This window comes from Schistocerca cancellata, chromosome 2 (genome assembly GCF_023864275.1).
Source record: "Schistocerca cancellata isolate TAMUIC-IGC-003103 chromosome 2, iqSchCanc2.1, whole genome shotgun sequence".
In the NCBI taxonomy this organism is placed as follows: Eukaryota; Metazoa; Arthropoda; class Insecta; order Orthoptera; family Acrididae; genus Schistocerca; species Schistocerca cancellata.
In genome coordinates this window covers 745,603,114-745,675,202 of record NC_064627.1, presented here as the reverse complement: position 1 = coordinate 745,675,202, position 72,089 = coordinate 745,603,114, and the positions used below count along the sequence as shown (strand labels likewise).

Genomic DNA, 72,089 nt, shown 5'->3' with positions numbered 1-72,089 from the left:
GTTCGGTGGCAGGAGGAACAAGACTTTTGGTCAGGCGAATACAGGGTTATAAATACAAAGTCAAATAGGGGTAATGCAGGAGTAGGTTTAATAATGAATAGGAAAATAGGAGTGCGGGTAAGCTACTACAAACAGCATAGTGAACGCATTATTGTGGCCAAAATAGACACGAAGCGCACGCCTACTACAGTAGTAGAAGTTTATATGCCAACTAGCTCTGCAGATGATGAAGAAATTGAAGAAATGTATGATGAAATAAAAGAAATTATTCAGATAGTGAAGAGAGACGAAAATTTAATAGTCATGGGTGACTGGAAATCAGTAGCAGGAAAAGGGAGAGAAGGAAACGTAGTAGGTGAATATGGGTTGGGTCTAAGAAATGAAAGAGGAAGCCGCCTGGTAGAATTTTGCACAGAGCACAACTTAATCATAGCTAACACTTGGTTCAAGAATCATAAAAGAAGGTTGTATACATGGAAGAATCCTGGAGATACTAAAAGGTATTAGATAGATTATATAATGGTAAGACAGAGATTTAGGAACCAGGTTTTAAATTGTAAGACATTTCCAGGGGCAGATGTGGACTCTGACCACAATCTATTGGTTATGAACTGTAGATTAAAACTGAAGAAACTGCAAAAAGGTGGGAATTTAAGGAGATGGGACCTGGATAAACTGACTAAATCAGAGGTTGTACAGAGTTTCAGGAAGAGCATAAGGGAGCAATTGACAGGAATGGGGGAAAGAAGTACAGTAGAAGAAGAATGGGTAGCTCTGAGGGTGAAGTAGTGAAGGCAGCAGAGGATCGAGTAGGTAAAAAGACGAGGGCTAATAGAACTCCTTGTGTAACAGAAGAAATATTGAACTTAATTGATGAAAGGAGAAAATATAAAAATGCAGTAAATGAAGCAGGCAAAAAGGAATACAGACGACTCAAAAACAAGATCGACAGGAAGTGCAAAATTGCTAAGCAGGGATGGCTAGAGGACAAATGTAAGACTGTAGAGGCATATCTCACTAGGGGTAAGATAGATACTGCCTACAGGAAAATTAAAGAGACCTTTGGAGAAAAGAGAACCACTTGTATGAATATCAAGAGCTCAGATGGAAACCCAGTTCTAAGCAAAGGAGGGAAAGCAGAAAGGTAGAAGGAGTATATAGAGGGTCTATACAAGGGCGATGTACTTTAGGACAATATTATGGAAATGGAAGAGGATGTAGATGAAGATGAAATGGGAGATACGATACTGCGTGAAGAGTTTGACAGAGCACTGAAAGACCGGAGTCGAAACAAGGCCCCGGGAGTAGACAACATTCCATTAGAACTACTGATAGTCTTGGGAGAGCCAGTCCTGACAAAACTCTACCATCTGGTGAGTAAGATGTATGAGACAGGCGAAATACCCTCAGACTTCTAGAAGAATATAATAATTCCAATCTCAAAGAAAGCAGGTGTTAACAGATGTGAAATTTACTGAACTATCAGTTTAATAAATCACATCTGCAAAATACTAATGCGAATTCTTTACAGACGAATGGTAAAACTAGTAGAAGCCGACCTCGGGGAAGATCAGTTTGGATTCCGTAGAAATATTGGAACACGTGAGGCGATACTGACCTTACGACTTATCTTAGAAGAAAGATTAAGGAAAGGCAAACCTACGTTTCTAGCAATTGTAGACTTAGAGAAAGCTTTTGACAATGTTGACTGGAATACTCTCTTTAAAATTCTAAAGGTGGTAGGGGTAAAATACAGGGAACGAAAGCCTATTTACAATTTGTACAGAAACCAGATGGCAGTTATAAGAGTCGAGGGGCATGAAAGGGAAGCAGTGGTTGGGAAGGGAGTGAGACAGGGTTGTAGCCTCTCCCCGATGTTATTCAATCTGTATATTGAGCAAGCAGTAAAGGAAACAAAAGAAAAATTTGGAGTAGGTATTAAAATCCATGGATAAGAAATAAAAACTTTGAGGTTCACCGGTGACATTGTAATTCTATCAGAGACGGCAAAGGACTTGGAAGAGCAGTTGAATGGAATGGACAGTGTCTTGAAAGGAGGGTATAAGATGAAGATCAACAAAAGCAAAATGAGGATAATGGAATGTAGTTGAATTAAGTCGGGTGATGCTGAGGGAATTAGATTAGGAAATGAGACACTTACAGTAGTAAAGGAGTTTTGCTATTTGGGGAGCAAAATAACTGATGATGGTCGAAGTAGAGAAGATATAAAATGTAGACTGGCAATAGCAAGGAAAGCGTTTCTGAAGAAGAGAAATTTGTTAACATCGAGTATAGATTTAAGTGTCAGGAAGTCATTTCTGAAAGTATTTGTATGAGGTGTAGCCATGTATGGAAGTTAAACATGGACGATAAATAGTTTGGACAAGAAGAGAATATAAGCTTTCAAAAAGTGGTGCTACAGAAGAATGCTGAAGATTAGATGGGTAGATCACATAACTAATGATGAAGTATTGAATAGAATTGGGGAGAAGAGGAGTATGTGGCACAACTTGACAAAAAGAAGGGACCGGCTAGTAGGACACGTTCTGAGGCATCAAGGGATCACAAATTTAGCATTGGAGGGCAGCGTGGAGGGTAAAAATCGTAGAGGGAGACCAAGAGAAGAATACACTAAGCAGATTCAGAAGGATGTAGGTTGCAGTAAGTATTGAGAGATGAAGACGCTTGCACAGGATAGGGTAGCATGGAGAGCTGCATCAAACCAGTCTCAGGACTGAAGACCACCACCACCACAACAACAACAACAACAACAACAACAACAACAGGAAGGTAACAATGTAGGCAGGCCAATAACAAGCTATCAGATATTGGATGGCAGTGTGGCTGTCATGTGTACACCTATAGTTATTGCAAAAGATGTTGTGTGTTGAAATTATACCAATCTACCTTGAAGATGGAGTTTGAGAAGACCACATGTTGCTGTAATGCATTCAGGGAAGATGGAAATAACAGATAGAAGAAAAATCTGTGTGAAGAGGAAAGGTAGATGGTTGAGATGATCAGTGGCATTATGACAGACTACAAAATACACTCCTGGAAATGGAAAAAAGAACACATTGACACCGGTGTGTCAGACCCACCATACTTGCTCCGGACACTGCGAGAGGGCTGTACAAGCAATGATCACACGCACGGCACAGCGGACACACCAGGAACCGCAGTGTTGGCCGTCGAATGGCGCTAGCTGTGCAGCATTTGTGCACCGCCGCCGTCAGTGTCAGCCAGTTTTCCGTGGCATACGGAGCTCCATCGCAGTCTTTAACACTGGTAGCATGCCGCGACAGCGTGGACGTGAACCGTATGTGCAGTTGACGGACTTTGAGCGAGGGCGTATAGTGGGCATGCGGGAGGCCGGGTGGACGTACTGCCGAATTGCTCAACACGTGGGGCGTGAGGTCTCCACAGTACATCGATGTTGTCGCCAGTGGTCGGCGGAAGGTGCACGTGCCCGTCGACCTGGGACCGGACCGCAGCGACGCACGGATGCACGCCAAGACCGTAGGATCCTACGCAGTGCTGTAGGGGACCGCACTGCCACTTCCCAGCAAATTAGGGACACTGTTGCTCCTGGGGTATCAGCGAGGACCATTCGCAACCGTCTCCATGAAGCTGGGCTACGGTACCGCACACCGTTAGGCCATCTTCCGCTCACGCCCCAACATCGTGCAGCCCGCCTCCAGTGATGTCGCGACAGGCGTGAATGGAGGGACGAATGGAGACGTGTCGTCTTCAGCGATGAGAGTCGCTTCTGCCTTGGGCCAATGATGGTCGTATGCGTGTTTGGCGCCGTGCAGGTGAGCGCCACAATCAGGACTGCATACGACCGAGGCACACAGGGCCAACACCCGGCATCATGGTGTGGGGAGCGATCTCCTACACTTGCTGTACACCACTGGTGATCGTCGAGGGGACACTGAATAGTGCACGGTACATCCAAACAGCCATCGAACCCATTGTTCTACCATTCCTAGACCGGCAAGGGAACTTGCTGTTCCAACAGGACAATGCACGTCCGCATGTATCCCGTGCCACCCAACGTGCTCTAGAAGGTGTAAGTCAACTACCCTGGCCAGCAAGATCTCCGGATCTGTCCCCCATTGAGCATGTTTGGGACTGGATGAAGCGTCGTCTCACGCGGTCTGCACGTCCAGCACGAACGCTGGTCCAACTGAGGCGCCAGGTGGAAATGGCATGGCAAGCCGTTCCACAGGACTACATCCAGCATCTCTACGGACGTCTCCATGGGAGAATAGCAGCCTGCATTGCTGCGAAAGGTGGATATACACTGTACTAGTGCCGACATTGTGCATGCTCTGTTGCCTGCGTCTATGTGCCTGTGGTTCTGTCAGTGTGATCATGTGATGTATCTGACCCCAGGAATGTGTCAATAAAGTTTCCCCTTCCTGGGACAATGAATTCACGGTGTTCTTATTTCAATTTCCAGGAGTGTATGTGACAAATGTAGAAAAAAATTAACTTAGGGACAAGGGCCTGTGGCTGACACAACTACATTGAAATAATTGGAAACCACAACCCTGCATAGTTCCTCAGACGAGTCAGACATAGCTGTAGCCCCAAAACTGCTTTAGGTGCATTAAATGATAGTTTGGTATCTATTGGCTAGTTCCCAGTGAAAAGGAATAGTCTGGGATACAAAACATATGTGCAGAAAAAGTTCCTGCAAGTGTCTGAGGTTTTCTGAAGTAAGAACACACCTAGTGTGGGAGGATATGCAGACTGTGAAACAAATGTTGAATCTGAAATGATGATGCAATTGAAAGAGAAATTCAGTAAATGCATCACAAGCAGAGAGGATCCAAACTCTGACACTTCTTCTGAAAAGCTGGAGCAATGGAAGGATTGAAAATGAATTTAGAGCCTCCAACTGTTTAGTGAGAAAAAATACAAAACAATTATTCAAAAGAATGTGGTATCTTAGGAACTCCCAATCCAAGACCTAAACTTGTCTGTAGTGAACAGTGACATAGAATTCTACAACAGAGACGATATAAGCTGCTGTTTGCCTGGGAATAAGGATTTTGCTTCTGTTAAGTAAAATGGTTCCAGGATTAATAAGCAAAAACAACTAATGTTGGGAAACATGCATGAACTATATCAGGTATTCAAAGATGAACATCCACGACTGGAAATAGGATTATTGAAATTCTGCCAGCTGTGACCCAAGAACTGTGTTTTGGCTGATGCAACCAGTGCTTGTAGTGTATGTCTCTGCAGTATTCACCAAAATGTGGAGCTCATGCTGGAAGGTTCCAGATTAAAAGAATTGACATCTGAAGCAGACTGTCAACTTTGCATCTACAAACACTGTCTTGCTTGGGTCATTTGTTATTCGCACAGCCAAAATGCGCTATGTCCACATGTGAAACTGCCCAGGTATATATTTTATCATGGCTCATCTGCAAGATGAAAATGGATTTGATGAAATAGCATATACACTGTGGTCATGTACATACAGAACAGATCTCCAGACATGTGTATGATCTGTGGAAGGCTTATTGGGAAACCTTGTACACAAATTAAAAAAGCTTCTTTTGCTTTCCTTCATAGACACCAACAATCTGAATTTCCACATCTGAAAGAAGCACTTGGTGACAATGAATACATTGTAATATGTGATTTTGGAGTAAATTATGCAGTTATCCTGCAGGATGATGCAGAGGAGTTACATTGGAACAATGTACAGATCACCACTCATCCATTTGCTGTTTATTATAGATGTCTAGAAAACCAAGCAATTTATCACACTTCCTTTGTTATAATATCAGAATGCCTTTAACATGACACAGTGTGTATTCATCTTTTCCTGCATCACTTGGTTACCTTCATGACATCCCGTTTCCACAGAACACCCAAGTATATGTACTACTTTCCAGATGGAAGTAACTTTTCATCAGGCTGATTTCAGTGTCGCTGCAGAGGGGCATTTCTTTGCCACATCACATGGCAAAGGACCATGTGATGGTATTGCTGATATCATCGGAAGACTTCCTGCCCATGCCAGTCTGCAGTGCATCTACAACTCTCAGGTAATGACACCCAGACAGCTGTTTGGATGGTGCTTCAAGAACATTGCAGTGTGTCACTTTCATTATACAAATAAAAGTGAGTATGATGAAGATGAATCTCTCCTTCAAGAGTGGTTTGAACAAATTTACACAATTGCAGGTGATCAGAGGTTGTACTGTGCTATTTCCACTGACCATTACAATATGTAAACAAAAGTCTTCTCCAATTTGCCAGACTTCAGAAATGAATCTCTAACTAGGATCCAATGAGATTTGTACCTTGGTGATATCACAGGGTTTGTTGCATGTGTGTACAAAGGTCACTGGTGGCTTGGATGTGTTTTGAGTGTTAATGAAGATACCAATGAGGTTTTAATTAGCTTCTTAAGTCCCCAAGGGCCTTCAACTTCATATGTATACCGTGAGAAATCTGACACCTTAACTGTGGACAAAAAGGACATTTTTACAAAGGTTGGTGTGAGAACGGAAACAGGGTGAACAAATTTGAATAATTGAAGATCAGATTGAATCATTGCAGATCAGATTTCATAGTATGTGACTTTGCATATTATAAATGCTTGCTATTGGCCTGTTGACTGTACTAACTTACTGTTTTATGTTATAACACCACCTTTATAACAATAAACATGTTTTTCAGTGCTTTGTGTCATATTGCTGGGGTCTGAAAACAATTTATTTTGCATTAATGCAACTCATTGCTGTATATATTAATTTGTATCTCCTTATACCATTCTCATCCCAACATGATTTTCTGCTATGTTGTATAATGTAACATGAAGAAGCAAATATATATATAATAGAAGGAAACATTCCACGTAGGAAAAATATACCTAAAAACAAAGATGATGTGACTTACCAAATGAAAGTGCTGGCAGGTCGACAGACACGCAAACGAGCACAAACATACACACAAAATTCAAGCTTTCGCAACAAACTGTTGCCTCATCAGGAAAGAGGGAAGGAGAGGGAAAGACGAAAGGATGTGGGTTTTAAGGGAGAGGGTAAGGAGTCATTCCAGTCCCGGGAGCGGAAAGACTTACCTTAGGGGGAAAAAGGGACGGGTATACACTCGCACACACACACATATCCATCCACACATATACAGACACAAGCAGACATATTTAAAGACAAAGATGTTGTTGAATGACAGGTGAGGTATGAGTGGCGGCAACTTGAAATTAGCGGAGATTGAGGCCTGGTGGATAACGGGAAGAGAGGATATATTGAAGAGCAAGTTCCCATCACCGGAGTTCAGATAGGTTGGTGTTGGTGGGAAGTATCCAGATAACCTGGACGGTGTAACACTGCGCCAAGATGTGCTGGCCGTGCACCAAGTCATGTTTAGCCACAGGGTGATCCTCATTACCAACAAACACTGTCTGCCTGTGTCCATTCATGCGAATGGACAGTTTGTTGCTGGTCATTCCCACATAGAATGCATCACAGTGTAGGCAGGTCAGTTGGTAGATCATGTGGGTGCTTTCACACGTGGCTCTGTCTTTGATTGTGTACACCTTCCGGGTTACAGGACTGGAGTAGGTGGTGGTGGGAGGGTGCATGGGACAGGTTTTACACCGGGGGCGGTTACAAGGGTAGGAGCCAGAGGGTAGGGAAGGTGGTTTGGGGATTTCATAGGGATGAACTAAGAGGTTACGAAGGTTAGGTGGACGGCGGAAAGACACTCTTGGTGGAGTGGGGAGGATTTCATGAAGGATGGATCTCATTTCAGGGCAGGATTTGAGGAAGTCGTATCCCTGCTGGAGAGCCACATTCAGAATTTGATCCAGTCCCGGAAAGTATCCTGTCACAAGTGGGGCACTTTTGTGGATGGGAGACTGCATGTGATGGGTTGAAGGTGTTGATCTACGTAGGCAGAGATACGTTCTGTTAATATTGTATGTGATGTTGTCTGAAAGCTGACGCAGTCCCTCAGCCACGTAGATCAACACCTTCAACCCATCACATGCAGTCTCCCATCCTTCATCAAAGACACCAACCACTTTCTCGAACGCCTGGAATCCTTACCCAATCCGTAACCCCCAGAAACCATCCTTGTAACCATTGATGCCACTTCCTTATACACAAATATCCCGCACGTCCAGGGCCTCGCTGCGATGGAGCACTTCCTTTCACGCCGATCACCTGCCACCCTACCTAAAACCTCTTTCCTCATTACCTTAGCCAGCTTCATCCTGACCCACAACTTCTTCACTTTTGAAGACCAGACATACCAACAATTAAAGGGAACAGCCATGGGTACCAGGATGGCCCCTTCGTACGCCAACCTATTCATGGGTCGCTTAGAGGAAGCCTTCTTGGTTACCCAGGCCTGCCAACCCAAAGTTTGGTACAGATCTATTGATGACATCTTCATGATCTGGACTCACAGTGAAGAAGAACTCCAGAATTTCCTCTCCAACCTCAACTCCTTTGATTCCATCAGATTCACCTGGTCCTACTCCAAATCCTATGCCACTTTCCTTGATGTTGACCTTCACCTGTCCAATGGCCAGCTTCACACATCCGTCCACATCAAACCCACCAACAAGCAACAGTACCTCCATTACGACAGCTGCCACACATTCCACATCAAACGGTCCCTTCCCTACAGCCTAGGTCTTCGTGGCAAACGAATCTGCTCCAGTCCGGAATCCCTGAAGCATTACACCAACAACCTGACAACAGCTTTCGCATCCCGCAATACCCTCCCGACCTGGTACAGAAACAAATAACCAGAGCCACTTCCTCATCCTCTCAAACCCAGAACCTCCCACAGAAGAACCACAAAAGTGCCCCACTTGTGACAGGATACTTTCCGGGACTGGATCAAATTCTGCATGTGGCTCTCCAGCAGGGATACGACTTCCTCAAATCCTGCCCTGAAATGAGATCCATCCTTCATGAAATCCTCCTCACTCCACCAAGAGTGTCTTTCCGCCGTCCACCTAACCTTCGTAACCTCTTAGTTAATCCCTATGAAATCCCCAAACCACCTTCCCTACCCTCTGGCTCCTACCCTTGTAACCGCCCCCGGTGTAAAACCTGTTCCATGCACCCTCCCACCACCACCTACTCCAGTCTTGTAACCCGGAAGGTGTACACAATCAAAGGCAGAGCCACGTGTGAAAGCACCCACGTGATCTACCAACTGACCTGCCTACACTGTGATGCATTCTATGTGGGAATGACCAGCAACAAACTGTCCATTCGCATGAATGGACACAGGCAGACAGTGTTTGTTGGTAATGAGGATCACCCTGTGACTAAACATGACTTGGTGCACGGCCAGCACATCTTGGCGCAGTGTTACACCGTCCGGGTTATCTGGATACTTCCCACCAACACCAACCTATCCGAACTCCGGAGATGGGAACTTGCTCTTCAATATATCCTCTCTTCCCGTTATCCACCAGGCCTCAATCTCCGCTAATTTCAAGTTGCCGCCACTCATACCTCACCTGTCATTCAACAACATCTTTGCCTCTGCACTTCTGCCTCGACTGACATCTCTGCCCAAACTCTTTGTCTTTAAATATGTCTGCTTGTGTCTGTATATGTGTGGATGGATATGTGTGTGTGCGCGAGTGTATACCCGTCCCTTTTTCCCCCTAAGGTAAGTCTTTCCGCTCCCGGGACTGGAATGACTCCTTACCCTCTCCCTTAAAACACAAATCCTTTTGTCTTTCCCTCTCCTTCCCTCTTTCCTGACGAGGCAACCGTTGGTTGCGAAAGCTAGAATTTTGTGTGTATGTTTGTGTGTCTATCGACCTGCCAGCGTTAATTTTGAAGGTTACATGTTTCGGGAGATTCAAGGTCAAAGTCACTGACCTTAATTGTGTACATTCTTCAAAATGACAAAACTGCATACAATTGAAGAGCTTGTTTTAAGACCTTTCCAAAATTACGCAGTTCACTGTTCTATATTTATTAGAACAAAAGTTACAGTTGTTTACGTCAGCAGTGTTTGTCAAATTTTCTGCAATTTTTAGAACTTCTAATGGCTTGTGCTAAAATTCTGTAATTTGATATTTTTCATTCTCTTGTCATGTGCAGGGAACGCACCAAATTTTATGAAAATCGAAGAGGGTTAGGTTGACACCTGTGTTGATTTGACATGGAATGACTCGAATGGGTAAATGGACTCAACAAGCTGAAGGAATATGTTTCAAGAAGTGAAATATTTCATCAATACTCCACTTTCTGCTATGTAAATGTCTTCTCAGGTTCTTCCACCAAGTTTATACTAAACACTGTGGCTAAGTTGCTCACTTACTATTTTTATTATTGAAATCTAGTTGCTGAGCATGTATTATTGTCAACATCTGCTTATCATGGCACATAAATCATTTATTATAATATCTAATAGCTGAAGGTATTTGACTGTAAGGATACATTTTCAATGGCTGTTGTTCTATTATCTTCCATCCTGAAGCAAAATCTTACTGTGAAAAATAATTTAAAGCCAAAGATCAACTACTGTTGTTCTAAATCAGTGCTATGACAGAAAACCAGTATTAAAGTTACCAGTAATGAGTATCCAATTTAGTCTGATAACCTAACTAACACTCACTATAACTGCACACTAAAACTCACTACTGGTGGCCTGTAAACCATCAGTACTTCTAACCTGTGTTTTTACAGATACATTGCTTTGGCACTGCATGCAAATGTCTATTCAGTGTGATATTCATTAACTTGTACGGCATGTGGGTTATGTTGCCTTTTGTACATAGTCACCCTCTACAATAATACATTTCATAATACACTGAAGTGCCAAGGAAACTGGTATAGGCATGTAGATATATAAACAGGCAGAATACTGCACTGCGGTCTGCAGCGTCTTTATAAGACAAGTGTATGGCGCAGTTGTTAGATCAGTTACTGTCACTATAATGGCAGATTATCAAGATTTAAGTGAGTTCAAACGTGCTTTTATAGTTGGTGCATGAGCAATGGGACACAGCATCTCCGAGGTAGCAATGAAGTAGGGATTTTCCCATACGACCACATCACAAGTGTACCATGAGTATCACGAATATGGTAAAACATCAAATCTCCGACATCGCGGCAACTGGAAAAAGATCCTGCAAGTATAGGACCAACTACAACTGAAGAGAATCGTTCAATGTGACAGAAGTGCAACCCCAGATTTCAATGCTGGGCCATCAACAAGTGTCAGTGTGCAAACCTTTCAAAAACATCATTGATATGGGCTTTTGGAGGCAAAGGACCACTCGTGTACTCTTGATGACTGCATGGCACAAAGCTTTATGCCTCACCTGGCCCCATCAGCACCAACATTGGACTGTTGATGACTAGAAACATGTTACGTGGTCGGAGGAGTCTCGTTTCAGAATGTATCAAGTGGATGAACACGTACGGGTATGGAGACAACCTTATGAATTGACGGACCCTGCATGTCACCAGGGTACTGTTGAAGCTGGCGGAGGCTCTGTAATGGTGTGGGTGTTTGCAGTTGAAATGACATGGGACCCTTCATACGTCTAGATGCGACTCTGACAGGTCATGCCACATAGTGTTGAGGCACTTCTGCGTACTCGCGGGGGCCCTGCACAATATTAGGCAGATGTACCAGTTTCTTTGGCTCTTCAGTGTATATTATCCTGTATAAACTGAACAGAAACTTTTGAAATATGGTGTTACAGAAAAGTGCTGAAGATTAGACAGGTAGCTCAAGTACCTAATGAAGAGACACTGACCTGAACTGGGGGAGAAATGAGATTTATGGCACAGTTTACTTAAAAGAATGGATAGGTTGATAGGACCCATCCTTACAAAGGAATAGTTATTTCGGTAATGGGTGGAAGTATTATTGGTAAAACTTGAGGAGAGAAACCAAGGCTTTAATACATGTTCATTATGGCTGTAGGAGTTAAGCAAACGTGATGAGATTGCGTATTACAGTCTAGTGTGGTGAGCTGCGTCAGACCAGTCTTTAGAGTGATGATTGCCACAGCACAATATTACCATGCTCCAATCCAGATGCATTTGTTTAATTTCAGAACTGTTCAATTAAGCATAACACATCCACTGATTTCCGTGTTTCCTTTCAATCACACTTGTGTTTGAAACCCCCTCCCCCCTTTCCAAAGCCATCATGGCTCAAAAGAATAGTTTGAATACCACAGTGCTTTTTCAGATGATGTGCTCTTGCCTACCTTTATGCTGAAAGGCAGTTACAGCAGAGCTTATCATGGAACCCCTATACCACAAATAGATGCTCAAACACTATCCTGTAGTAATCTATGCAAATGTATTAAGCAGTTAGAAGACTGTACCCTGTGGTAGGCAGCACATCTCCTATTCTGCTAAATTTGCACAAACTATGTCAACCAATTTCTCCAACAGATCTACAATTTTTGATGTCCAAAAAAATGGGACATTCTAAACCTACATTTCTATGCAGCCAACCCACAGTAGCCCATTCCCCCATCCCAAGTAACATCACATGCACCCTGTTAATGTTTCATGTTGTGAGACTCATATTTTCAATGCACAGTTGTTACATAACTCTTCAACCACAATCTACTCTATTTAATCAAGAAAAGCAGTAAAGTACCTCAAACAGAATGACCTCCTCCAAGACAACCGGTATGAATTTCCAATTCACATCTGTCTCACATGAAATACTGAAAGTCATGGATTAAGGCTAATGCATAAAAGCCGCTGCAGTATTTCTTTAGTGCCAGATAAGCATTTGATTCAGTGCTAGACCAAAGCTTATCAACAAAAAAGTTTGATAATATTGGGTTTCAAACTAAATTGTGGATTTGAAAATTTGTATGCTGGGTGCTCCGCAACTTGTATGTTTGACAAAGGACATCTTGTGATACACCATAAAATGTGTCTCAAAAGTATTTACTGGCCAGAGTGGTATCTCGACACAAAGCTTTTCATCAGTGGCATCTCATACAGAAGATAAACAATAAATGGATGTATACCTATGTTAATAACACAATAGGAGGAGGAGGAGGAGATTAGTGTTTAACGTCCCGTCGACAACGAGGTCATTAGAGACGGAGCGCAAGCTCGGGTGAGGGAAGGATGGGGAATGAAATCGGCCGTGCCCTTTCAAAGGAACCATCCCGGCATTTGCCTGAAGCGATTTAGGGAAATCACGGAAAACCTAAATCAGGATGGCCGGAGACAGGATTGAGTCGTCCTCCCGAATGCGAGTCCAGTGGCTAACCACTGCGCCACCTCGCTTGGTAATATAACACAATAAAGATTATTTACATTTATGATGATTACAAACAATGCCGATCTAGAAAATATTGAAATCCCATTAATATTCAAAATCTGATTATAATCCTGTACACAGCCATGCTTACATGACTTCAGTAGGGTCTGTTATCTTGTATACCAACAAAGTGCCATACCTCTGCTGTACACAGATTGTCATGTGTACATGTTACTAAACTATAAAAATGTTGAACAGAATGAGAATGACCATCTCTGTAACACATCGTATGCTGCACACACAGAGATGGACGTTTCACCGCCAGGCCACTGAGTGCACTGTTATGGCACGAGTGAGGCTCTAATGTGACTGCCAGCAGCCACACACAATACGTGTAAACACAGTGGCCAATTTCTTCTATCAGTGTGGCTGAGATGAGTAACATAGTGGACTACACACAACTGGCTGGACACATGGGCCAAGTCTTTATTGTATAGTAGATAACTGAACACCTTACATAGGACTTCTTAAACATTTTGGATTATTACACTCTTTCCCAGCTCATTTACGCATTAATAGTTTTTGCTGCTACAGTCAAAGTGACTTCCAACTAAACTGTGATCTACACAACCACAATATATTTTAATTTTCATGTAGACTGCCTGAGAGTGTACTCTGCAGCAAGTCCCCATCTAACATTATGCAAGAAACTGGGAATACCAACCAATTCAAATGAAAATTAAAACTGTGCCCTGTTAAACATGCCTACGAATTACCTGAATATTTTGATTCAAGGATTGGGCAGTTCTGCTAGCTACATGGCAAGGAGATAAACAAGTTTAAATGTAACTGAGGTTGTAGCAGTTTTCTTCAAAGTGGCAGCATTCTATCTTATTTATTACATTAAATTTAGCTGGCATAAGCTCATCACCCTTTAAGCACTATACTAACAGTTAATTGTTAATACAGTGCACAGATTAAGTTCCTACGAATTGCTTGTCTTTTGTTATTGGATCACAGTAGGTTCTCCACTTTGGTGGGACACAATAAATGAGTGCTGGTAGTGCTTTCAAAGACATATGATCCACGAGGCTAGCAGCTGGAAGCGTATGGATCAATCAACATATTTCTGAGTTGGTCAAGTCAAAGAACACCATGTTGCGGAGAACATTCTGCATTTCAGGACATATGCCTTGTGGGAATTCCCCAAGGTGGTATTCCATCACTCATCCACCTGCTAAATATACTGGTCCACCCTCGTGCCAACCATCTTTCAAGTCTTTGTTAAGAGTCACATCAGTATGAAACTTATCTCGGTGCAGCTTATTGTAGTCCTATCCCTGATATATCACATGCCTGGAAAGACTACGCCACTTGTGAAGGCTCCTGAGCCCATGATGAACTGCAATGACTATTTCACAGCCAGTTACTTTTAGTTTAGTCCTACAGATCACCTAATAGCAAACTCTCCCTGTTTCTGACCTACAAGTATCACTGGACTACCTCCCCCCCCTCCCCCTCCCAATCTATTTATCCTCAATAATATTCTATCTGATTCCCTCCTACTTAATTAGGTTTATGAACTTATGAACAGTCACCCACTCTCCCATTATTATCCCCACCTACACCAGAGTTTGTTTTCTCTACTGCTATGTGCATATCTGCTGCTGTTCTCTCTCTCTCTCTCTCTCTCTCTCTAACTCTCCCTCCTCCTCACACACTCAGATCCTATTCTCATCACCCGTGAGAACTACTCACCTACTAGACTGCAGTACTAAGAATATGTAACTGCATCTTTCTGAGTAATCTGAAGAATAAGCTGAACTACTATATTCAAGTTCTTTTTTGTGCGCCTCTGCTGATAAAAAAAGAACTTTTTCTTTACATTTTATGAAAATTTTGTTTTTAAATTTAAATTATACTTGTGTACTATAACTGCAACAAACCTAACACTTATTCAGAAAACAAAGGAAACAGCAAAAATGTTCACATTTTGTCTAATTCTGAGGCCAGAAATCACTTAAGGATAAAATGAATTGGCAGCATTAAATTTTACATTGGACATTTTATCCTTAATGTGTTAGGCTATCCTATTCTGTTTAGCTTGCTCCTCATTATGGTCTGTAACATAACAAAACAATGCATCACAATAGGTTGTTGACTGGTAACTTGGGGAGTGTGGGTGGGGCCTGGATATGTAGTATCTCTTGGTATTCTAATATGTTAGTGCTATGATACAGAATGACAACACCTGCTTTTAAATTGTCAGGAATATATAATTTACGATGCTATAATCTGTACAAGTACAATTGAGGTAGGGTACAACAGTAATAGGCCTAGATGCCAGTCAATTAGTTGAAATGAAGATTGGTTAGATATGTGTGTTCACTGTAAGCGCACAAATTTGAGATTTATGTACATACAATTTGTTAACTTTGCAGAAGAATGTTGTAATCCTAATGATGATCATGAATATAACAATAAAAAAGACATCTGAACTGCATGAAGAGTGGCCATATCATTTGTATAACAGATTTACCAAATCATCATATACCCATGGTGAAAGGAGTCAACAAGAAGCTAATTTTAACAAACATTTAAAAAGAAACAGCACAATATAACCCAAACAATAGATAATACAGTTTCAAAACAAAGGTATCACAGGTGGCATGATTACAAGATGGAAAAGAAAACTAGTTCAAAGTGGATGAGGAAGAGGAGAAAGAAACACTGAAATTATATGGTAAGGAAGGAACAGGAAACAACAGATTAAAAAGAACTGAAATTGGGATGTGGTCCTCAGGACTCAACAAAACAATAAAAGATACATCTGCAATGATCTGCACAATGGCTTGCTAAACTGACCACAGAGAGAGAGATATAAAGATTTATATTGAGAATGTGTAGACATAAGAGGAAAAAATATTATACAGTAATACATCATGTGAAAACTAACATTTGTTGCCAAAATACTACTAACTGTATTTAGAGGCTAAAGATTAGCATTTCCTTGAGTCACTGAAATGGAGCAAGTCTGGCATCATTAACTGCAGGGTGAAGTCGGAAGAAGATGGTGAATTTCAAGTTTTTAAGATAGATTGATAGATATGGAGGGGACGAATCTACAAGGGCATCAGTCCCATCAGATTAGGGAAGGAAGTTGGCCCTGCCCTTTCAGAGTAACCGTACCGGCATTTGCCTGAAGCAATTTACGGAAATCATGGAAAAACCTAAATCAGGATGGCCGGACACGGGTTTGAACTGTCGTCCTCCCGAATGCGAGTCCAGTGTGCTATCTCGCTTGACAAGTTTTTAAGGATGTTGCACATTTCAACATTGAAGTGATCTCCACAGGTGTCCAACCAGATGCTATGGATATATAGGCTGACTGGGGATAGGCTCTGAATATCTGAAGGACCTTAATACAACTTGGATGTGGTAGGTGTTTCAGAGGCTACTCAGTATGGGGGTGTGCCGAAGGATTTTTATGTCACAGTCCAAACAGTGACACATAATCTCTGTTCCCAATGACAAATAATGTCCCACTGTCATGCTAAATGTTGATCACTGAAGTATGTCTGCAGTCTACAATAAGAAAGGATTGTTGTTGATGACCAGCCTTCAGTTGAGTAACTCAGGGTTTGCCAAACCTTTACCCAGGCAACACGGCAAAGTTCCTTCAGTTGAGGCATTAACAGTGTGACACTTAAAATACTATACCATAATAAACAAAGAGAAACTTGTGAAGGGAAAACATGATCACTGCAACTTTAAAAGCATAGTAGTCTTGAGTATTTGGTATGTTTTACATGTAGTAACCTAATGGTTCGCTTACAATTAGCAACTCTTATTTGATACCTATGTAGCCCATTCATCAGAATATGCTCAAGAGACAATATTGTTATTTACATTGATTCAGATGGCCATGCCAAAATAACTGAGCAACATGCATGGCTTTAATATCTTACTGATGATGCCATATTAAAATATTAGTGAGGTTTTTTGGTTACCACAGTGTTACATGTTCTTGGAGACCCACAAGTCACTGCTTAAAGTGCAGCCATTTTTTTGGATTGTCTTAAATTGCTAAATCTACTCAACATACCATAGCTTGCAAATATCTAGCGCTACGATTTTCAGACTCTCCTTTATTATGGGTGTTTATGCCCTTCTCCAGTGCACCCATGGTCTACGTGTAGCGCATTTGATTAGTAATCAAAACATCCTCAGTCCTGGATTCGAGCGCCGTCATCACTTAAATTTTGAATAAGAGTCATCAGCAAAGGTGGTCAAAAGACTTCCAGCACAAGAAGTCACCCTCATTCAGCTAATGGCCTTGTCAAAGCTGTGATCAATGGAATGAGGATGCAGCGGCAATGAAAACCACTGCATTAAAGACACAATGTGTATCCACAGGACATGCAGCCTACAACTGAAAAAGTGTCATGACGATCTCTCCATTGGCCAAAGATTCTGGAACAGCCCCCCATTCAGATCTCTGGCACGGGACTGCCAAGGGGGAGGTGACCATGAGTAAAAGATTGAATAACCAATAAAAGGATGGCATTCTAAGAGGTGGGGCATGGAATGTTACAAGTTTGAATGTGATAGGGAAGCTAGAAAATCTGAAAAGGGAAATGCTAAAGCTCAATGTAGATATAGTGTAGGTCCGAATAGTGTAATGGAAAGAAGACAAGGATTTCTAGTGAAATGAGTATAGGGTAATATCAACAGCAGCGAAAATGATACAATTGAAGTAGGATTCATTATGAATAGGAAGTTAGGGGAGAGTGAGTAACTGTGAACAGTTCAGTGATAGCATTATTCCCATCAGAATTGACAGCAAATCAACACCAATAATGATGGTTCAGATACGCATGCTGATGTCACAAGCCAAAGATGAAGATTGGTTGGATTAAAAGAGGAGGAAAGGGACCAAACTATGAGGTCATCAGTCCCTTGTTCCAAATAAAACAATGCCACAAGTGTGAGAATAAAACAAACAAGACTACCACTTATAATGGAATGAAAGGAAAAATCACAAGAACGATGAAGGGCAACAAACATGTAAATGGACAAAAGGGGACAGAAATGCAAGAAACAGGATGAAGAGAATAAAACAACAAAGCAGATTACCATGGCTGGCTGACCATCAGAACAAAAAAGGAGAAGCCAGACACTCTGCAACACATTAAAACCTCCACCCTACAAGCTCTAGGGAGGAGGACACAGAGGGACAAAAGACATGTGCTAAAACTTAGATCAAATGATAAAACCCAACCTCATCAATAAAACATAAAACTAAATCAGCCGATAAAAGTAGTGGCAACCAGTCCAGTAACCCAAGATTTCGTCACTGGGCAGTCAAAGTGGGACAGTGCACCAGAACATGGGCCAGTGCCAACCGGGCACTGCACTGACACCCAGGCGGGTCTGCACGGTGCAGGAAGTAACCGTGGGTCGCCAAAGCGTGGCCAATGCGGAGCCAGCAGAGCACAACTGATTCCCTGTGAGGCCTGCTTGGAAGTCTTCCACACATTCGTAGTCTCCTTAATGACACGCAGTTTGCTGTGTGTACTGTTATGCCATTTTGTCTCCCAAAGCCAAAAGACCCTACAGCGTAAATCAGTATGCAGGTCAGGTTCAGAGATGCCCATCTCCAGAAGCAGTTTCCGCTTAGCCTGTTGGCAAGTTTGTTGCCTGGGATGCCAACATGTCCTGGGGTCCACACAAACACCACTGAACGATGGGTCCAGTCCAGGGCATAGATGGACTCCTGGATGGACACTACCAAAGGATGGCGAGGGTAGCACTGCTAAACAGCTTGCTCCAGGAGTCAGTACACAGAAGAAATGATTCTGCGATGAATGGATATACTGAAGTGCACGAGAGACGGCTACCAGCTCTGCAGTGAATACACTGCAGCCACTGGGCAAGGAATGCTGCTCAGAAGATGAAGAGGTAGACAAAGTATATTGAATAGGTAATTCAGTATATGAAGCAAGATGAAAATCTAATAGTTGAGGACTGGAATGTGTTGTAGGAGAAGGAGCAGAAGAAAGGGTTACAGGACAATATGGGCTTGGTGAAAGGAATGAGAGAGGGAAAGACTAAGTGAGTTCTGCAATGCATTCCACCTAGTAATAGCAAATACTATGTTCAAGAATCACAAGAGGACAAAAGTAAAATTGGAAAAGGCTGGGAGATATGACAGGATTTCAGTTAGATTACATCTTGGTCAGGCAGAGATTCTGAAATCAGATACTGCGTTGTAAGGCATACCCAGAATCACAAATTAGTAATGACGAAGAGAAGGCTGAAGTTTTTAAGAAACTAGTCAGGAAGAATCAAAGCACAAAAGATGTGGGATATAGAACTACTACGGAATGAGGAGATATGCTTCAAGTTCTCTGGGGTTATAGATACTGTGATACGCAGTTCAGTTGAAAAAGAATGGACATCTCTGAGATGGGCAATCAGGAATTGGAAAGAAAGATGTAGGTGCAAAGAAGGTAACTGTGCAGAAACAGTGGGTAACAGAAGTAATACTTCAAATGACCGATGAAAGGAGGAAGTACAAGAATGTTTAGGGAGTGAAACGGCTACATGAAAAATGGGAAAAAATTGAAAAAGCAATGATTGTCAGAAGGACTGACCCAGTGTATAAAAAAGTCAAAACAAGTTTAGGTGAAATTAAAAGCAAGGGTGATAACATTACGAGTGCAATGGGAATTCCACTGTCAAATGCTGAGGAGAGAGCAGATAGGTCGAAAGAGTACACTGAATGACTCTATGAGGGGAAAGACTTGTCTGATGATGTGACAGAAGAAGAAATAGTTGATATAAAAGAGATAGAGGATCCAGTATTACAGTCAGAATTTAAAAGAGCTTTGAAAAACTTAGAATAGAATAAGGGAGAGGTATAGATAACATCTTATCAGAATTTCTAAAATCACTGGTAGGAAGTGTCAAAAAACAATTAACTTAACAGTTCATGCATTCAAGTTGCTGACAAGAAAAATATATAGAAGAATGGAAAACAAAACTGAGTATATATTAGATGGCAATCAGTTTGGCTTTAGGAAAGGTAAAGGCACCTAATATGCACGTTTGATGTTGAGCCTGATAGTGGAAACAAGGCTAAAGAAGAATCAAGACATGTTCATAGGATTTGTCGATACTGTCAAATGGCGCAAGATGTTTGAAATTCTGAGAAAAATAGGGATAAGTTATAAGGAAAGATTAAGCATATACAGTATGTACAAGACCCACGAGGGACCAGTAAGAGGAAGACCAAGAACACAGTGCTCGGATTAAAAAGGGTGTAAGGCAGGGATAGAGTCTTTCGCCCCTATTGTTCAATCTATGCACTGAAGATTCAATGATGGAAATAAAAAGTGGTTCAGTGGTTCAAGAGTGGAATTAAAATTCAAGGTGAAAGGTTATCAATGATAAGATTTGCTGATGACATTGCAGTCCTGAGTGAAAATGAAGAATTACTGCTGGCCGCTGTGGCCGAGCGGTTCTAGGTACTTCAGTCCAGAATCGCGCTGCTTCTACGGTCGCAGGTTGGGCTCCTGCCTCGGGCATGGATGTGTGTGATGTCCTTAGGTTTAAGTAGTTCTAAGTATAGGGGACTGATGACCTCAGATGTTAAATCCCGTAGTGCTTAGAGCCATTTGAAGAATTACTGGATCTGCTGAAGGACTGAAGCATCTAATGACTATAGAATATGGATTGAGGATGAATTGAAGAAGGACTAAAGTAATGAGAAGTAGCAGAAATGAGAACAGTGAGAAACTTAATAGCAGGATTGGTCACCATGAAGTAGGTGAAATTAAGGAATTCTGCTATCTAGGCAGCAAAATAACACGTGATGGATGGAGCAAGGGCGATATAAAAAGCACACTAGCACTAGCAAAAAGGGCATTCCTAACAAAGATAAGTCTACTGGTATCATACATTGGCCTTAATTTGAGGAAAAAGTTTCTGAGAATGTGTGTTTGAAGCACAGCAACGTATTGTAGTGAAACATGGACTGCGGGAAAACTGGAAAAGAAGAGATCGAAGCATTTTAGATGTGGTATTACAAAAGAATGTTGAAAATCAGGTGGACTGATATGTTAAGGAATGAGGAGGTTCCCTGCAGAGTTGGTGCGAGGAAAGGAACACATGGAAAACACTAAGAAGAAAGGAATGGATGGTAGGACATATGTTAGGACATCACAGAATAATGTCATGGTACTAGAGGGAGCTGTAGAAGACAAAAACTGTAACGGAAGGTAGAGATTGGGATACAGCCAGCTAATAATAGAGAATGTAGGTTGCAAGTGCTCTTAGGAGATGAAGAAGTTGGTACAGGAGAGTAATTCATGGCAGATCGCATCAAACCAGTCAAAAGACTGATGACTTAAACACACACACACACACACACACACACACACAAAGAGAGAGAGAGAGAGAGAGAGGGGGGGGGGGGGGTGAACAGTAATAAAGCCAACAAACTGCAGGAACAGATCCCTGACTGGAAATAGAGGAGGAAAGGTCCTATGAGAATTGTTACCATGGTAGATTGCACTGATTAAAGAACTTTTCTCTGATGAGTGCCACGTGTTCCTCATGCGTTGTAGGCTGTATGACTGACGTAGTGCACTGCAAGCAGCAGAATGGTCTGGTATTCACGTAGGGAACAAACCGAGATGGTGTTTGCATATGGCTACGCAGATGGAAACGGTCATGAGGCAGCACAGCTCTACCACAAGTACCCTCACGGACACCGATCACATCACACAACATGCCACACATGTATATATGTGTGGATGAATGTAAGTGTGTGTGCGAGTGTATACCTGTCCTTTTCCCCCCCTAAGGTAAGTCTTTCCGCTCCCGGGATTGGAATGACTCCTTACCCTCTCCTTTAAAACCCACATTCTTTCGTCTTTCCCTCTCCTTCCCTCTTTCCTTATGAAGCAACCGTTGATTGCGAAAGCTTGAAATTTTGTGTGTGTGTTTTTTTATTGTGTCTATCTACCAGCGCTTTCCCGTTTGGTAAGTCATGGAATCTTTGTTATTAATATATTTTTCCCTTGTGGAATGTTTCTTTCTATTTTAGAAATATTGAATTTAATTGATGAAAGGAGACAATATAAAAATGCAGTACATGAAGCAGGCAAAAAGGAATACAAACGTCTCAAAAATGAGATCGACAGGTAGTGCAAAATTGCTAAGCAGGGATGGATAGAGGACAAATGTAAGGATGTAGAGGCTTATCTCACTAGGGGTAAGGTAGATACTGCCTACAGGAAAATTAAAGAGACCTTTGGAGAGAAGAGAACCACTTGTATGAATATCAAGAGCTCAGACGGAAACCCAGTTCTAAGCAAAGAAGGGGAAGCAGAAAGGTGGAAGGCGTATATAGAGGGTCTATACAAGGGCAATGTACTTGAGGACAATATTATGGAAATGGAAGAGGATGTAGATGAAGATGAAATGGGAGGTATGATACTGCGTGAAGAGTTTGACAGAGTACTTAAAGACCTGAGTCGAAACAAGGCCCCGGGAGTAGACAACATTCCATTAGAACTACTGACGGCATTGGGAGGGCCAGTCCTGACAAAACTCTACCAACTGGTGAGCAGGATGTATGAGACAAGCGAAATACTCTGAGACTTCAAGAAGAATATAATAATTCTAAACCCAAAGAAAGCAGGTGTTGACAGATGTGAAAATTACTGAACTATCAGTTTAATAAGTCACATCTGCAAAATACTAACACGAATTCTTTACAGACAAATGGAAAAACTGGTAGAAGCTGACCTCGGGGAAGATCAGTTTGGATTCCGTAGAAATATTGGAACACGTGAGGCAATACTGACCCTACGACTTATCTTAGAAGAAAGATTAAGGAAAGGCAAACCTATGTTCAAAATGGTTCAAATGGCTCTGAGCACTATGGGACTCAACATCTCAGGTATAAGTCCCCTAGAACTTAGAACTACTTAAACCTAACTAACCTAAGGACATCACACACAGCCATGCCCAAGGCAGGATTCGAACCTGCGACCGTAGCAGTCCTGCGGTGCCGGACAGCAGCGCCAGAACCGCTAGCAAACCTACGTTTCTAGCATTTGTAGACTTAGAGAAAGCTTTTGACAATGTTGACTGGAATACTCTCTTTCAAATTCTAAAGGTGGCAGGGATAAAATACAGGGAGCGAAAGGCTATTTACAATTTGTACAGAAACCAGGTGGCAGTTATAAGAGTCGATGGGCATGAAAGGGAAGCAGTGGTTGGGAAGGGAGTGAGACAAGGTTGTAGCCTATCCCCTATGTTATTCAATCTGTATATTGAACAAGTAATAAAGGAAACAAAAGAAAAATTCAGAGTAGGTATTGAAATCCATGGATAAGAAATAAAAACTTTGAGGTTTGCCGACGACATTGTAATTCTGTCAGAGACAGCAAAGGACTTGGAAGAGCAGTTGAATGGAATGGACAGTGTCTTGAAAGTAAGATATAAGATGAACATCAACAAAAGCAAAACGAGGATAATGGAATGTAGTCTAATTAAGTCGGGTGATGCTGAGGGAATTAGATTAGGAAATGAGACACTTAAAGTAGTAAAGGAGTTTTGCTATTTGGGGAGCAAAATAAATGATGATGGTCAGATGGTCGAAGTAGAGAGGATACAAAATGTAGACTGGCAATGGCAAGGAAAGCGTTTCTGAAGAAGAGAAATTTGTTAACATCGAGTATAGATTTAAGTGCCAGGAAGTCATTTCTGAAATTATTTGTATGGATTGTAGCCATGTATGGAAGTGAAACATGGACGATAAATAGTTTGGACAGGAAGAGAATAGAAGCTTTCGAAATGTGGTGTTACAGAAGAATGCTGAAGATTAAATGGGTAGATCACATAACTAAGGAGGAGGTATTGAATAGAATTGGGGAGAAGAGGAGTTTGTGGCACAACTTGACAAGAAGAAGGGATCGGTTGGTAGGACATAGAGGGAGACAAGGAGATGAATACACTAAACAGATTCAGAAGGATGTAGGATGCAGTAAGTACTGGGAGATGAAGAAGCTTACACAGGATAGGGTAGCATCGAGAGCTGCATCAAACCAGTCTCAGGACTGAAGACCACAACAACAAAAAATGCATATACTGTGTAATCTATTATATGTTTTTACTGTGTAACCTATTATATACACATTGTCTAGAATGTAAGGATAATGACATGTCCTATGTTACAAGGACACAGATGGCTTCAAAGTTACAGGCTGCTGCTTAATGCAAAAAAGACAATTGGAATAACCTTCCACACTGCCCAAAACAGGAATCCATTACTACCAACTATATCAATGGAAAAAAATAATGTTAAACTTGAAAATGAAATAAAATTTTTGTGGGTCACTATTACTGATGCGCTCACATGGAAAAGGCACATTGACATTACCAGCACAAAACTTAGTAAAGTATGCTTCATGATTAGATCAATAAGGAACGTCACTAACACAAGTACCCTAACCACAATGTACCATGCACTCTTTCACTCTGTACTTAACTACGGAATCATCTTCTGGGGCCAAAATGCTGAATCAATTACGATATTCAAACTGCAAAAGAAGATAGTCAGAACAATTATATTCAAAAAACAAAGAGATACTTGTAAACCATTATTTAAGAAACTAAATATTTTGCCCCTCCCATGCCAATACATACTAGAATTATTATTCTTTACCAAAAAAAGTATCAACAAAATTAGCAAAAATATGGATTACCACGATTATGACACAAGATCAAAAACCTCTCTAAGAATACTTCCCCACTCAACAAAACTGTACAGTGATGGTGTCAAGTGCATGGGAATAAAATTATATAATCATCTTCCAACTTTTATACAAGAAATCCAAGAAATAAATAAATTCAAACAGACAGTGAAATCTCTTTTAATAAAAGACTGCTTTTATACCATCCAGGAATATTTGGAATCAAAATAGTCTTAGTGCATGATAATGTATCAGAGCTGAATGTTGTTAAGTCAATTTTGTCACATCATGTAACAATTCTCTGTAAAGCTGTAACTTTAAGTAACATAATTTTGTAGGTAATGTAAAATAATCATCCTTCTGTGTTCTTGTTTACTGTTTTAGACTCCTGTAAACTGTATATTTGTATTGACTTGTACAAGCCGTTGTACTGATTTGATCTACGGGACAAATAATAAATAAATGTAAGATGTAGAAATGGTAACCTATGGAATCAATAACAATCAAAGTCATTTCATTTTCATAATGCTCATACTCCAATGCTGACATTCAAAGACTGCAACAGCGTAACACAATAAATGCCTCACCCTCCTCCCCCCACCCACACATAAAACCTTTTGGCATTTCCTGAATATAGATCTCCTCTGGAAACTTGTAGAATACTATTTTGGAGTAAAACCAACAAATGGTTTGAAGCAATTTTTTTATTACAGGAAGTGAGAGATTTGACTTATATACCATAACTCTCCACAGCCATGCTGCAAACCCCAGTTCACAAAGTTACGTATAATTACAGTATCTTCCCTACACACACACACACACACATACACACACACACACACACACAAAGGGGAATTCTGTTAATCAAAGTGAACAATGGAGATTAACGAACATATGTAGACTATCATAGTTATAATGTGTAAAGCTGTAGGGCCCTTTGGGTGTAATGAATACAAGGTAAACCCACTCAAAGACCTGGGCCACATTAAAATCATACTTCACAATGAAATACCATTTGATATCAAGTGATAGAATGAGCAAAATAAAATAATAATAAAAAAAATTTCTTCTTGAGAAATGTTTTAACACTCCTGCTGAAAATGTTGTCACAACACTTATGCAAATCCCCAGCATATTTTTCCACATTTATTTACATACAGATAGCAGAAGACTAGATTTTACTGTATAATTTACACAAGAGGATTTCTGCTGTTTTTTTCTATTTCGACACATTAATATATACTGGATCTTGCTGAAGGAACACTGGCAAATAAAGAAGAGTGATAAAATGAAAATAGATTAGTGGTGTAATGTAGCTATTATTGCAAATATGGATGTAATTTGTTTCAGTTAAGTTAGTATCTAAGACAAATATGCTTGTTATTACATGCCATTATTTCTATAATTATTTGACAAGTAGAAAATCATTATGCAAAAACATCTAAGGACAAATTAATCAATATCATGCACATATAATATTCATCATACTTTCAGGTGGAAGAAGGTGTGAAGGAACTTCCACTTGGCGGGCGCGCGGACACACACACACACACACACACACACACACACACACACACACACACACACAGAGGTTGGCAAGCCAGCAGTGGGACTTGGGGTAGTGGTCAGCTACTTGTTTTATTAAGATGCTAAGAACTGATAAAGAGGTTTTCAAAAAATACATTTACAAGAAGAATAACAAGTTCGCACAATAATGATCACAGATAAGAAAAATCACATTCTTCATTAAAGAATACATGAACAAGTTCCATGTGTAACAAAAATATCTAAGATATGAATTGGTCCACAGATCTCATGTAAACACACTGCTTGGTTTAAATGAAACACTATACAATACATATCACAATACAGACTTATTTTGAAGATAACTACCACTCAGTTGGTTCACATTCAGAAATTTAATTTTATATTTCTTTTCTAGGTTTCAAAGATGTTTAACATAGACATCACTATAGTGTTAAAGCAGAAGTAAAGTAAAATAATAAAAAAAACAAAAAAAAAAAAAAAACTGCGATACACATCTGCAACAAAATAACATATTCAAAATATTAAAAAGAAAAGAGTTGTACAAGGGCAAAAACATATTTTACAAAGTGAATGCAACCAAGCAGATTCCCTAAAATCAATACCATATAAGAAACTGCGAAAGACAACACTGAAAGTAAACAACTCACTGCTGCACAGTGCACATGTTCCCAGGCAATCAGAAACAGAGTAGTAGACAAAACATTTCATTAGATATACAAAAATGACACATTTTTAACAAATAATAGGCCTAATATAAATTTTCTGACCTTACCATTGTTTTGAACGCATATCACACATAAAACACAAGAAACAAATTCAGTCACGTTACGTTACAGATGTTTCAACAAATCAGAAATCTTTTTGCAAAAAATCCACTTGCCATTCAGTACGCTCAAGCTTTGCTTCACTATGTATCTTCCCATGTTCCCGCAATGCTCCTTCTGTGAAAAACTTTGTTTTGCACTCTGAGCAGGAATAAATATTTTGGCTTTCATGTGATTTTAAATGTTGCAACAGCTTGTGGTTTGACACAAATGATTTCTCACACAGATCACATTTGAATGGTTTCCCTGTGTGGAGCATCATATGTGTCATCAAGCCAGATTTTTGGGGAAAGCGCTGTAGGCAAACTGAACAACAGTATGGTTTCTCACCTGTATGGATGCGGACATGCTGTTTCAATATCGATCTTACAGCAAATCGTTTGGTACAGTACGAACACTGAAATGGGCGCTCACCAGTATGAGCTCGCAAATGCCTTTCGAGATGCGATTTCTTCTTATAACCCTTACCACAAGATTCACAAAAGAAACGCCTTTCTGCTACCTTACTAATGGTTGCATCTTTTAAAGGACCTGGATCAACTTTTGCTTTAAAGAAACCACCTGAGCGCGTAACACATGTAATTGCACACCTGTAAACTGGAACAGTGTCTTTTCTCATTATTTGGCTGGAAATAATTTCTGAAGCAGAAGTACAAACAGTGAGACTATTTGGATCAAGTCTTTCAATTTTCATTTTAGGTGCTGGGTTACAGACAGATTTAACCCCACAATAAATTTTGCTGTTTTCTAAGTGTTCTACCTTTTCAGATATTTTACATAGGGGGCTTGAATTTCTGTGCAGGGAGCTCAGTTCATCAACCATTGACATGTTTGTTACAGCAGTACCACAGATACCATGCCTATATTCTGCACTGCCAGTTTCTACCAAAGGTACAAATACCTCTTGTAGAGTACAGTTTCCCTTGTGACAGTCCACACTGTTAACCAAATCAGCTGAGTCATTGTACTCTGCACTGCAGGTAAGTGTTTTTGAAAACTCCACAACATTGTGATCTGAGGCTGTAATCTCACTGCATTTATCACTCACTTTGTTTGTGTCATCAAATACAGACTGATTATTTTTGTGAGAATGTGTATCTGTACATGCCAACGTGCAATTCTTGTCACTTGTACAGGGCGTAATTTCATTTTCAAAAGTATTATTCAGGTCTTCTGTAACACAAGCTAAAGAGTCATTTATGCATTCTTCCTTCACCACTTTGTTCTGGGAACTTGCCACTGCTAAAACACATCTACTACTGCATTCCATATTGCTATTTTCAGCAACTGTCAAATTGTTGATACTACCCTCATTTCTGGTTGGGCTAAGAGGTCTGCTACCTTCCTCTATTTCTAGGTCTTCATATTCATCAAAAATATCTATCTTGATATCATAGTCACTATCGAATAATCGTCCACTTCCATTAACCTCTATATCAGTCTCAGTTTCAGAACCACTGAAATCATCACTCGAGACTGCAGAAGCTGAGTGATCACATTTTTCATTTATACCACTTATAGCAGTCCTTTGTTTGTCTTGAAGCATCACAGGTACATTTAAATTATTTCCACCATACAGTGCCTGTGCACTATTTGCTGGCTTCACACTTCTTTCACTAACGCTACCACTGTCATGTAAAATGCTCATATCCAATGGTACATCTGATAATTTAAAAGGAGAGTTTTCGTTGTAGAAAGGAACTAAATTGACTGGACCGTCATCAGTCAAGGATGTCGCTGGTAATGAAATGTCTGATAGACATTCGTCGGATTGTTTCACCGTTTCCGTCGCTGTGGAGTCATTTTCACCACATATTCCGTCGTGAGTTGCAGAACCTGCACTACCTTCAATCACTTTTCCGTCACTGCTCGTAAATGTCCAACCATTTAAGGCAATCATGGCGAAGGAAAGTTCCTCTGAGGTATGAGCAGACACATGGTGCCTGTGAAGAGTTATGAGATTTTCATGAGATTGCCGACAAATATGACAAATATAATTTGCTGTCGTTCCTTTCAAGAGAGGCATCTACGAAGGAAATATAATTTACGGAAGTATTAGATTTGAGTGATAGTTTCACAACAGCACCTACATTTAATATATATGAAATAGTACCTTACTATCTTCACAGTCCCTGTGAGGGTCCGCCTCTATGAAAAGTCTGTAGTTTCATTCAATTATTCGCAATGATAAATCAAGTTACCACATTTATAAGGCTAATTAATTACGCCGACTCTTAAGTTTTCGAATGAAACGACGTATTTACTTTCAAGGGTAATAATACCGTATTGATAGAGGTTTTACGCGGTACAAGCCAAAAAAACAACTGGAAATAGCACATACAAAATTGACCAAGAATTTATCTTTACCACGCATTGAAATTTTAGACTTTACGAAAACAAATTACGCGCTCAATTTTTTCATTGTTTCTCACCAAAGGTACCCTGAAGATATTTTACTAATTTACTACGAAGATTCCATAGATACAACAACACTGCATTCTATACATTCCAAAGTAGAAAATAATAAAAAAAACTTGAACAAAAGTTTTGTATAGTATATAAAAAAATCTGACGCGTGTAATTAAGCATCTATATTTTTATTTAGAAAACATAGTTTATCATACTTCACATATGTCATGAGCAGATCTGTTAGTAACACAATCTCAGGTAGCAAAAGTTTAACATTCTCTTATTTTTGCAAAAATAAATTACGCTGGCTTTATTCACAGGTCGGTAAACATTTAGATCAATTCAAAGTTATTACAAAGTGTTACGTTATTGGGTAAGAGAAATGATTTACAACCGCATTTTGCTTTACGAAATTCAATGGTTTTATTTACTTTAGGAAAATGTGATATATTTTCATGTTATTGTACTAGGTTGGGTTTTGAACATCTGAAAGATCTCGATGTTTCTAGAAACTACGCTACTGTTCTCAGGCATCGATTATCGTACGTTTCGACACGAGATGCACCGTACCGCGTCGCTTATTGGTGGATTCGAGCTTGTCGTGGGAGAATGTTCTGGTGGTTTGTGGGTGGCAGATCTGAGTGTATATATTCAGCCTCGCCAAGGTATCTCTTAGTATGTCATTTTCGTTTCGTGACAAACCGAGACTCAGTGAACGGCTTCGTGGTAAATCTGGTGATGATTTAATCAACGAATTAAAAAATCATATTGACCAAGAGCGGAAGATGTTCTTTGATACTGCTCCAAATTGGGGATCTGTTCACCCGTCGGGATCTTTCTCTTCTAGGGTAAGTGTGCTTATATCAACAATTGTATCAACAAATGTTGTTCATAAGATACCGTGTGTTCAATCACAATTTGTTTACCTACACTTAACTTTAAAGGAGGTTGGCGTAAAGTAAGTGTGACCCCATTTGCAAAGTTAAGGCAACCGTATATCCAAGTAAGCGTTATGTAGGTTTTAATACTAAAGTGCATTATATGGGTTATATGGCTTTAACGACTTTCTTGTTTTGTGATGTAGCCGGCAGTGTTGCTCTTCAGTATACTCTGAAAAATTCTGCGGAAATAAAGTATTTGATACCACATAGTAACACTTCGGTGCTACACAACCCGGAAAAAAATGTCAGTTGCAAAACGTTTTTTTCCGCTCCGCTAGAAGTTGTACTGGAATTCTCGCAGTTATAGTGATACGTAAACAGTAAGGAATGAGGGAGTTCGTTGGGTTGCTGTGGATGTAAGCCGCATGTCTTTTGCAAATGTCTTGTTGTGACATGGACTTGTCCAGCATTTGAGAGTACTGTTAGATATCGGTTTGCAGAAACAAATTGTAAATATATCATGTAGGTTTTTTGTATCCTGGTGTGCATACTTAGCCATAAAAAAACCTTGTTAGTAGTAGGCGTACGTTTAGTCAAGCGAAATCGTGTGACATTCGGTGAAATTATTTGTTTCCGTTTTTACGAACGGTGTGTTGCTGTTACGCACAGGTGATTTACGGGAGGCCTGATAAGTTTTCTGCCTGTTTTGGTTGAAGAAACGCTCTAGAAAGAAGAAATTATTAGTGTACCAATTTGTCATAGGAAAGAAATTGTTTTTATAGATACGTTGACAGTAGTCAACGTAGGATAATCATTCACGGGGCATTATCAGAATCAGCGATACAATATTAGGGTTCTCTTGTAAGTATGGCGTGACACTTGGGGAAGGAAATGTTGAGTTTCAACCCGACCTCGCTGCTTCAGATGTATGTCTGGTTTGTGTACATTTTTGTGGTGATTTACATTACTAGTAGTTATGTTTTGGTCAGTTGGTTCAGAGATTGTTGGGGGTTGGGGAATATTCCAGGCTTAAACACGTGTGGGGAGGGCAAGCTATTCACGTATCACACCCACAGACTTTGCTTGTGACGTAGTTGGCGCATCGTTCAACTGAAATAGCCCCAAATGGCCGTGGCTGCTGAGTCAGCAGCCCTTGTATTTAAGTCCGGTTTGCCTTGCGGTCGTCGCAGTAGCGTTACGGATACTGGAGTGGTGTATTAAACGTGTGCTCTGTTGGTATAACTATGGAATCGCAGAGTTCTCGTGGACCTGTTACTTACATGCAGGTGAGGTAAAAATAACAGGTTTCTTGTACGTTTCACTTTTCTGGCTATCACCGGCCGTTTATTTTTGAACAGCAAGATTTAATGAGAGATCTTTTTCCCTTGTACTATCGGCTTATGTGTGTGTGTGTGTGTGTGTGTGTGTGTGTGTGTGTGTGTGTGTGTGTGGTGTGTGTGGGGGGGGGGGGGGGGGGTAGGCGAAGGAGGAAATTGAAATGCTGTGGTGTAATTATACGTCTAAGGGGCAAGTGACCTAGGATTACCAGTTGTAGTTCGGTTAGGTGAAATCGTGGTTCTAATTATAATGAATTGTGCTGCATAGGTATCACCATATGTTGAAGTAAACATTGTTACAGGTTATGTTAATAAGATTGTTGTTAAAATTTGTGTACATAGAAAATGGGGTAAGATTCAAATAGCTTGAAAATTGTTTTGGTTGAGGCCAATTAACATGGTGTTATAGGGTGTAACACTTTTCTGAACTGAAGATCCAAAGTAACAGTAATGTACTGTCTACAACATTGTCAAAGAATGGCAAAATGACATGGAAAGTTGAGTGCAGTTTGAGCAGCTGAAAAGGACTAACCACTCATTGATTTGTTTTTTTTCTTAGCATTGAGCTTCATGGAAGGAAACAATGTTGATAACTTATTTATCAAGGGCTCAAGTTTTTCAGCAAAGTACTGTCTACATTATGGTTTGTCAGTCGAAGTGTTAATGTATTTAAACCTTCTAGTAGAACTGGAAAGTCCACTTGCTAAAAAGAAGGAATTTACCCCCATTTAAAACAATCAAAGCAAGTTATTGGTATATAAGACACAAAAGTTTTTACTGTTTGCAACGTGTAAGGTGTTACGGTCTAATGAAATGGCATGGGATTTCTTTTTCTCCATATTGCATTGTACGAATGCCCAGATTTCATCTTGAGATTGAGTTTATGGAGTCATTTGAGTTAAGAGTATAAGCTGCAATAGCCAGGGCAGCGATTCTTTTGGGAAACCTGGAGTTCTTGGGGAATTCTGTGGTTTTTAAGCTAGGAAAGAAATTTAATTTTATTGAGTATTATAAATCACAAATTTTAAAATACTTCATATTTCAGCATGTGTTAATTATATGAATATTATTCCATAAAAATTACTGATGCTTTTAAAACGCTGTTAAACTTCTGCTTATGGCTGTTACATACCGAAGCTGAGAGGGAAGAAAAGTCATTGTGGTATGTTGCCCACCTCCCCCCCCCCCCCCCCCCCATTCCACTCGTCATTAATTTATCGCGAGCTTCTTCACACCATCTTCCTCTTAACTCTTGGAATTCTGAGGAATTTTTATATAAAATTTTTTCCTCAAATTTGAGTAGCCACCCTGGTCGCTGTTTTCCTGTGAACAGTGTTAGAGTACATTTAGTCTTAATAGGGTGCGTCTAGAATGATTTTCTTTTGCTCATGATGCATTTGAAACGTTTTGCTATATGTCGTTTAAGTGTATTAGGGCCTTTGACCACTCTCCACTCCCACACAAACAAATGTCAATATGAAATAAAAAATTGCGATGACTGATAAATGTGTAACCTAACCAGAAGGTCTACATCATTAGCAATGTCTGCTTAAGATTTGACAATTGTTGTTCATGGATGCTTAAAACTACCAGGCAAATTCGGAAATGCTGTATTGCATTATTGACAAATGTGACAGATTGGCTAGTAGAAGTAAGGCTATTAATCCAGAGATATGGAATTTGATTCCAGTCTGTCAAATAACTTATCACTTATTGTTTATTTGACCTAATTGCCAGTTTTCACTTGCAGCATTGAATTGTTAATGTGAAATTATGACAATTTGCATTCTTGTACAGATGCCACATTAAATTGTAAATTCTCCTATAAATGTGTGGATAAGTCTGAAAGAAGACTGTGAATTACCACTTGCAATTGTACTCTCTGAAAGTACCTTCTGGTTAGTAACGGTCTTACCATTACACATTGAAGTATTTAGATTCATATTAAGTGCATACACTCTACATACACTGATGTGGCAAGACACGTGATGGCGATATGCACGTATAGAGGTGATGGTAATATCGCTTACATAAGGTATAAAAGGGAAGTGCATTGGCGTAGCTTTCATTTATACTTTGGTGATTCACATGAAAAAGTGTCAGACTTGATTATGACCACACAAATGGACTTCAGACTTTGAACGCGGAAGGTAGTTGGAGCTGGATGTACAGGACATTCCATTTCTGAAATCGTTATGGGATTCAATAGTCTGAGGTCTGGAGTGGTTAGTGTGTGCCAAGCATACCAAATTTCAGGTATTACCTCTTGCCACGGGCAATGCAATGGCCAATGGCATTCACATGACAGAGCAGCAGTATTTCTCTAGAGTTACCAGTACTAACAGACTAACAACACTGCATGGAATAACAACAGAAATAAATGTGGGACATCTGATAAATTTAACCATCAGGACAGTTTGGTGAAATTTGCCATTAATGGGCTGTGGCACCAAATGATCGTTGTGATTGCCTGTGCTACCAGCATATCACCTGCAGTGCCTCTCCTGGGCTTGTGGCCATATTATTTGGACCCTAGACAACTGGAAAGTGGTGGCCTGGTCTGATGAGTCAAGATTTCAGTTGGTGAGAACTGATGGTAGGATTAGTGTGGCACAGACCTCACGAAGACATGGATCCAGGTTGTCAAGAGATGCTGTGCAAACTGGTGGTGGCTCCATAATTGTGTGCACTGTGTTTACGTGGAATGAACTGGTCCTCTGGTCAATTTTCACCAATCATTGACCATTTGCAACCATTCATAGACTTAAATGTTCCCAAACAAAGATGGAATTTTTATGGATGAGAATGCGCTATGTCAGTGTGCCACGATTTTTTGCAGTTGGTTTGGAGAACATTTTGGTCAATTAAAGGGAATACTTGTCAGGTTGGTCCTCTATATAACTCTGTTTTTCATAGTGAACTTAGTGAAGCAATCATTGGTAGTAATACAGATTGGTGGGAAGGGTCATCGTTCAGTGTATTTCTGATAATTTTTGGTATAGTTGATAAAAACTATTGTTTCTCTTATTGATAAAATGCCCAAATAGCCTGTAACGCAATGTTGCCCAGTGAAGTTGTGCTTCTCAGGGACACAATGAAGTACGGTTGCAGATCTGTTATGGGAACAGAAGTCCTGAGTGTAGTGCAGTTACCAGTTAAACTCTGTAGCACAAGAAATGTTATTACAAGCTTTTATAAGTTTGTAGTGTGAGCAAAAACAGTTCAGAGGTGTTGGAAAAAGTAATTGAACACACTTGCTAGTGAATGAATGGGTTTATAAAAGGGGGAAATGCACTTTTGTGTGCAGTGTTGTCTGTAGTATCTGAAAATTATGTGCATTGTAAGCACTTAAGCAGTTTTGTGGCACAGCTTCTATTTTCAGCAAAAGTTATAAGTAGCATCCGGAATGAAGAAATGACCACATTATCTTGAAAAATTATCCTAAAGAATTTTATTAGACTAAGGGGCATAAAAGAAATTATTCAGAAAACTTATTGTGAATTTTTTAGTTAAATTACATGAATGGGCCATTTTTAATTGTGCAGTAGTAATTTAATTTGTGTTGAATACTGCCCCAATTGGGTGTTGTAGGGGAATATTGCCTTTTTATGAAATGTCTACTGCAACAGTACTGTCTCACATCCTGAACATACTACTGTCTCAGAATGTTGTAAGCTGCTTATTAACATTCATTGCATTCTAAAATATTTGTTAATTTGAAAGCATTGAACATTCATAAGGATTCTAGTAGAAAAATATTAAAGTAGGCTAATTGCTGCTGTGAGGGTGTATTAAAGGTATTGATGAATATGTTCTGTTATGGTCAGTGAAGTTGTCATAGGTTGTTTTTAAAACATGTGGATGTTGAGGGGACAGGCTGACCTGTAGGGTAGGTGTGGTTGGAAGATAGTTTTGCTGTGTGTTGCAAAGCCTATAGATGTCAAATGTTACATCCCCCTCCCCTCTGCCCCTGCCCCATTCCATAATTATATTTTATATCCAGTGAAAATCCCATATTCCCGTTGTGGTTAGATACACTCCTGGAAATTGAAATAAGAACACCGTGAATTCATTGTCCCAGGAAGGGGAAACTTTATTGACACATTCCTGGGGTCAGATACATCACATGATCACACTGACAGAACCACAGGCACATAGACACAGGCAACAGAGCATGCACAATGTCGGCACTAGTACAGTGTATATCCACCTTTCGCAGCAATGCAGGCTGCTTTTCTCCCATGGAGACAATCGTAGAGATGCTGGATGTAGTCCTGTGGAACGGCTTGCCATGCCATTTCCACCTGGCGCCTCAGTTGGACCAGCGTTCATGCTGGACGTGCAGACCGCGTGAGACGACGCTTCATCCAGTCCCAAACATGCTCAATGGGGGACAGATCCGGAGATCTTGCTGGCCAGGGTAGTTGACTTAAACCTTCTAGAGCACGTTGGGTGGCACGGGATACATGCGGACGTGCATTGTCCTGTTGGAACAGCAAGTTCCCTTGCCGGTCTAGGAATGGTAGAACGATGGGTTCGATGACGGTTTGGATGTACCGTGCACTATTCAGTGTCCCCTCAACGATCACCAGTGGTGTACGGCCAGTGTAGGAGATCGCTCCCCACACCATGATGCCGGGTGTTGGCCCTGTGTGCCTCGGTCGTATGCAGTCCTGATTGTGGCGCTCACCTGCACGGCGCCAAACACGCATACGACCATCATTGGCACCAAGGCAGAAGCGACTCTCATCGCTGAAGACGACACCTCTCCATTCGTCCCTCCATTCACGCCTGTCGCAACACCACTGGAGGCGGGCTGCACGATGTTGGGGCGTGAGCGGAAGACGGCCTAACGGTGTGCGGGACCGTAGCCCAGCTTCATGGAGACGGTTGTGAATGGTCCTTGCCGATACCCCAGGAGCAACAGTGTCCCTAATTTGCTGGGAAGTGGCGGTGCGGTCCCCTACGGCACTGCGTAGGATCCTACGGTCTTGGCGTGCATCCGTGCGTCGCTGCGGTCCGGTCCCAGGTCGACGGGCACGTGCACCTTCCGCCGACCACTGGCGACAACATCGATGTACTGTGGAGACCTCACGCCCCACGTGTTGAGCAATTCGGCGGTACGTCCACCCGGCCTCCCGCATGCCCACTATACGCCCTCGCTCAAAGTCCGTCAACTGCACATACGGTTCACGTCCACGCTGTCGCGGCATGCTACCAGTGTTAAAGACTGCGATGGAGCTCCGTATGCCACGGCAAACTGGCTGACACTGATGGCGGCGGTGCACAAATGCTGCGCAGCTAGCGCCATTCGACGGCCAACACCGCGGTTCCTGGTGTGTCCGCTGTGCCGTGCGTGTGATCATTGCTTGTACAGCCCTCTCGCAGTGTCCGGAGCAAGTATGGTGGGTCTGACACACCGGTGTCAATGTGTTCTTTTTTCCATTTCCAGGAGTGTATTTTTGAGTTTATGGTATGTTTGAACTTTCCTACTCAAAACAAACACGTTTGGGCATACCAATACTTAGTTAGTTAAAATACAGGCGAGTGTGTGACCAGGGATGCCAGTCTGCTAGTCGGTAGCATTGAAATACTTATTGTATATACACAGTCAAATCCCTGCCTAGACACCTTCATTTTAGTTTTCTGTGGCTTCCTGAAGTTGCTTCAGATTTTTCTGGGTTGAATCATTAAAGCTATAGCAGACTTGTCTAACTATGGCTTGCTGAAAGATTTCACTGGTAATAGGACATAGAGGTTTAATAAAAAATGAACAGTACAAACTTTCTGTTAGTATTTCATCCATTTATGTTGTTAGAATTGTTTCCCATATAAAAAAAAAGGATTAAGTAGTAGTGTCTGCAACAGGTAGTGTAGCTACCACTTTACTGTTTAGCTAAGGCATCAAGGACTTGTTAATGTGTCATGGTTGCTCATGAAATTAAAGAACCCTGTCATTGTGCTCCCCAGCCTCAAACTACGTACATGATTGTATGTATGTCAGCTTGTGAATGGAAGTCGTTACTTCTGGAAACATATACTTTGTCTTCCAAATTTGTGGCAAATATAACACATTAGACAGCAACTAAAGCTCAAAGTAACATGTCTGTTGTCTCACATCCGTCCAACTAATTAGACAGTGACAGAAAAGTTAGAATTCTAAATAATGACTGAGATAAATGTTGAGGTTTTTAAAGGCTTTGTTTTAGTGATTCATGGTGGAACTAGTTGAAATGTTGACAAGACAGATATTTGCTTAATCTAAATTTTGGTCTACATGACTTTTATTAAGTTACTATGAGTGCACACTCCTTTCTGCTTACTTTACGTATACAACATGTTAAAGTGCCATTGAAATATTGTGTGACAAAATGTAAGAAATAATGTCAGATCATTTTGTGGAACATTAAATGTTTTTGTTACCCTCTTAGGAATATGTTTTACTTGTTTACAGACTCTGTGTGTACAGAATTATCAATAGATTTAATGGAATGAAAAGAAACAAATATTGCTGCACTAGATGTTTCATTGTTCTGGTTCATGACCTGTTTAATGCCATTTGGGTCAGTCACTTGCATGTAATGTGTGAATTAAACCAGTTTTGTGTAGACTGGTGAGTGAGTAGCGCGCGCACACACACACACACACACACACACACACACACACACACACACACATTGTAACACTGTGGAAAGAGTCTTGGAATTGCATCTGGGGCATTGGTCCTAAGTAGTAGTGCACTCGGAAATTTAATTTTTGTAATTTTATGTTTATGATGTGTGTGTGTCTGCCAAAAACAATTTGATGCAACTCTCAAAGATTTTTTGAGAAAATAGAAATTTCCAAGTGTCTTTAATCCCCAAAATCAAGGTCCAAGTTGTCCTGTGGTAGAAAGTTAACATACCATATGGGGATGTCGGTTTGATTCCTGGATATAACTCGTAAATGGATGTTCTGAGAGTATTTCTGTGATGTGTAAAATAACACATCACACATGTGGGCAGTGCTTAAGACTTAAGATTGCTAGTTAGCCTTATTTCAGTTATTTTTTCTTTTTTCCATTAAATTTGAATACCTACATCATTTAAAATAGAATTCATGAAATATATGCCAATTATCACTTATCCAATTGTCTTATTTATGAAAATGCACACTATTGTATTTCCAATTGTGTATTGCACATGAAAATCCAGTTTTCATTGCCAAAATACTGATATTTTGTAAAGGAATGTTATTAAGTGTTGTTGGAATTCAAAACCATTACAAATTAATTTTTTCCCTCTTTATGTATTTTGCACTTCATCATAATGCTTGTTGAACATGCCTCTTTCTTTAAAAAAATGGAACATTTGAGAATGAAACCCAGAACACTCATATAGTGAGTGAGCATTCTACCACAGACCCACAACGTTCTTCAGAAAATTGACCTGAGTTTATGGAATTACAGGTTTCGGAAAACATCAAAGTCTATTTTCTTGAGAATTTATGGGAGTTTCACGTAACTGCTTTGGTGGATTGATATTTGTTCTGAACTTCATGCACCGAATATACAAAAAAATACAAAAATTCAGTTGCCATGTGATCTTGTAAGTTTGGTTCAAGAATTTTACACAAAGACATGACCGGTACTTACTGGCGAAATCCTGCAGATGAAATTATCAGGATTTCAGTCATGTATTGGTTCCTCAAGATATAATTCACCACACAGGTATGCGTTAGACATCTTGGTAGGGAGTTGGATGGGTCTGTGTGCAATAATGGAGGTGGATACAGAGCTCCCAGTAGCAGATGATTGTGTTGTCAATGTTTGAGAGGACATGGAGATCGTGTGCTTGGTTTAGCAAGAGGTTATATTCTACTTACCTCAGTGTGAACATTTTAATTTTCTGCTTGTGCCTTTTTTAATCTTTGAAGAAAGAAACAAATGCCATGTAAAAGTTTTAAACTAAGGTACACTCTAAACAGCCTACAGCCCTCAGATGGACTTTAGATACCTGATAACTATTGCACATTGTTTGATTATATATCTGTTTTACATATCATATTACATTCTGTGTAAAATGGTGAAAGGCATTCACTTAGACAATGTCTTAGGAAGTGGAGATGTTCTATTCAGAGGAACTAAGAGTGTGACCAGAAAGGTAGTGGGACCAAAGAAAATAGAATGCATATTTTACCAGTAGTATCTTCAATATATCTTACTGTATAGAGCAAAATATGAACAAAAATACCCAGTCCCACAAGAAAAGTGTAGCACCCATAAGGAGAGGAGAAAATGAAAGAAAACTTCACAGATTGTGAGGGTATGTGATTATATTATTTTGATGATTACAAAATTTTGTCAAAGAACTGGGGTAGTACGTGGCCACTTGTCACTGCGATGTTGCATCCTCCACCCCTCTCTTGTGGTCTTCCTTGCCTGACTGCATTGATTTTGTTGACAAGGGTGTCAGGAGTCATTTTAGCCTCTACTAAGGCAAGCTGGCCTCAAATAATTTTAACTAGTCCTTGATATCCAGAATACTGGCACTGGGACAGAGTTAGTGCCCGAGCTGATCTCACACATTCTATTTGGGACGGGTCTGGGCCAAAGGATTGTCTTTTCATGCAGGTGTTTGTAGGCACATGTGCTATGTGGGATGAGTATTGTCCTCAATAGTTCGCCAAAATTTGATGCCAGAAGTAACACATCTGTGCCTCTCCTAAACATTGGAGGAATGGGGCATTTCCCCCAGTTGCTGCCGTACTTGTAGATAATGTTCATCCAGGATATCGCAGAACTGTGTTTAATTACTGAGCACAGTATGACTCTATCAGCAATCTATGCTTTCCAGTTATGCACCAGTCCAAAAGCAGCAGTTTGTGGTGGTCATGGCAGCCTATGCATCGTATGTTGATCCCCTGATCAGGCTGCCACTAATATCTGACCAGCAGTGTGGGATGGTGGAATAGAGCAGGTAGCCCATTACTGTTCTTGGATGGCACATGCAGGTGTGAAGGGTTTATGATGTGCTTGATGCAAGTTGTGTTCCTCCCTTGTGGTCAGGTGGGTAAACTGGAACCTTGATAATGCCTGCATTCATGTTCCCAAGCAGTATATCACACTAGTCACATCCAAATGCCCCAATAACTGGAAAGAATTAAACAAATGCTCCAATCTCTGGGAGAAAATATAAGCCAAAATAAACTTTGTGCAGATCATTGTTTAGTTTTACTATAGATAAGGTTGTGATTTGAAATGCTGGGAAGTAGACTGTCAGTAATGGATACAACACATGTAACAGATACTGTTTATTGTTATGGACTCCTGTCATGTCACAATCAGTGACACCTGAGAGGCTGCAGGTACACAGAACAGGGCCCAGAGCCTTAAATTTCATAGTTTTGGGGACAACTATAAAAAATCATTGTTTTTAAATATCTGATGATAAAGTAGTTGTAATTTGAACACTGCTAGTAACTTGCAATGATTTATTCTTAATGTAATCTAGTCAAGGTATCTGTAAGATTCGCCCACGTGTTTAAGTACTACAAATATTTATGAGTTGCTTCTTTCAGACCGGCTTTCCGTTTGACGACGACATGATGCCCAGGAGTGGACGACAGGATATTCGTGCCCATCTAGATGATCTGGCACAGCGACATCCAGAATTTGCAGACCAACTTCGGTGTCCTCCTTGGGCTGGAGAAATGAGTGGATCACCATCACATACTGGCACCTGGGGACAGAATAGACGTGGGTCAAGTGACGCTGAACCACACACACAGGCAAGAAGCAGCAGTAGTGGCAGCAATATGGAAAGTGAAATGGGCACATCATCTCCAAAGCCAGAGGATAACAGAGGCAGAAACCCTTTCCCTCAGCAAGGAGAAGCTGGTCGAGATGACGGTGGGAATCGTGGCCATCGTTCCATGTCTGCACCTCCTGATGCTAGAAATCAGCAACCACCCCAGCCTCAAAATCAACCTCAGCAAACACCTCAGCCTCAAAGATATGTTTCCAGAGTTAACATAACACCAGGAAAACCACCTGTTGCACCTCAGAAACCGCAGTCGCCACAGCAATCGTCTAGCAATGTGAGGCATATACCTATTTTTGTTGAAGGGAGAGATGAACCTATTCTTCCTAAAAATCTGGCTTCTGAAGAACCAACTCCAGAACAAGTGTTTTCACAGAGGATTCCTCCACAGCCTCAACAGACATTTTCAAAACCACAGACGTACACATCGCATCATCAGTTCCAGCCACAACAGCGTTTTTATTCTCCTCCACAGTCAGCACGGACAGAATATACTCGTCCACAGCAGAATGTACCACACTCAAAACCTGAAACAATATTTTCTCAACAGAATTCAGCTCCAAGTACACAGCAGCCAGCAGCACAGCAACCAAAGGAGATGCCCAAGCCATCACAACAACCTAAGCCTCAGCAGCCAAAGCCTCAACAGCCTAATGATCCAATTCATCGTGTCCAAACTGTCCAGAAGGATGTGGAAAATCTTCAGAGAATGGTGGAAAATTTTGCTGGAACCTCCAGGAAAGATAAGCAGTATATATACCTTGATGAAATGTTAACAAGGAATTTATTAAAGCTAGATGATATTGATACGGAGGGTAAGGAAAATGTGAGGCAAGCACGCAAGGAAGCAATACGCAGTATACAGAAATGTATCAGTATCCTGGAATCGAAGGTGCCAGCACCAGAGGAACAGAATGAAAATGCAGTTTCAGAAGACACAGAAGGGATGCAGTCAGTAGATAATAGTGACACAACTGAACTGAGAGAAGAAAATCCAGCAGAAGAGATGGAGGCTGACATAGTTGTGCCTGAGCCTCCAGTGCTGGAAAATGCAGGTGAGAAAATGGAGCCAGATGTTAAAGAGACTGAGGAACATATTGAGAAAATGGATGTTGAGCACTCAGCACCAACACAACAGCCCGAGACAGAATCAAGTCTGATAGAAACAAAAGGTGAATCTCAGCCGTCAGCAGAAGTAACTGAAACTAACAAAAATGAAAATAATGAACATAAGGGAGAATCAGCTGATACACAGCTGACAATGGACATGGTAGTGACACCTGAGGCTCCATTGACTGAATCAACTAATCAGGTTGTAAGTGAGAAGCCTTCAGAGAAGATAGGTAAAAGTGATATGGAAGTAGAACCACCTGCACCAAATCAGACTGATCTGGTACAGATGGAGGCAGAGGCTCTTCCGCAGAAAGATGTGGCAGTAAAAACAGATGTGGAAGTTCAGAAGGAAGGTGACGTTAAAGAACCACACTTACCACAGACAGCGAAGGAGACAGAAGTGCTAGAAAATGTTAGTGCTACACCAGAGAATTCAAAAGAAGCTGAACCAAAGACTGTAGATGAGACATCTGTGATGCAAATTGAACCAATACCAGCTGGGTCGGAAATAACAAACCCTCCAAAAGCTGAAGAATTGAGTGAAACACAGCAAGAATCAGCAAAAGAAAATGCCAGTTCTGAACTAACCTCTGATAAGGATCCAAAACCAGAAGTTGATACAAAGAAAAAGAAGACTGGTAAAAAAGTGAAATCCCCATCCAAAAAACCTCCTAAACAAGGTTCTAGTAGCAAGTCAGATACAATTTCTAGTTCAGAAGAAGCACAAAAAAGTTAATTTTTTGAGAACTTTTTAAAAAATAACTTATTTAAGAGTATTTTAATAAAGACTGCAGAGACATGTAAAATGTTGGAAAGTATTATTCTCATTAATGTGTATAGATTTATTTATGTTGATTTCTGGTGCTGTTGTCTCATGGATGTGAGTGATACCAGTTTTTATTTCTACTTCAGTTGTTCCTTGGTACTGAATGTGTCCTCAATCACTTCATACTTTTAAGTGATGTATATAATGTGGATAATCTTGCCAAAGATATGTCAGATGTTTTTTGTTGTAACTGGATCAGTTTCTTTGAGCTGTGATAATTTCTAAACTTTTAAACTATGTATGAAATGAATATTTGTTCTTATAAATTTTCTCTGTAAATTAAGCATTGAATAAGCCTATAGCACTTTTATAATTATATGTACAAATATTTAAATGTAAATAAACAGTAAAAATTCTTGTATCCACATGTAATGAAATTAGTTTTCCCTGATTCATCCTCCCTTGGCCAAGTTCAGGAGTACTACTTACCATAATACATTATAAATGAACCTAGTAGTTTAGACATATTGACTTGTGCACCTCGGTCCAAACTCTACCTGTCCTCCACTGTTAGTAGGAAAAATCTTCAAATGATTATTGCTTTAACATAATTTGTTCAGTGTCACTGCTTGAGGGGAAAATTTTCATATTTATAAATGGAAATACATTGTGGATATTCTCCACATTTAGTGATTTACAGTTCTGTTGACTTTATCAGCAAATCTATATGTAGTCATCAGTATTTACAGAACTGAAATGCAGAAGAGGTGGAATAACTTATTATTATTATTATTATTATTATTATTATTATTATTATTATTATTATTATTATTATTATTTTTGTTTAAAATGTAAGACGGCAACTACATAAATGTAGTACTGCTATGTTTTTGCTAAAATAAGTTCAAAATATAATAGTGGTAGAGGTATCAGTAAAAGATATTACAATGGACTTAAACATTCACCCTGCCCAACCTCAAGCAGTGCTACTTCAATATGTGAAAATGTAATGACATAAAAATATTGATAGCAGATTGTCAGCTTGTAACCAGCTTGTAACCATGTTAAACTGTCAGATCACCATTACAATAAAGTGAGCACACAATAAGCAAGGTACTGTTAGTTTGATGCGCTACTAGCACACACTGGAGGAGCACATTACCACCTTGTTTATGGTGTGTTCCACCTCTCTCACCTTTGGTTCTCCGGCACTGTGGTATGAAAGTTGTTATTGTGTATCAGTATACTGCAAGCTGGTGTGTAGTCACGTTTCTTTATAAAAGCAATGTTGCTTATAAAAGTTTCAGAAAGATGGGTACTTTACCTATAGTTGCAGCCTTATTATGAATCACTTGCTGAATGCAAATTGTAATTTTGAAAAAAATTCCTCAGTAATAATTAATAATAAAAGTTTACAGTGATTTATTTCATCTTCTCAACAATGGCATAATTGGGGAAACTGTAATCTCAATCACGGATGCTCCAGTTTTGGCAAAGTAATATACAGAGAAAAACAAAAAAAATGAGTTTAGAGTAATTGGAAATTAGATTTCTGTTTATAAATTTCAGATTTTTACATTGAATGTGTCAAAGAAGAGGTGGGGTAGTGGTTTTATAGAGATTTCATTAAATGGGGACAAACTGAAGGAAGAAAATCCTGAGGGGGGGGGGGGTGGAGGTGGCAGGGGGAGACACTTTTGTATATGCTGTGACTGGAAATCCCTCCCAGGAGAGGTGAACCCACCAGAAGGTGGAGATGAGATCATTGCTGGTGTAGGTTTCAGTGACAAAGCACACATTTGAACACATCAGGCAAGTATGAATCTTCTGTCTGTAATTGTGTTTCATTGGTATGGTGGCCATCACGTCAGTGTTAGGTCTGAAGGTATGTGCTCTAATGACTTGAGCTGACTATTTTTTGTCTTATGAGGTGTCTGCAACTAGTGACCAATAGCCTTAGACAAGTAAATTGTCATGTCACACAGTAGCTTGATAGCATCTTTCTTTCATTTAGCAAATCTCACTGTCAGATCGTGGAACCATAGATCTTCCTAACATGCTGCAATCGACTATATATTCTGCCTCATATTTGAATAAGGCTACTGCTGGCTGTTCCTTACTTTGCCAGGATGTCGTTGCTTTGTGGGATTTAAACAAATATCTAGCTGCCAACGTCCTGACTTGGGAGTATGAGGTCCAATCTGCACCACAATAACCAATTATTTGGCATATTTCTTCTTTTGAAAACAGTAATGTAATACTGTTAATACCTTAAAATTTTTTACTGCCTGCAAGTGTGGGGAAGTGGCTGACAATGCTTATCAAGCAGGCTAGGTATGGCCTTTACACTTGTAGAGCATACATTAAACTGCCTATTGTTTCACACTAGGCAGTAGTTTGTAGTTTCTTGCTCTTGGTCTGTTTTTGGACTCTTGTCAGAGGTGAACACTTGGTTATTGTTCAGTGGTGTAGATATCAGGCTACCCTCCTCAGCACTATGATAATTTGCATTGTGTAGTGTGCATGATGTCTCCACAAACTTTCTTTGTAGTTCCTAGTAATTTAGATACCTAAGTTATTGCCATCACAAAGATGTTTCAGCTTGAATTTTTCACTTAGTATGTGTTTGAAGACTGTTGCTCTCATGGACAGTCCCTGAAAATAGTGTATCATCATTTACAGCAGACATTTAAAAAAATTAGTACAAGATACTAAAGAGTAAAGAACACTGTCCATAGTTTCATAAAAGCAACAAAAATAACTTGAAGTGAGGCATAGATACTAAATTCCCACAAATGTATTGTGAATTGTTTGAAGAAGTTAAGAGCAGCTGACTATGCCAAGTGTGAGGAGACGTAGTCATTGCATCTTTTGATACAGCAATTCTGCTGACATGCTTACAAACATTCCTGCCCAGTTTGCACAGAAGTTATGTATTTTTGTATTAGTGGAAAATAGAAACTGTGGAAAAAATGGCACATAGTAGGGAACAATTTTTCATTAGTATGCCTGCTCCACTTTAAATAGAACACTGTGGTATCTTACTGGTTGTCACATGTTTGTGACCTGCTTTACATAAGTAACTCACCTGAAAATCAAATTAATCTGAATTTGTGCCAGTCACATTGATTTGTGTCTGTTAATATCATAGGATGGAGGCTGTGTACAATGTTTAGCCCAATGTGACATTTAATGGTGCTGTAGTGGATCATGCCTCTGGCCTTGAAGTCATTAGGGTGGTGAATTTGTCTGCACCAGAACAGCAGTTTTAAAGTTGTGGATTGTAAATTGTGTGGCTCAGTCACCTCTGGCAGTGACTTGTGTCAAACTGGACGTCTGGTTTATGACAGCATTACCTACTTTTAGGCAGTAAGTACTATTGAATAATTTGTTTCAACTATTAAATTTTGGTGCTGCAATTGGTTTGATAACAAAACGTCTTTTCACAAGTTCTGTGTGCAAATTGTAGGACAGAAAAGTACCCAAACAGCATTAGTTTATAATACGAATGGCAAGAGTCCTCACACTCCCATTAGGACACTACATATTACTTCAGCATAAATGACTCTCCAGCCAGGATAACGTGCTGCTCTCTGCCTGTCAGAAAATTCTCCGTCCAGTCTGAGTACTATAGGTATCACATAGGAATGTATTTTCTTTAGATTCATGTGAGGCGGCGTTGACAGGGCGAGGAAAAGTGGCGCACAAGGATTAGAAGGGTGAATACGCTTTGTGACACACACACACACACACACACACACACACAGTTTTAATTTTATTACAGTGTTTCACATGTGATGCAATGAAAGATTTTTCTCGTATTTCCTTCGGAAGATATCGAAGACTTTCTGTGTTTGTTGACGCAGTTTCTTGATGGATATGCATCGATGCCAGTCCATTTGAACGATCTTCTGTCACGCGCTGCGGAAATACTTCTTGACATGGCTTAAAGTTAGAATGATCTCTTAACAGTGCTGCTTGTGATGGGAAACGTGCACAACAAATGACAAAACTAATATGTGCCATTGCTGTTTTATGGATCTCTACTAGAGACTTTTGTCATATGTTTAACCATATGTTACCAGATTTGTGGTTCTCCCTTCAAAGCTGCAAAACAAAGCAGTCGCCTTTGTATTGTTCAGGACTTCGCAAAGCGTGCTCAATATCTTTATCACAAAAGTTTTCCGACAACAATTTTTGTGGATATCCGATTCTTTGTAGCTGAGTTTTAAGGAATGTTTCATGTAACAAATGATCGAGGTAAGGTATGAACAAAAGACAGATGGCAATACTCTTCTACAGACTGTCTGAAAATTGTCTGTTGGTCTGTTCAATGCATAGCTGCACATTGCCACGTAAGCAGTATACCACCTGCAAGCATTTCCGAAAGTTCTCCATCGATGAGTAAAAGTGTCTATTTATCTACATATTCAATTACATTATATCCGCGGCTTCGTTCGCGTATCAGTGCTACTGTTTTGATAAGTACCGGAGAAGCACAGCAAGCTTTGTGCGCCGCCCCCTTCGCTGCCCCATCGCTCGATGTCAGGTATTATAAATTTAACGGGTTTATGTCTATTGCATCACAGCTCCCGATACGTATGCATTGTTTTCAATGCAGTTTTTTTATTTATTTGAAGGCTAGTTTAATAAGAAATGTTGTGAAAAATGTTTGATGAAAGTTTATTCAGCCGTTTAAATGTAATGTTACATTAAGTAGTTTGCCGGCAACAACACGCTGCCTAATCAATATGTGGTACATAATTTGATGTCATCCTAATAGGTAGATCTCAAATATCTACAAAAATTTCTCAAGAACATTTGTTTATCTTTTAGTGTTCACCCTTGATCACCATTTTTGTGATCTCCTTCGGATTCGCTGCCCCAGGTGCAGTCAAAAGAAATATGACTATTTGGGGCGAACCGTAAAAATGAGCATATATCGTCGCGGATTTTTTGTGGAGATATTTTTGAGTGGGTTTTGTACTTTCCAATTTGACATCACTCTAATCGCCTACGCAACCTGTGGAAAAAAAGATAAACATTACAAATTCTTTGCTGCTTTGATTCACTATTATCGACTATTCACTTCTGCCTACTGATATAATTTTTTCAGGTACTCTTTTTTATGTTCCTCCACTGAGTTTAAACTATACCCATACCAAAGTACATCAAATTGGATTCTGTGATGCAGGACTGAAAAGGTGACAGTTACACATTTATAATACTGGTACCTTAAGGTTTACCCACTGTGACTTTCGACAACAGGTGAAGTGCTATATTATGACAGAAATACGCTGGTTCCTGATAAAAACGCCAAACAGGACGCAAGGTACTATTTGCCAACAAGAGGACTTTGGAGAAATGCCAAGGCACATAGAACAACAAATGTACTGACTGTAAGAAGCCTGATGATGGAAAATCGAAACGTATAGCTTATTTATTTATTTATTTATTATCATCCCAATGATGACATTTGTGATATAGGATTTGTCAGGGTACATTTTAACAACTATATAATATCTTTACAAAATTTGTATCTGTGCTGAATTCATACTAATCTATCTTATGTTTAATACAATATACAACTAATAAGTGTTTTTATAACATAATTTATTATGCACTGATGTAATTTCATTTGTCACATTAACTTAAACATATATTTTATACAGTTGTGCAGAGATATTCACTTATGCTGTTATAGCATTTGTCAAGCATGTGGTTCTTTAGAACAGTTTTAAATTTATCCTCGTTTTCCAGCTCTTTGATATGTTTTGGTAGAGCATTAAAAAGTTTGATGCCTTAATTACATACATGTTTCTGGCTTTGGGTCCTTGTTACAGCTTGTATGTGGAGATCTTTACATTGCCGTGTATTGTAATTATGGAAGTCTGTTTTGGTTTTCATTTTGTCCTGATTTCTTTTGATCACCAACAGACATTTCAGAATGTATAATGATGGAATTGTTAAAATTTTCAATGCTTTAAAAAGGGGCCTACAATGTGTTTGAGGTGGGCTGTGGGTCATTATCCGGATAGCACGTTTTTGCAATTTGAAGATCTCATTTAGACGACAATTTGTTTTTCCCCAGAATACTATCCCATAGGATGCAATGGACTGAAAATATCCAAAATATACTAATCTGGTACAGTCATTACTACAAACTCTTGAAATTATTCTAAGCACAAAACATGCTGAATTTAGTTTTAGTGCTAAGTTCACCACCTGGTCCTTCCAATTAATCTTCTCATCAATGTGCATACCCAGGAATTTTGCACACTGTACTCTTTCAAGTTGTTTGCCCTCCATGGTGGGATTTAGGTCGTCCTGTTCACTTATTTTTCCATATTGCACATAATTAGTTTTTTTGCATTCAGTGTTAGCTTGTTAGCACTAAACCATTTTTGTATATCTTGTAGGACATGGTCCACAGTACTGTGCAATGACTGCTTCATATCACTAACTATTAAACTAGTATCATCAGCAAATAACATGATTCTAGCTTTTCTCTCTGACACCTGAATATCATTAATGTAAATGAGGAACAGCAAGGGGCCTAATACACTTCCTTGAGGTACTCCTACTGTGACCTCCCTTGGATCTGATCTTAGTTTAATTTTTTGATTAATAAATTAAATAAAGCTGTTTATGGTGAGGGTTGGCGCTACTACTTACTAACTAGGAAAATAATGCAGAGATATTAAATATTTCTGAAAATATCCGCTTGTGCGAGCCTGAATGTAGCACTAGAAATTTACATTTTTCACAAAGTAAAAGATTTAACTTTACCTGCATAGCGAGTAAGAAATGATAAACGGCGTCATGCTTTATTGCACTTTTATCGCAAATCCTATGCCAGAAAAGGAAACAAAAAGCAATGAAATGAAAGGCATAACATACGTCGCACGCTCCTTTAATTCCAGGATTAATGCAGTTTTAAACTCTGTTACATGTTACCTGTAAGTAACAATTATTATGCCGAAATTCTTCCGTCTCCCACCCTCCTGTCTCTCTGTGTGGGAAGAGGGGTGATACACATGCAAGTGGGATGATTTTTCCACTACCCTTTCAAAGCTAATGTTCAAAACCTGCTCGTTATTTTCAAATGGAACGAATACAGAGGTGTGGTAGACGACACGACGCAACTCAGATCGCTTGGCAACACGGACGCCGTCACTGGCAATTGGTTCGTAACTCGTTGAAAGAGACTTATTGGTGAGACACTCTGCAGTCACACCGTCGCAGAGTTTCGTTTAATAATGCAGGAGATGATTCGCAAGCGACCAGTTGCCTACTGGTTGCTAACCAGTTGCTCCGTGTGCGGTGGGCCTGTAGTCTGTCGGTAATCTAGAAGCGCTCTTCGTGGGGGAAGAACCCCTGCTACTGCCCTACAGGGGCACAAAAAAGGTTGCCCGTTACCTGTATAGCGGTGTAGTACAACTTGCGGTGATTTACGTTGTTCTCTCTTGTTATTTTAGTTACCAGCAGCAGCTAGCTTAGTATATTTAGTGATTTGCTTATGTTACTCAGAATCGATGGATAGCGTGTTCTACATGTGCGAAGTACGAAGAAGAGGCACTTGCGGTTACCGACTGTTTGGTCGTCTACAATGTAAAGTGCCCATCAAAAGTCTGCAATTTATACAAAGGCAGCCTAGCTGCAATAGGACGCATCAGAAAGGAACATGGAAATAAACCATTTAGTTCACTGCAATCGACCAGAAAGAGGCCTAAGAATTTTGGGAGGAAACCCATTACTTTAGAGAACTTTAGAAGTGGGTAATTCGACAGACGATGGAGCACTTTTACATTAATTAAAAAAATAGTGTTGAAATTAGGCAAATAACTTTTTGCTGTAAAACAAAAAATCAATTTTTCTTGGCAGAAAGTTGTTTTGCATCACAGTGGGTGAAATGGGATTTATCTGGAAGAGATCTGTAAATAAAAGATAGACTGGTAGAGGACTGAAGTAACTGACTGACAACGCAAACTCTTAATACAACTAAAGAAATTAAGGGAGCAAGGCGGAAAGTCCCGTAATACGAAACTTGGGTGGACAGAAACATTACTTACAGAAAATGTTGTCAAGGCTCTGGAGTTTAGGCATCATGGACATTGTTAGTGGAAGCAACAAGATTGTGGTGGTGAATATTGGATCTGAAGCTGGCTTTTTACAGAGCACAATTTCATTTACAAAGTAGGTTGTACAACAGAACACTAGCACAGACAAATGAATGACAAAAATATTTCGAATTGAGTTTCGGGGAAAGTAATTCCGAAACTGCCATCCAAAATAATTATGGATAATGCTTCATACCAAAACATGTAACATAACGAGTCTCCAACTGGGTTCTCGAACAAAAGGGAAATGCAAAAATGGAAGCAAAAAATAATGTGGGTGCTGACTTCTCAATGAGAAATAACATCATTTGACTTAATTATACAACGTTAACTGAAAGACAAAGTATTTGAAATTCATAAAATATTTGAAGCCCATGGACACACTGTGTTGCGACTTACACCATACAACAGCGCGTTAGTCAGCTGGACTGACGTGAGGAAAGCTTAAAAATTTCGTCAGAGGATGAAATATTCTTGGAAATATAAAATATATTGTTTATGTTTTCAAACCTATTTTCCAAGATAAAGACAGTCAAATGTGGTCCACAGGAATATATTTATCACAATTTATACCAAATCAGCAATAATTTAAGAACTTTATAATCAGATTCATTTATTTTTCACTGACAGAATGTGGAGATTTTGAACCGACTGATATCGATTGAGCACGCATGAATCTTAGAGTGACTAGTTTTCTTTGGTGTGATCTTTCATTTTCGCTATGTAAGACTGGTTTAGTCTGTTCCTCATATCTGATTTATGCTGACATGTCTGTATGGCTGTCCACACTAACAGTAATTGAGTATCAGAAGTTCGTCCTCTCCCCTGCAAGTGTTATTCTGGCTATCTGATCACACCGATTTCCTACAGTGGTGACCTGCAACGAGTATACTAATTTTTCAGTTACATCCAAAATGTGCAATTGAGTGCTACTCCAGAACAATGGATCATTCCATCGAACAACACCTACAGGGTGACATTCTTAATGGATCTCAGAACATGGTGAACAATATGGGATAGACGACGTATCTAGTGATAATTTAATGTACTATGTTTTGCTTCCTGTATGTGTTGCCGACAGTGTGGCACAATCTGTTAATCTCATCGACTTTACCAAGAAGATTAACTGAGTACAAGACAGTAGTCCTGTGATCAACTATGGTTTCTGAGTCCATTAATCAAGGCAATACCCCACAACCAGCTTTTTAGGCTTCCGTACTGCAAACAACACAAATGAATCCATTTCTCTTACCATGTGAAACTCAGCTGGTTGGGCTATAGGAACAGAATTTCGGTTTTTCTCCCACATCGAGATTGAAGAAGAGGATTTTAAACGCAATCAGTGTCGAATCACATAATATAGCCCAATATGAACACGTTTCCCACGATGCCTTGGCACTACAACATCTGCCAACAGGGTTACCTCCGTTTGAACAGGAACATCCATGGACATAGTGTACTACTGTAGAGACTCTTCTATCTAGCCATGACATCGTAAACATGTCAAAATTTTCCAACTTTTTAAGGAGTGTTTGTGGCCATGCATTCCAAATGCGTGACATGATTCATTAACCCAGTCAAGAGAAAATTGGAGCAGCAGAGGCTGCCTGACTATATTTGTACACATCACCTGATCAACAGATATAGTAGATGATTTATTCTGAAAGGCTGTATGGCAGAACGTCCTCCCAGCTCTGGAGGCATCTGCATGAAGTAACTGATCCTGTGCTTATGCCAGATGACACACTGGGCTATATGGCCAAGTAAATAGCCTGGTGTGATGTTTCGTCTTTGCTATGTAAGATTTGAAGTGTCCCATGTCAGGTTGAAAGCAAATGTGTCGAAATGAACATAAAACATCGACCTTACTTCTTCAGAGTGTAATTAACCAAACAAGAAATATTTCATAATTATGCCTCTGTCTGTGAAGTGAGTGAGATGCTTAAGTCACTTGGGCGTCAGCCACGAACTGAATCACAATTATTAGAGTCAAAGTATTGGTTCAGGAGGAACTGATTATTTTTACTTACACAGACACTATGTCATGCCAAAACACCAAAGCCCCAGAGGTCTGTGGTATGGAGGCCAAGTCTTGGCTTAGCTCGAGGATGACTGCTGGTGGTTCCACAAAGCATCAGAGGTAAAGACCCGAGGCAGATAGACTGGCATTGGACAACAGGTCGCAAGATGATTTCAGGAGAGTTACTGATTCAGGAACTGCAGCAGCAGTCAGGATAAAGCTCAGAGAGCTTGTCCATTGGAAACTGAGTCTATAGCTGCACGGCAGCCTAAATACTGTTGGGCAACAGGATACAGTGAGACCTATTTTCCAGCAAGTGATTTTTCTGAAGACGGCCTCTTGGAGTGAGGTTGCTCCTGCCGCGACTGCCTGTCCACAAGGCATGCCCTTGGAATGCAGTGGTGCTATTCGCCATTGTAGCCCCTGTGATTCTTGGAGTGGGCCACATGTGTTGCAGTGCTGTTAGGCTGGATGTCTATGAGGCCAACATACCACTCCTCCCCTCCTTTGAAGAGAGATAATGACACAGCTTGGCATGCTAGAAGGTGGTGGTGTGGTCGTGCTGCTGCCAGTATACTGGTTGAAGAACAGAGAGACTGCTGTTGACATCTATGGGAATGGGTGCCTGGCCTGCCAGAAGGCTTGTGATTTTGAGTCCTGTGGACTGTGGAACCTGTGATTGAGGCAGCCAGTGGTCGTGGTCAGTGCTCATAGTTGCCTTGGAGACCATCTCTGGAACAAAGAATTGTGGGAATTCTTCCATCTGGGCAGACAACACCCTCTGGGGGCGCTTCTGGTTGATATGCTTTCTGCAACAGGAGCCATCAGGCAGCTGGATTTCGATCTTCGATCATCACTCTATGCAAAAGATGTGTGACATGAACCAGTATCTATCGTTGGCGACCCCTAGAAAATACTAGTGCCCAGATTGCATCCTGAAGAGCACAGCAGCGATGACATGGGTGCTATGTGAGGGGCACGAGATTGGTGGTAAGGATGATAGGCAATCGTGACTGATGCAGTTGACCATGGAATTTTGCAGCTAGCTGGTTCTGTACTGTGGAGAGAAGAAGTAGAAGGAAAGAAATAAACTGAGCACTCTTTTGACATCAGATGTCGGTGCAACATTACCGGTTGAGTTTTAAATGTGTGGATGAACCTCTCTACCAGTCCGTTGGATGTGGGATGGAACAGCACCAAAGGTACCAGAGCTATGTCACTCTCCACACAAAAACTACGAAATTTTGTGTAAGTGAACTTAGGGCTGCTATTTGCCGTAGTAGTTTCTGGGAGTCCTTCAACTGAGACAATATGAAATAAGTCCTGGATGGTTTTTGTTGATGATGTTGAGTGCATCTATGAAACATATGGAAAACCACTGTCAGCATCTATCATGATCAACCACGAGTGGCTCAGAAAGGGCCCTATAAAATCTAGATGAATGCAAGACCATGATGATGTCAGATCAGGTGAAGGAAAACACCAACGAGCTGGTGCTGCCCGCTTGCTTTAAAATGTCATGCACACCGCAAAATATACGTTCTATACCTTTACCGGTGCCTCTGAAGAAGACATTGTGGCAGGCCAGCCGTTTAGTAAGGACAATTTCCTAGCAGCCTTCGTGAAGGAATGTCGAGTGCTTATGGGCCGTGACCACTCTGTTGTGGCCATTATCTCCTTCGAGCAAGAGGATGCTATTCATAGTGGACAACTCGTATCAGCAGTATCAGTAGGCCTGAAAATCCAGTTGTTGAAGAGTGTAGCGATGTGCTAGCCAACCATTTTTCACTAATTGCATGAGTTCTTGGAGGACTGGCTTCTCTGGCAAATGGCTGGCAATGACTGTGGCACCAATGGGAAAGCTGGCCACTGGTACCTTGGCTTCAGCATCAGAGTGAAAGAAGACTTTATAAGTCACATCAGACTCGGGATCTTGCTCCACTGAGAATCTTCATAAGATGTCTGTGCTAGCACTGGGCTGTTAATGACTATCATAGTAGTACTCCGAGAGGAACAGCGCCCATCTCTGCAGTCACTGTGCTGTCCTGGTTACAGTATTAGCATTGGTGTTGAACAGTGGTAACAGAGACTTATGATCTTTTGACAAGATAAATCGCTGTCTGTACACATAACTGTGAAAATTCTTCCAATGATAAAATGGTAGCTAAGACTTCCGTATCGAGTTGGCTGTAATTTCACTGTACCTGCAGTAACATCATGGAAACAAATGCAACTGGGCACTCATTTATGTCAATTATGTGAGGATGAATGGTCCCCAAGCCATAGTCAGATAGATCTGTCACTACCAGCATGGGCTGGGAAGGACTGTATGCCATGAGGTATCAAAAAGCATGTCTCAAGTGGAGGACCATTGCCATTTAATATTCTTGTGAAGGGATGGTTCAGCAATAGCTGCTGCACGAGGAATGAATTTTCTGTAATAGTTCAGTTCACTTAACATGGACCTAAGTTGTTTGGCATCTTTGGGGGGTGGTCTTTGTATGGTATTGATATTATGCAGAGTGGGGCATATCCCAGATGTGCTGAAAACGTGTCCCAAGATATTCCACTCGCGACATGAAGAAATTGCATTTTTCCTTGTTGAATTTCAATGCAGTCCATTGGAGTACACTGAAAAATGAGTTCAAACTCATTGCTACATCCTGTGCAGTTTTGGCAGTGACAATGATGTCATCTAAATAATTTGCCATTCCCAGAAAATCCTGTGTCAGTGTTATAAATAGTGGTGGAGTATGGCCAACATGCTGGCAATGCCAAAGGGGAGGCGATTATACTGAAAAAGACAAAATGCCATGTTGATGACTAGGATGCCTTTGGGGGCTTCAGCCATGGGAAGTGCAAGTAAGTGTTCCAAAGGTTAAGTTTTACAAAAACTTTGTGTCCAGCAAGACATGCCATGATATCCTGTACTTTAGGAATAGGGTACACATTCATGATGGCCTGGTAACTGATAGGTTGCTTAAAATTCCCATAATTCAACGATCCACTCAGTTTTTCAACGATCACAATAGGCATGGCCCACTGACTGTGTCTAAAGTGGTTCAGAATTCCTTCTTCCTGTAGATGTTGCAGCTCCAGATGAAGTTCATAACACTGTGCAAAAGGAACATGGCTCCTTAAAAAGCATGGGTGATGCCAAAGCCCAGTAAAGAGTTGGGTGCTTCAAAGTTGGTGATGACAGATGATGAATGTGAGAAAACTGAAGCATATATTGAACAAAGATTCCACAGCAGGAATTTGGGACAAATGGCTGATTGTGATTTGTTGAATCCTGAACATCTAAACCAAGGATGTTGAACAAATCCAAATTCAAAATATTTGTAGCCTCAGTCACAGCAACAATGAGGTTGCAGGCTGACAGAGGCGCTGCTTGATTCTGAGTCCAAGCCCTGGACTGACCCTTTACCTATATGGTGTTGTTACGGCTTAGAAAAAGGTGGCAGCATAGGGGAGTGCAGGTGGCGATATGTCTACTGATCAACAGTAGTGGTTGAAGATCCAGTACCAATTTGAATAACGACTGGGACGGCACTGATGGCCACTTCCATAGTTAATAATGTAGTGGTGATAGGGAGGATGGCCTGGACAAGGTGAAAATCACGACTATAGATGCAGGCAGTGTCTTCCGAATCAGAATCTCTGGGATCTAGTCATGCACAATCGACATTTTTCTTCATTAAAGATCGGCACACTTCAGCTTGTGTCCATTCTTCTCACAGACTGTGCGTTTTGCCCTACAAATGTAACACTGGTGGCACTTAAGTATTTTAAAACAGTTACTGCACGAAGATAATTGCTGCATGCACCATCCACGGCTTGGCCAATGAATCAGAGCGGTTAGGGGATGGAGCTGAGTCTGAGTCTGGCGAGATGGCTGGGCACTGAACATGTGTGATTTAATCCTCAACGAGCAAAGGACAACACCGAAATGGTGGGAACCATGGAAGCAGAGCATGGAGAAAACAAGTCTACACCAGCGCCATAGATACAGAAATCGCCCTTTGTTTTTAGATCGTATAAAAATGATAATTTTCCTGTGTATTTTAATTTTGACAAATACAGATTTTAACCCTGACTTGAGTATTTTTAGAGATAAAAGTTAATTACACAAACCTACTGAATACAGTTTGTGCATATGTAATGTAACAAATGTACCAGACGGCACCTGTCGGTAATAGTGTTATAATTAATATAAATGACGTGCATTCTGCCAACCAATTTTACGTGACGCAGCATGTGAAAGTTGCTGTATTTAGACGGGTTACTCCTGTAACCAAAATATCAGGTATGTTCTGGTACATTTGATACCGATTAGATAGGATGAAAAAGGCTTGCATTCGTGAAATAGTAAATTAGTATCATTATCGTTACAGATCTGAAGATGGTTCTAAAGGAACCGAAACCGGTCATATGAATAAACATTTTGCAATCAAGACGGATTAAAAGTTACATTGTAAAATCACTGATTGCGGCTATCCTATCAGACATTATGTCTATTTTTGCAAAATGATCAAGTATGTCGCACAACATTGCCGTACTCATCAGGATTGCCACCAGTACTTTATAATAAAGTATGGTACGCTATTTCGAGCACTTGTCCTCTATACTTTATAGAAACAATAAAGTACATGAAAATACTCCAATTGTCATAGATTTTTTCTAGGATTTATTTCATGTAAATCATTAAACGACCATGAACACTGATCGTCATTTTGTGAATAACAAATCGGCTGAATAACTGAACAACGAACTGAGTATTCGTTTACGAAAGCAACCTAACCTCAAATTTCAATACTATCAATGGCAATGTTTCTTGTCAAAGTTTCAACTGAGAGAAAGTGAGTACTGTTAATTCATATTCTTTGCAAGTAGTATGCACCACATATGAGTCTGCGAGTGTGTGAAATGAGTAAACATCTGTCCATGGATTATTTATTTCACGAAACGTCAGCCCACGCCTTCCAAAGAACTGCTCGTTACATATCGGCACTAGTCGCAACATTTCGTATTGTAACGAGATGACTGATGCCAACCACAGCACTCTAACAGTTATGACAGTAGTGTCGTGTCGCAAAGCCTTGTGTCATGTGTTTCGATTTGCTTTATGTGAAACGGATTGAGTGTAGTAAAGTTATATTATTCAGTTTTATTGCTTTGTGTAATAATGAAACATAGATAACGGCAACTTTAGTACACTGAATACTCCCTGATTACCTACAAAACGTAATCTTAATCGTGAAATGGATGAAACAGAATATTAATGCGACCATACAGAAGAGAAAAGACTGCAGAATTATAAAAGGCAGTGGGAAATCGAACATGGCGATTAGCCAAGTAATAAGCCACGGAAGGAATATAATGGACAATGTAAATTACATGGAGTTGCATTTACAAGTGTTTCAGTTGCAATAGGCAGCATACCGGGTGATCAAAAAGTCAGTATATACTGTATTTGAAAACTTAATAAACCATGGAATAATGTAGATAGAGAGGTAAAAATTGACACACTTACTTAGAATGACATGGGGTTTTATTAGAAAAAAAAGGTCACAAAATGTCCGACAGATGGCGCTGGACAGCAAAACTGCTACCGTGACGGGTGAGAGGTACGCCGATATGTTACAGAATCGCATGATCCCCAGCCTGGCTGATAAACACGTGCTGGAACGTACGATGTTTATGCAGGATGACTCTCCACCCCATATTGCTAGACGCGTGAAAGATCTCTTGCTAGCGTCGTTTGGTGATGATCGTGTGCTCAGCCGCCACTTTCGTCATGCTTGGCCTCCCAGGTCCCCAGACCCCAGTCCGTGCGATTATTGGCTTGGGGTTACCTGAAGTCGCAAGTGTACTGTGATCGACCGACATTTCTAGGGATGCTGAAAGGCAACATCCGACGCCAATGCCTCACCATAACTCCGGACATGCTTTATAGCGCTGTTCACAACATTATTCCTCGACTACAGCTATTGTTGAGGAATGATGGTGGACATATTGAGCATTTCCTGTAAAGAGCATCATCATTGCTTTGTCTTACTTTGTTATGCTAATTATTGCTATTCTGATCAGATGAAGCGCCATCTGTCGGACATTTTTTGAACTTTTGTATTTCTTTTGGTTCTAATAAAACCCCATGTCATTCCAAGCATGTGTGTCAATTTGTACCTCTCTATCTACATTATTCCGTGATTTATTCAGTTTTCAAATTTATACTGACTTTTTGATCACCCGGTATTTTGTGCATTTATGTGTTGTGTATATGTGTGTGTGTATGTTTTATTATGATTATCATAGTTGGCTGGACTGGTGGGTGAGGTGAACCGGTTTCTTCTTCTTAGTTTCTGTTGTATCCACGGACCCAACCAACCAACCAACTCGCGCACGCGCGCCCTGACCGTGACATCGCTGGCCACAGTTCCTGTCGCGGCAGTCTCAAGGCGTTACCGCCGGCGGAAGAGGTCGCGCCATGGCTAAGCTTGGGTCCGCAGCGCCGTCTGCCTTTTGCATATAAGGAGGAGCGCTGGCCCCGAGACGGACAGTCTACATCTACATCTACATGATTACTCTGCAATTCACATTTAAGTGCTTGGCAGAGGGTTCATCGAACCACAATCATACTATCTCCCTACCATTCCACTCCCGAACAGCGCGCGGGAAAAACGAACACCTAAACCTTTCTGTTAGAGCTCTGATTTCTCTTATTTTATTTTGATGATCATTCCTACCTATGCAGGTTGGGCTCAACAAAGTATTTTCACATTCGGAAGAGAAAGTTGGTGACTGAAATTTCGTAAATAGATCTCGCCGCGACGAAAAACGTCTTTGCTTTAATGACTTCCATCCCAACTCGCGTATCATATCTGCCACACTCTCTCCCCTATTACGTGATAATACAGAACGAGCTGCCCTTTTTTGCACCTTTTCGATGTCCTCCGTCAATCCCACCTAGTAAGGATCCCACACCGCGCAGCAATATTCTAACAGAGGGCGAACGAGTGTAGAAAGATGTCTCTTTAGTGGACTTGTTGCATCTTTTAAGTGTCCTGCCAATGAAACGCAACCTTTGGCTCGCCTTCCCCACAATATTATCCATGTGGTCTTTCCAACTGAAGTTGTTCGTCATTTTAATACCCAGGTACTTAATTGAATTGACAGCCTTGAGAATTGTACTATTTATCGAGTAATCGAATTCCAACGGATTTCTTTTGGAACTCATGTGGATCACCTCACACTTTTCGTTATTTAGCGTCAACTGCCACCTGCCACACCATACAGCAATCTTTTCTAAATCGCTTTGCAACCGATACTGGTCTTCGGATGACCTTACTAGACGGTAAATTACAGCATCATCTGCGAACAACCTAAGAGAACTGCTCAGATTGTCACCCAGGTCATTTATATAGATCAGGAACAGCAGAGGTCCCAGGACGCTTCCCTGTGGAACACCTGATATCACTTCAGTTTTACTCGATGATTTGCCGTCTATTACTACGAACTGCAACCTTCCTGACAGGAAATCACGAATCCAGTCGCACAACTGAGACGATACCCCGTAGGCCCGCAGCTTGATTAGAAGTCGCTTGTGAGGAACTGTGTTAAAAGCTTTCCGGAAATCTAAAAATACGGAATCAACTTGAGATCCCCTGTCGATAGCGGCCATTACTTCGTGCGAATAAAGAGCTAGCTGCATTGCACAAGAACGATGTTTTCTGAAACCATGCTGATTACGTATCAATAGATCGTTCCCTTCGAGGTGATTCATAATGTTTGAATACAATATATGCTCCAAAACCCTACTGCAAACCGACGTCAATGATATAGGTCTGTAGTTCGATGGATTACTCCTACTATCCTTCTTAAACACTGGTGCGACCTGCACAATTTTCCAATCTGTAGGTACAGATCTATCGGTGAGCGATTGCTAAGTAGGGAGCTATTGTATCAGCGTAATCTGAAAGGAACCTAATCGGTATACAATCTGGACCTGAAGACTAGCCCGTATCAAGCGATTTGAGTTGCTTCGCAAGCCGTAAGGTATCTACTTCTAAGAAACTCATGCTAGCAGCTGTTCGTGTTTCAAATTCTGGAATATTCCATTCGTCTTCCCTGGTGAAGGAATTTCGGAAAACTGCGTTCAATAACTTCGCTTTAGCGGCACAGTCGTCGGTAACAGTACCATCGGCACTGCGCAGCGAGGGTATTGACTGCGTCTTGCCGCTTGTGTACTTTACATACGACCAGAATTTCCTCGGATTTTCTACCAAATTTCGAGACAATGTTTCGTTGTGGAACCTATTAAAGGCATCTCGCATTGAAGTCCGTGCCAAATTTCGCGCGTCTGTAAATTTTAGCCAATCTTCGGGATTTCGCGTTCTTCTGAACTTCGCATGCTTTTTCCGTTGCCTCGGCAACAGCGTTCGGACCTGTTTTGTGTACCACAGGGGATCAGTTCCATCTCTTACCAATTTATGAGGTATGAATCTCTCAACTGCTGTTGCTACTATATATTTGAATTTGAGCCACATCTCGTCTACATTTGCATAGTCAGTTCGGAAGGAATGGAGACTGTCTCTTAGGAAGGCTTCTAGTGACACTTTATCCGCTTTTTTAAGTAAAATTATTTTGCGTTTGTTTCTGGTGGATTTGGAAGAAACGGTATTGAGCCTAGCTACAACGACCTTGTGATCACTAATCCCTGTAACAGTCATGATGCTCTCTATTAGCTCTGGATTGTTTGTGGCTAAGAGGTCAAGTGTGTTTTCGCAACCATTTACAATTCGCGTGGGTTCGTGGACTAACTGCTCGAAATAATTTTCGGAGAAAGCATTTAGGACAATCTCGGAAGATGTTTTCTGCCTACCACCGGTTTTGAACAAGTATTTTAGCCAACATATCGAGGGAAGGTTGAAGTCCCCACCAACTATAACCGTATGAGTGGGGTATTTATTTGTTACGAGACTCAAATTTTCTCTGAACTGTTCAGCAACTAAATCATCGGAGTCTGGGGGTCGGTAGAAGGAGCCAATTATTAACGTAGTTCGGCTGTTAAGTATAACCTCCACCCATACCAATTCGCACGGAGTATCTACTTCGACTTCACTACAAGATAAACCACTACTGACAGACACGAACACTCCACCACCAATTCTCCCTAATCTATCTTTCCTGAACACCGTCTGAGACTTCGTAAAAATTTCTGCAGAACTTATTTCAGGCTTTAGCCAGCTTTCTGTACCTATAACGATTTCAGCTTCTGTGCTTTCTATTAGCGCTTGACTCTCAGGGACTTTCCCAGCACAACTACAACAATTTACTACTAAAATTCCGAGTGTTCCTTGATCCAAGCACGTCCCGTATTTGCCATGCACCCTTTGAGATTGCAGCCCACCCCGTACTTTCCCGAGGCCTTCTAACCTAAAAAACCGCCCAGTACACGCCACACAGCTACCTGTGTAGCCGCCAGCTAAGTGTAGTGAACTCCTGACCTATTCAGCGGAACCCGAAACCCCACCACCCTATGGCGCAAGTCAAGGAATCTGCAGCCAACACGGTCGCAAAACCGTCTGACCGGCAGCCTTCACCAAATCAGATAGCCGCTGGAATCCAGAGAGAATTTCCTCAGATCCAAAGCGACACACATTAGTGCCGACATGTGCCACCACCTGCAGCTGGCTGCACCCTGTGCTCTTCATGGCATCCGGAAGGACCCTTTCCACATCAGGAATGACTCCACCCGGAATGCACACGGAGTGCACACTGGATTTCTTCTCCTCCTTAGCCGCCATGTCCCTAAGGGGCCCCATTACACGCCTAACATTAGAGCTCCCAACTACCAATAAGCCTACCCTCTGCGATTGCCTGGACCTTGAAGGCTGAGAATCATCCTCTGAAACAGGGCAGGCAGCTGCATCTGGCTCAGCCAGAGACAGTACCTGAAATCTGTTTGTCAGACGTACCGGGGAGGCTTTCTGATCAGCCTCTGGGGACGTCTTTCGCTGCCTGCCACGCCTTGGAACGACCTCCCAATCAACCACAGGCGAGGGCTCAGCCCCACTGCGGGCAGCAACCGGGGCAACCACAGTGGCAGACCGATCTGGGGAAAGATGGGATGAGGTTGACATCCTCGTGATACCCAAGTCCGGCTCCTCACAGTGGTGCCCATTGGCAACAGCCTCAAGGTGCGTGACCGAAGTTAGCGCCGCCTGCAGCTGTGAGCGAAGGGATGCCAACTCAGCCCTCATCCGAACACAGCAATCACAGTCCCTGTCCATTCTAATTGATGTTGAACAACAGTTACTGAAACACGAGTCCGTGCCTAGATAACGCAACGGAAACACGCAAAGAATGTATGAACTAACCTGTACAAATGCCTAACGACTGCGCTACAATCTGCCTGAATTTACGAGTACAGTAACTAAAACTTGAAATTACATCTCCTATACGAAACTATGTAACAAATAAGTGACCTAGGAGTATACGACTTGCTGCTGGCAGCTGCTTATCCAACGGCGGCAGGGAGCACACTGTCTGTGACCAACCGACACTGGCCGTTCAAAACAAAAACAGAAGACAAACGACTACGCGAATTTACACTATTCAGGTACTAAAGCGCGATGCTACAACTCTCAAATACTATAATACGCCCGAAATTTATGAATTAAACAGCAAGTACCCAAAAACACGCAAAGAAATTAAGAATTAAACTATGTAACAAATAAGTGAGTTAGGATTATACGACTTGCTGCTGACAGCTGCTTATCCAACGGCGGCAGGGAGCACACAGTCTAATGTCGATTGTCTATTGCTAGCCTTTCGTGGAGTTTATAGCGGAGCCATTGCAGTGTGACATTTTCTATTGTATTCGACTAGGCTCAGTACACGGATTACTCTTGGATATTACTTGGACTTGTATTGCGGGTGCACGTTTCGTCAGAAATAAAGATAAGTTATCTCTTCATTCTAGCTGGCGCAATTCTTGTCATTAATTATTTTTCGGCCAACAGACATAGCTACATCCTGGTCACTACCCACACTTTATACAATTTGTGGTGGCTGCCCCAAAAGTACCACCGAGGACCTTGGGTTTGGAGTCGTCACAAAAGTTTCAGATTAAACACCACTTGGGAACAAAACATCACAAATCTAAACGAGACTGGTTGAGAAATTTCTGGAATCAGTTTCCACATCTACAAGCTCGTCTTGCGGTGATAAAGAAAATGTTACTACAGCTGATCTAGCCTTAACATATCACAATGTAAAACATAACTTCTCCTGCAACAGTATGTTGGGGCTATTTGCTATTCAAAATATAATATATGATCTAAATACAGACAGTTTGTTTTACTTCTTACAAGCTGATGCTTCTAAGGAGAAAACCACAAAACGGTTTCCATTAATGGTACAATATGTCACAGTCAAAAATGTCATTCAAAATAAGTTAAAGATTTTAATGAAAATAGTAGTGAGTCTGCTAACGATATGTTTCAAGCAATTCAAAAGTCAACTAGAAAACACAAATTATCTTTTCATAATGCATCTGGGCTTAGTGCTGAAAACAAAAATGCTAATTTTGGAGTTAACCTTTCTTTATTTATAAAGATACCAGATTCGATTAAGATAAATTGCAAAGTGTGCCACGACTACTACAAGTCATGGAAAACATATAAGCGCTTCAATCAGTGAAAAATACATTAAACTCTACCAGTCTGTGAAACCTATTTTTTTGGATATTTTTTGTACACTGCTGAATTTTTTTTTGTTTCGATATCTTTGTACACTGCTGAAATGTTTTGTAAATATTTTTCACAGTTTTGTTCGTTATTTTCTGTAAAAAGTGTTATTATCTAAATTTTAAAGTATATGAACTGTTCCAAATTGGGGGTATATATTTTTGAAAAACATATTATTAGTCAAAATTGGTTGAACTGTTAAGTATAAAATCTGTTCCAAAGAAAAAAAAACAAGGAACAAATAAATCTACTACCTTAGACTATAGTCACTCGTTTTTTCTTTCTGTATCAAACATGCCAAATCATTGTTTACAAGACCTATACAGAGATTGCTACACCATACAATGGGCAGACTCATCTGCACTGCATGTATCTTTCTACAACAATGGATGTATTCGCACTTCATTAACAGTGTTTCTGGGTTCAGTTTTACCACATATACTATGTAATAAAAAGTATCCGGACACCCCCAAACACATACGTTTTTCATATTAGGTGCATTGTGCTGCCATCTACCGTCAGGTACTCCATATCAGCGACCTCAGTAGTCATTAGACATCGTGAGAGAGCAGACTGGGGCGCTCCACGGAACTCACGGACTTCGAACGTGGTCAGGGAACTGGGTCTCACTTGTGTCATACGTCTACACGCGAGATTTCCGCACTTCTATACATCCCTAGGTCTACTGTTTCGGGTGGTGGTGGTGTTATGGCGTGGTCGTGTCTTTCATGGAGGGGGCTTGCACCCATTGTTGTTTTGCGTGGCTCTATTACAGCACAGGCCTACATTGATGTTTTAAGCACTTTCTTGCTTCCCAATGTTGAAGAACAATTCGGCGATGGCGATTGCATCTTTCAACACGATCGAGCATCTGTTCATAACGCACGGCCTATGGCGGAGTGGTTACACGACAATAACATCCCTGTAATGGACTGGCATGCACAGAGTCCTGACCTGAATCCTATAGAACACCTTTGGGATGTTTTGGAACGCCGACTTCGTACGAGGCCTCACCGACCGACATCTATACCTCTCCTCAGTGCAGTACTCCGTGAAGAATGGGCTGCCATTCCCCAAGAAACCTTCCAGAACCTGATTGAACGCATGCGAGAGTGGAAGCTGTCATCAAGGCTAAGGGTGGGCCAACACCAAATTGAATTCCAGCATTACGGATGGAGGGCGCCACGAACTTGTAAGCAATTTTCATCCAGGTGTCCAGATATTTTTGATCACATAGTGTAAAATGGGCAGGCACATTTGTAATGCACATATCTTTTCTATAAGAAGATATACGTTTACACTTCATTAAAAGAATTGTTGGGTTGAAATATAGTGACCAAGAATTTCCCAAACTTTTCAGCAGACAGTCAATTGAACTCTGCATGATGAGGTGGCTGGAAAATATTGTGGCTGCTCTGAATACACAGCTGGCATTGTCGACACACAGCACTCTGTGGCCGGCACAGCGAGGCTTGTGGTCATCTTCAGCATGATAGAACTACAGTGCAATGGGTGCGAGGTGTCTGGAGACCTTGCTAGCAGACCACAGAAGGTACTCTCCTCATATCTGTTTAAATGAAGAGGAACTGTTCCCATCCTTTTCCACAATAATTGTTTAGATGGCACACAGTTGTATACTAAGGGCAACTCAGCTCTTGTGACTCTAAACTTAGGGTGACAATTGTTTAAACAGCACAAATGGGCTGGCGACTTTGGTGGGAGAGATTGTAGTGTATATCAACTTAGGACAAGTGGGGTTTGAATTTACTGCCCTTTTGCCCTTTAACACTCAACGAAGTGGGCTCTCAGCACACGTGGTCTGGCAGCCATGCATGCTGGACTAAGGTTTGCCATCCTCTCTTATGACCTACCAACCACACAAGTTGGCATAGTGTCAACCATCTTGGATTCTGACCTCATAGAGCTGGGGAAAACCCAGTAGGGCAAATGACATATATCAGCCATCTTGGATTTTATACGTAGAGCACTTGGGTTAGGTAAGTCACTTTGGATTTTTTAATTTCCCAACAATTTTTGAATATCCCACGGGTTTATACTTAGGGCAATTGTCCAGTGCCCTTTACGATTCAAAGGGGATGGAGAGCATTGGCGAGGGGGGGGGGGAGGCGGGAATTCTGAAATCCGCTCAGCCACCCTACTACAGTGTTCTTCTTTGATACACTACAGTAGAAATGTATTTTCGAACGTTTGTGAATGTGACGCAAAATTCTAACTATATCGTCAACTGTAGACAATGTCTCTGCTTCTTAGAAATTTGATGGGAGGGCTACAGAGAGTCATCAATTAGAGACACCAAAAGTAACTCAAGTACTGTCCTCTCCTGTGAATCCTTTCTCCTCTACAAGAAGCAGAGGATCATTCACTACTCATAAACTTTGTGAGTGCTGTGTCAGTTGTAGATCTAGCCATCCCGTGTGGGGGAGATGGAGACTGGGGAGAGATCAGGGTGTCCCCCTCAACAATAAGTTTTAGGTGCTGATTTCCACTAAAACTGATCTTAGTTGGAAAGCCTTTTGTGCTGTTAATTGTTGGCAGTTCAAACACATGGCGAACAGTGTCGTGCTTTAGAGGAATGCCAGCCAGGAATAGGAAAGATCACGTTGTGTTCACTGTTTATACCTAGAGCCCCCATTCATATGTTGAAGAGGCTATTACAGCGGCCATTGTGGGTACAAGATGCAACCAGTAGCAGATTGGGCCGCAATCTGGAACAAATGGTGCCTGTCGTCTGGTGTCTGAGGTCATACTTCAGCCATTCCAGCGACTGGCAGACGGGGTTGAAAGGACCAGGATATTAGTAGGGTGATGGCGGCATCTGCGGAATTTTGATATCAAATTGATAAGCTAACTAATAAAATTTATCAATTAATTACCCCCTCCCCCAGAAGACATCATGTGTTATCCCTAACTGGCACGTGGGTCCATGACCCCTCCCTACCCCTCCCACTCCCCCATGGATTAGCGGAAATTTCGAATTTTGGCAGGAAATTAAATAAAATGGTGGGAATTTAAAAAACGGCAGGAATTTCTTTGTTCCAGGGCTGTTCTGACGTCCCACCACGACCCCATCCCACAGAAATTGGCGGGAAGTTCAAACTTGGGTGGGACATTCTTTTTTTTTTCTCCATTCACATGACCAGAATTCGTGGGAGACGTTCAGTCTATGCCGAGCTGTCGCTGTGGAAGCATCACGATGTGTTCGATCAATGAGATGAATGTGAAGGATGGTGTGACTTTCTATAGCTGTATTATATGTAAGCATTCGAGGGAGAACTGCAGACACAGTTCACTATACAGCGGATGGAAGACTGTGATAATGGAAGAGTGTAGGAGAAAGAAACAGTAGAATTCAGTTTAGCAGATTGTGCCAATGCATAAGGATGCAGACAATGAATGTTGCAACTGATACATGCTCATACACATGCACATGCACAAACTGCTAAGATATTCCACATGAAGCATTAATTCTTCCATAAAGGAAGAGGGGGGGGGGGCAGTTGATGCTAATTCGCGAAGTGGAAGCATATTTGTATATGTGACATATACCACTGAAGAACTTCAATCGCTTATCCCCATCCACTTCCCCCTCCAACAATCCATCTTCTCATCTAATCATCACTTGCTCGCCATCCTCGCTGCTAAGCGGAATGTGTTCTATCAAAGAGCTGCTGGTGTCTGACTGGAAGCAGTTTAACTGCCATGTTACATGTGAAGTTTACAGCTGAGGACTGCGTGCATAGCCTCCTACATGCAGAATGGCAAGGAGTTATATTGGCTGAGAAGAAGAAGAGGAGCACCGTCCAGCATGTAATGGCTAAGCTGCAGAATGGTATCAAGATGCATTTTGCAAGTCATGCAAACCAATACTGCTTGCCATTTTTGAAATTCTCAGTCGGTTTTCCACCTCACAAGAGATCTCTGCATCTGATCCAGAGGACCAAGCAACTGGTCTAGTTCACAACTATGCCACCAGAGGCGCTTGAAATTCGTAGTAGCCAATAGGAATGCAGCATCCAATCACATGAAGGATATAAGATCGGCCCAGCAGCTCTGCAGCCTTAGCTGCAGGCAGTCAGTCAGCATGAAGTGCCAGCCGAGATCGTCCAGTGCTGCCCAGCCGCAGCAGCAGCAGCAGCATAGTGCTGCTATTATCGCTTGTAAAAGTTTTCTTCTTTGCTGAACTGTGGATGCGATATCCTCCAGACTGTTGGAGTCTGCAGCAGCGACGTGTCCCAGCCCGCTGAGACCCGCAGCAAGAGCACCCTGGGATCTTATTGTGGACATGGTCAGCTTGTTAGAGCAGGACAATGAGTTGTTATTGTCGGTTGAGGACACCCAGCCAGCCCTTGACTCTCACAAGAGCAGCGGGGGGTCCTAATCCGCATGACACAGGTTTACTGGACCCCATTATAAGCGCCATCGCAGCATATTCCAGTGATACTTCATGAACAATGTGAGGATATAGTGGATGAGAAGATATTAATTACGCCCTGTGCGCCACTACTCTTCACTTCAGTGTTCATTTTAACCGCTAGTGGTTCGAAGCGTTTACATATTAGTATAGAAACATTCACTGAACAGACTGGCGTGTTGTCATCGCGATCGAGAATGCAGCTAAAAGTGTTATGGAGGTGGAATGGGTTGAACTGTGTCATGCAAAAGCCTACGTCAAGCAGTAGTTGACCGCCGAGCACCATCCAAACCGTCCTCCTCTGGACAATTACTGTGCTGCTCTAACTCTATCCATTACAACTATGTAGTATGACTCTGCACTCCGTGTGATATCGGATGACACATCTATTTATCTACAGCACTCAATCATTACAGACTTGTTCAGTCTACAAATGGTGCAATCCGTTGTGTTTGAAAGACTAAAGGGATGGCTGCCTTGTGTTAAAACTGTGTATAGCCACATTGAAGACTATTTCTGTGTGAACAGAGTGGATGTGGACGACTTCGAGCAATGGGTGAATATGGTGCCAATAGAAACTAATGTACTGCCAGTAAGTTACATGCTGAATTCTGTGCTTACAAGAAGGTTTTATTTTCTATATTTTGTACAGGTGTTAAGATAAAGAAAGAACCTGTTTATGTAGTGTACCCAGTGTATGATTACTGAATAAAAATGTGTGTAACCAATGGTGTTTTTTATTTCTTGCCTCTCGTTAAACTGCAAGTATTAAAGCCATTGCTACCAGTATTTTCACTGCAATCATACAACAGCAGCAGAAAATTATGTCATTTAATTAAATTCACTGTAAAAGCCCATTGCACGCCAGTACCTGATACAGTCGGTATCATGGCAGGGCATAGTGTTCATTATTTTCCATAAAAACTCGTTGCACGCCAGTACGTGACGTAGTATGTATCATGGCAGGGTGGGTGAAGCATGAAGGCTTTGTTGTAAGTGACTGGAGCGGTGACGGCGTGCAAGAAGACCAGAAGAAGAATGGTGTACTCCTTCCCGACAACATACGCGCAATGATTGTAGGTCCATCCAACTGCGACAAGACAAATGTTCTCAGGTAACTGCTAGCACATCCGGATCGAGTCCACTCTGAGCATGTATGCGTATTCTCAAAAACACTGTTTCAGCCCAAATACCAACTATTACATGAGATACTGCAGGGTGTAGATGGTGTGACACACACGACGCTCAGTCAGAGCAGTGATATCCCTCCACCGGAAAAAGTTAAGCCAAACACAATGTTCATTCTTGACGATGTTGCTGTTGAAAATCAAGATCAAATTCGACGATATTTCTGTTTTGGTCGCTATATGGTTGTTGATGTATCTTATCTGAGTCAGGCATATTCCAGAATCCAAACACTTGGTTAGGGATAATGGAAACCTAATTACAGCATTGGCTTGGTTCAAATGGCTCTGAGCAGTATGCGAGGTCATCAGTCGCCTAGAACTTAGAACTACTTAAACCTAACTAACCTAAGGACATCACACACATCCATGCCCGAGGCAGGATTCGAACCTGCGACCGTAGCGGTCGCTCTGCTCCAGACTGTAGCGCCTAGAACCGCACGGCCACTCCGGCCGGCTAATTACAGCATTCAAACAGGACAATCTGAATTTAAAACACATTTACCAGGCTCTTGTAGAAACCAATAAGTCGTTCAACAATTTTGTAAAGATATGTGCAGATTGCTAGATTCACTCAGAGTATAGGTTTCTCGTTATTGTTTAAAAAAAAACTGGATGATGGTAAGTATAAACGGAACTTCCAGGGGTTCCTATATATATAGCCATGCAAAGAGGTGAATACACCAGTATACGCTTCGCCATGGATGAATTCGCAAGCATGCCGGGAGCTCAGTTTGCATAGGCAAAACATCCGCTCGTACATGGACGCGAAAATTCAAACTCTCGAACGTAAAGTCGGAGGCATACACAAGGAACTAGAGACGTATTGTCATACGCTTCTGAGACTGAACGATACACTGAATGATCG

At 41.0% G+C, this 72,089-nt stretch overlaps 2 protein-coding genes across 4 annotated transcripts; one reads left to right on the top strand and one right to left on the bottom strand.

Moving 5' to 3' along the window:
- Positions 1–27,072: 27,072 nt before the first annotated feature.
- LOC126148147 (zinc finger protein 502-like) lies at positions 27,073–29,840 on the bottom strand. 2 transcript variants are annotated; one of them, XM_049915738.1, is made up of 2 exons: positions 29,523–29,840; positions 27,073–29,435 (listed from the first exon to the last, which is right to left on the bottom strand). In XM_049915738.1, the coding sequence occupies exon 2, from the start codon at positions 29,433–29,435 to the stop codon at positions 27,435–27,437; it is 2,001 nt and encodes a 666-aa protein (XP_049771695.1). In that variant the 5' UTR covers positions 29,523–29,840; the 3' UTR covers positions 27,073–27,434. The 2 variants fall into 2 exon arrangements, with proteins under 2 accessions (XP_049771695.1, XP_049771696.1); XM_049915739.1 differs by having other exon boundaries at positions 27,073–29,352.
- Positions 29,841–30,397: 557 nt separating this feature from the next.
- LOC126162557 (BAG domain-containing protein Samui) lies at positions 30,398–44,475 on the top strand. Of its 2 annotated transcripts, none has more exons than XM_049919143.1 (2): positions 30,398–30,666; positions 41,595–44,474. In XM_049919143.1, the coding sequence occupies exons 1-2, from the start codon at positions 30,496–30,498 to the stop codon at positions 43,683–43,685; spliced, it is 2,262 nt and encodes a 753-aa protein (XP_049775100.1). In that variant the 5' UTR covers positions 30,398–30,495; the 3' UTR covers positions 43,686–44,474. The 2 variants fall into 2 exon arrangements, with proteins under 2 accessions (XP_049775100.1, XP_049775101.1); XM_049919144.1 differs by lacking the exon at positions 30,398–30,666 and adding an exon at positions 31,833–31,985 and having other exon boundaries at positions 41,595–44,475.
- The last annotated feature ends 27,614 nt before the right edge of the window (positions 44,476–72,089 follow it).

Coding starts and splice junctions, on each gene's coding strand:
- LOC126148147 (XM_049915738.1), bottom strand. CDS start 29,435: ATGCCTCTCTTGAAAGGAACGACAGCAAATTATATTTGTCATATTTGT.
- LOC126162557 (XM_049919143.1), top strand. CDS start 30,496: ATGTCATTTTCGTTTCGTGACAAACCGAGACTCAGTGAACGGCTTCGT. Junction 30,667..41,594: donor CGGGATCTTTCTCTTCTAGG/GTAAGTGTGCTT, acceptor TGCTTCTTTCAG/ACCGGCTTTCCGTTTGACGA.